The sequence below is a fragment of the Primulina tabacum genome, chromosome 1 (genome assembly GCF_025594145.1).
Source record: "Primulina tabacum isolate GXHZ01 chromosome 1, ASM2559414v2, whole genome shotgun sequence".
NCBI lineage: Eukaryota > Viridiplantae > Streptophyta > Magnoliopsida > Lamiales > Gesneriaceae > Primulina > Primulina tabacum.
Window position 1 is genome coordinate 51161919 of NC_134550.1, and position 69374 is coordinate 51231292.

At 36.3% G+C, this 69374-nt stretch overlaps 8 protein-coding genes across 27 annotated transcripts; 5 read left to right on the top strand and 3 right to left on the bottom strand.

Annotated features, from left to right (window-relative positions):
* The first annotated feature begins 1214 nt into the window (after window positions 1-1214).
* LOC142547220 (protein CHROMATIN REMODELING 5-like) lies at window positions 1215-19901 on the top strand. The gene is made up of 31 exons (XM_075655392.1): window positions 1215-1665; window positions 2082-2749; window positions 2875-2942; window positions 5029-5466; window positions 6436-6660; window positions 7743-7826; window positions 8260-8319; window positions 8435-8538; window positions 8728-8779; window positions 9396-9459; window positions 9720-9813; window positions 9922-10009; window positions 10088-10222; window positions 11316-11507; window positions 11602-11669; window positions 12384-12477; window positions 12602-12726; window positions 12818-12881; window positions 13170-13382; window positions 14350-14592; window positions 14682-14792; window positions 14932-15018; window positions 15158-15337; window positions 15565-15645; window positions 15732-15965; window positions 17130-17285; window positions 17373-17550; window positions 17723-17904; window positions 18253-18594; window positions 18680-18773; window positions 19025-19901. The coding sequence occupies exons 2-31, from the start codon at window positions 2104-2106 to the stop codon at window positions 19420-19422; spliced, it is 5100 nt and encodes a 1699-aa protein (XP_075511507.1). The 5' UTR covers window positions 1215-1665; window positions 2082-2103; the 3' UTR covers window positions 19423-19901.
* Window positions 19902-22512: 2611 nt separating this feature from the next.
* Window positions 22513-25647, top strand: LOC142547228 (serine--glyoxylate aminotransferase). 3 transcript variants are annotated; one of them, XM_075655404.1, is made up of 6 exons: window positions 22513-22659; window positions 23119-23399; window positions 23856-24140; window positions 24233-24599; window positions 25077-25287; window positions 25414-25647. In XM_075655404.1, exons 2-6 carry the CDS (start codon window positions 23195-23197, stop codon window positions 25549-25551), a joined length of 1206 nt encoding a protein of 401 aa, XP_075511519.1. In that variant the 5' UTR covers window positions 22513-22659; window positions 23119-23194; the 3' UTR covers window positions 25552-25647. The 3 variants fall into 3 exon arrangements, with proteins under 3 accessions (XP_075511519.1, XP_075511525.1, XP_075511529.1); XM_075655410.1 differs by having other exon boundaries at window positions 22533-22659; window positions 23062-23399; XM_075655414.1 differs by having other exon boundaries at window positions 22564-22659; window positions 23111-23399.
* Window positions 25648-26253: 606 nt separating this feature from the next.
* On the top strand, window positions 26254-27676 carry LOC142547248 (F-box protein At5g46170-like). The gene has a single exon (XM_075655427.1). The coding sequence runs from the start codon at window positions 26378-26380 to the stop codon at window positions 27455-27457; it is 1080 nt and encodes a 359-aa protein (XP_075511542.1). The 5' UTR covers window positions 26254-26377; the 3' UTR covers window positions 27458-27676.
* Window positions 27677-29719: 2043 nt separating this feature from the next.
* LOC142547252 (mitochondrial fission 1 protein A-like) lies at window positions 29720-31683 on the top strand. Of its 2 annotated transcripts, XM_075655447.1 has the most exons (6): window positions 29743-29750; window positions 29787-29895; window positions 30559-30697; window positions 30940-31061; window positions 31163-31226; window positions 31343-31683. In XM_075655447.1, the coding sequence occupies exons 2-6, from the start codon at window positions 29803-29805 to the stop codon at window positions 31429-31431; spliced, it is 507 nt and encodes a 168-aa protein (XP_075511562.1). In that variant the 5' UTR covers window positions 29743-29750; window positions 29787-29802; the 3' UTR covers window positions 31432-31683. The 2 variants fall into 2 exon arrangements, with proteins under 2 accessions (XP_075511554.1, XP_075511562.1); XM_075655439.1 differs by having other exon boundaries at window positions 29720-29895.
* Window positions 31684-36829: 5146 nt separating this feature from the next.
* Window positions 36830-40135, bottom strand: LOC142547263 (uncharacterized). Of its 4 annotated transcripts, none has more exons than XM_075655460.1 (6): window positions 39849-40135; window positions 38677-38773; window positions 38452-38545; window positions 38236-38352; window positions 38090-38147; window positions 36830-37671 (listed from the first exon to the last, which is right to left on the bottom strand). In XM_075655460.1, exons 1-6 carry the CDS (start codon window positions 39879-39881, stop codon window positions 37174-37176), a joined length of 897 nt encoding a protein of 298 aa, XP_075511575.1. In that variant the 5' UTR covers window positions 39882-40135; the 3' UTR covers window positions 36830-37173. The 4 variants fall into 4 exon arrangements, with proteins under 4 accessions (XP_075511575.1, XP_075511582.1, XP_075511590.1 ...); XM_075655467.1 differs by having other exon boundaries at window positions 38701-38773; window positions 39849-40133; XM_075655475.1 differs by lacking the exon at window positions 39849-40135 and adding an exon at window positions 39666-39817.
* Window positions 40136-41347: 1212 nt separating this feature from the next.
* Window positions 41348-44033, bottom strand: LOC142547286 (ABSCISIC ACID-INSENSITIVE 5-like protein 2). Of its 8 annotated transcripts, none has more exons than XR_012820649.1 (4): window positions 42652-43893; window positions 42503-42574; window positions 41708-41844; window positions 41348-41599 (listed from the first exon to the last, which is right to left on the bottom strand). XR_012820649.1 is itself a non-coding variant. In XM_075655522.1 (4 exons), exons 2-4 carry the CDS (start codon window positions 43306-43308, stop codon window positions 41528-41530), a joined length of 801 nt encoding a protein of 266 aa, XP_075511637.1. In that variant the 5' UTR covers window positions 43309-43503; window positions 43929-44033; the 3' UTR covers window positions 41348-41527. The 8 variants fall into 8 exon arrangements, 7 of the variants coding, with proteins under 7 accessions (XP_075511637.1, XP_075511641.1, XP_075511620.1 ...); XM_075655522.1 differs by lacking the exon at window positions 41708-41844 and adding an exon at window positions 43929-44033 and having other exon boundaries at window positions 42652-43503; XM_075655526.1 differs by lacking the exon at window positions 41708-41844 and adding an exon at window positions 43929-44007 and having other exon boundaries at window positions 42652-43360.
* A 2434-nt stretch (window positions 44034-46467) lies between these two features.
* LOC142547317 (UBP1-associated protein 2A-like) lies at window positions 46468-49326 on the top strand. 7 transcript variants are annotated; one of them, XR_012820661.1, is made up of 3 exons: window positions 46468-48203; window positions 48736-48798; window positions 49123-49326. XR_012820661.1 is itself a non-coding variant. In XM_075655574.1 (2 exons), the coding sequence occupies exon 1, from the start codon at window positions 46617-46619 to the stop codon at window positions 48192-48194; it is 1578 nt and encodes a 525-aa protein (XP_075511689.1). In that variant the 5' UTR covers window positions 46468-46616; the 3' UTR covers window positions 48195-48203; window positions 48736-49326. The 7 variants fall into 7 exon arrangements, 4 of the variants coding, with proteins under 4 accessions (XP_075511689.1, XP_075511702.1, XP_075511695.1 ...); XR_012820663.1 differs by having other exon boundaries at window positions 46468-48194; XM_075655574.1 differs by having other exon boundaries at window positions 48736-49326.
* A 13946-nt stretch (window positions 49327-63272) lies between these two features.
* On the bottom strand, window positions 63273-64408 carry LOC142512009 (uncharacterized). The gene is made up of 2 exons (XM_075619671.1): window positions 64122-64408; window positions 63273-64008 (listed from the first exon to the last, which is right to left on the bottom strand). The coding sequence occupies exons 1-2, from the start codon at window positions 64406-64408 to the stop codon at window positions 63273-63275; spliced, it is 1023 nt and encodes a 340-aa protein (XP_075475786.1).
* Window positions 64409-69374: the final 4966 nt, after the last annotated feature.

Here is a 69374-nt window from a genome sequence, read left to right on the forward strand (position 1 = left end):
CAATTGACGTGCATAAATATTTAGTATTAACTGATATTATATTAGAATTTAGAAAGGTCTAGTCAATTTATTTCACAAAATTTAATAATTTGAACATCTATAAAATCTTCGTGTTGTTTACTTTCTACAAAACTTGTTTTCCGTATTCTAATTTTTCTCACAATGTACTTTTTTCAAGAATATAAAATTATCAACAATAATTTGTATCTAATTTCGAGCAATTTATCTTGACGTTTGTTCCGTTTATATTGCTCCTACACATAATCTGAACACATATGCTCAGGGCATTTTTTTTAAAAAAACATTGATTTGATAATTACACGATAATAACCTATTAATTATTTCGGTTCACTGATGTGATGTAACCATATTAATTCGTAATTATTACATTGCATTTTCTTTTATTAAAAAATTTGCATACATTTTTTCGAGTATAATTTATGATGGGTGATTTTGATTTCATTTTGTTAGAAAAACTTTTTACAAATTATAAAACAATGATGTTTTGCAAAAATATTACATACATGATGATCACGAAGAACATTTTTGGATGCATTTGGGCATACGGATTTGAAGCAATGAATTTCACATCAATTTGATTGTCTAGATGAATTTATTTATGCTCGATGAATTTCAAAACCACTCATTTGTTAATCAATGTCGATTTAATTGTAATTGAGATAGTTTTGAAATAATATGATCTGTTCTTAGGTGTGAGCAAGATTTCGGTTAAATCGAACTAACCGACCGAACCCAGCCAATTCGAAAATTCGGTTCGATTACGGTTTTCAAAATTTTGAAATCGGTTAACCGAATTAATCGATATAATAAATAATATTATTTAATAAATTTTTATTTTTTAAATCAATATATATATATATATATATATTTTAATTTTAAAATCAATTTTAATTCTAATATATGGTCTCATTTTTATTTCGCTAATCGAATTTTTCGTTCACTAATTTGGTTCGATCTAGAACCAAACTCATCGAATGCTCACCCCTGTCTGTTCTTGCCAATCAAATCATTTGTCCCGTACAAACATCATTGTGACACAACGAATTAGTCCAAATTGGGTAACCGGGCATTTGCTTGAATCAGGGCATAGGCACGCTTTCATTTCGAAAGAAACTAAAAACGTGTTTTCATTATATTCTTAAACCGTGTCTCTCTATCTCTATGCAACAAAGGGCAGGGGAAAAAAAACTTGGCAGACCCCAATTTCCTCTCTCTAAAGAAACCAAACAAGTCCTAAAAAACATATTCGGAACACCCTCCTTTGTATATCTCTCTCTCTCTAAAAAGTTTTTCCCATTCCTCATCCGCACATCATCGAACACAACACCGCCGAATATAATCCAGTTACGTTTGTTCCTACTTAATCGATTTGGTATCCTTAATCCGCTACGCAATCGGCCTGCGGATTGGCGCCTTCAATCTGGTCCCGAGGTCTCGTATCATTCGTGAGCAAAAACCTGAGCATCTGTACCGTTTTGAAAACCTCTGTTTCCCGCCGCCGGATGTACAGTTATTACCCGTAAACAGTCTCCCGTGCTGCGCACGAGTGTAAGCCGTCGCGCGCCACTGGATTGACCGAAATACCCTTGACCGGATTGCTCCAATTTCCCTCCTCCCTTTTTGTTGCGTGTGCTAACTGTGAAGGTTAGTTTTCCGGGAAGGAATTGAACAGTCAGTTCGTCTGTTTCGACCGAGATGAGTTTCAGTTCGAATTAGGGTTTGCTCCCTCGTAGATTTAGGGTTTTTTTTGCATCGGTTTTGGTCGCGGCCTTTCCCTACGTAGTTTCGGCGGATTCCAAGTGTTAAGTGGCCGATCCATGTGTTTCACCTTGATTTTTTTTAAAAAAATTGGATGTCAATTACGTGGGCCATTCTTATAATCATTCAAATTCAAATTAGCGAACACAACTTTCCTTAAACATTCGAAATAAATCTTCTATTTCGATTCATCAGCATCACTACATGCTGTCACACTCGCTTTGTATCGTAATTTTGTGGACAAGTTAATATCATTTCCTTGCTTTCAATTAGCTGGTGATATTCTGCTATTCAATTTTTAGGTACTCGGCCAAAGAAAAGGGCATGTCATTTTTTAGGAATTTTCCAGGTGAAATGACAGAACATATTGAATTGAACGATAAAAACCATTCACAGCAGATGGCAGTTAATAGTAATAGAATACATGAGAATGTAGCCATGAACAACGAGGAAATACCAAAACCTACACCAAGTCACGATAATGGAGAACATGATGGCAAACATTTGAGAGGAGGAGATACACAGTCACCTATGAGAAGAATGGCTGTGGGTGGGAAGTGGGGTTCGAGTTTTTGGAAGGATTGCCAGCCCGCTGCATCACAGTCTGGGGAGGAGTCTAAAAGTGTTGCAGAAGATAAAGGGTCTGATTTGGAGGAATCATCTGATGGTGCAGAAGATAAGATGGAATCTGAAAACTATGATATGAGACAAAAGAAAGTGACTGGCAAGGGATATCAAATTGTTCCTGCAGATGAGATGTTGTCTGACGAGTACTATGAGCAGGATGGAGACGAGCATAGTGATACGCCAAATCGTCGCAGAATTATTAACCAATCAAGTGGGTTTAGTTTGAGGCTGCCGCCTCGACCTGTTTCTTCGAGTGGTATAATTGGGAAATCAAAATTGTCGAAGGCTAACAGGTATGGTCATGAAGATGCTTTCGAAGATGACGACGACGACGACAAAGACGGTAATTGTTTTTTCCGCTCTCGAATATTTTTTTATAATTCTATATTTCTGTAATGATTGTGGCCAAAGACTGCTATTTGGCTTGTAGACATCAGTATCATAGTTAATTAGATTTCTTGTTCTCAGGAGATGACCCTGATGATGCTGACTTTGATCCGGATTTTGGAGCCGGTGGCGAGCACTGGGGAACCAAGGTCCTCTATAATACATTGATGTAGCTGATGCCTACTTGCTATAATTGCAATTGTTGTGGCTTAATTGCAGGGCTGAGTGAGTTAATTTTATATATATATATATTTCTGGAACTATAGTATGATTTGGTGGCACTCTGTTGGCTGTCATTATAAAGAAAAGTTATATTGGCCTTACCTTGTGATTGTTATATTGTGGCCATTCTTTGTAGATTCTTTTGGCCTTTATGTTACTTTTATTAGTCACTTTTAAACAAGGCTATTTGCACATCCGAAACATAAAATTATTGTCTGCAAAAGTTGCTCTGGGTCTCTATATTAAAAGTAGCACTTGTCTCATATAGAGGACCTTAGGTATTAATAATTTTTGAAGCAGGTTACATGAAATATTGATTTTTTTTTTAATTTGAACGCACTGGGCTATTTACTTCTTTTTTCCTTTCCCCTACTGAAATGGTGACCTTGTTGGTGTGAGGAACATTTATCATTCATGGAGAATGTATCAAATAGCTAGGATGGAACTATGGTGCATACTTAGATGCGTGCAAATAGACAACACAACGTAAGAATAAACCTAGGGTTGGTTGGAATTGTTTTTTACTTGTTAAGAGACTCACATCCGAATTTGTAATTTCCTCACCACTTAAAAAGTTATTTGTAGGATGTATAATGGAAGATGATTATTAAATTTTGTTTCTAAGACTGCTGTAGTGTATATACTATTGGTATAATTATAGTATGCTATTGTGGTTTTCTTATTCTTCTTGTACCGATGCTTTTGTTCCCTACTAACGTGTAATATAGTTTGTTTTGCCTTACATAAGAGCTTAGATGCATGAAGGAAACCTAACGAGTATGGTATGTGGATTAATGGATATGAGGAAATTGATACTTTGTTCACTTAACTAGTATGATAGTGGTATATTGTATATGAGTTTAACTACTTGTGCTTACTACACATGTATATGTGGGGGTGTACGATTTTGATTTTATTGGCTCAAGCTCGAACTCGAACTCGAGTATCAAATTTCAAGCTCGAGCTCGACTCGTGAAAATATCGAGTTACTCGAGCTCAAAAAGCTTAGTTACATAATTTTAGGGTTTAAATTGTTTATTTTACATGGATAAAAATACCTTTAAATTTTATATCTTTTAAAACACAATGATATATAGTTACTTGAGTAGATTGCGAGCTATTCTATTAGAAATAATTAAATAATGAGAGCTATTCTATTAGAAATAATTAAATAATGAGAGCTATTCTCAAGTGAATAATCGAGCTACTCGACTTTTCTCGAGCTCGGGCAAATCAAGCTCGAACTTGATCGAATATTAAATTTCAAACTCGAGCTCAACTCGTGAAAATATCAACTTACTCGAACTCAACTTACTCGAACTCGAAAAGCTCGAAAATGTTAGTAACATAATTTTAGGGTTTAAATTGTGTATTATACGGACAAAAATACTGATAAATTATATATCATTTTAAAAACAATAATATATAGTTACTCGAGTAGTTTGCGAGTTATTTGACTTGAAACAATTAAAACTCGAACTTGTCTCGAGTGAAGAATCGAGTACTCGAACTCGACTCAAACTCGGTCAAATCAAGCTCGAGTCGAGTTTGGACCGAGTCGCTAGACTCGCTTGCACCCTTAAATAAATGAATCCACATCACAGCATGTCTTCGGGACATTTTGAAGAATGGATGTGAGTTGCCTTCCGTCTTGAGAAGACATTGTTTAAGTAGATTACACTTCTCATTTTAAGCGTTCACAATTGCCAAGTTTTGTGTCTGTGCGGCAGTATGTGCATCTTTGTTTTCTAAATCATGATTTTTGTTTCTCTCTCTTTAAATATAAAGTTAAAAGTAATTTTGCTTATTGAGTGGATCTGTTAGTTTTCTGTGTTTTATAGTGACATTGATGGAGCTATGACACAATTGTTCTGTTTGGTATTAGCTAATTAATACGTGTTCAATTCTGCAGCATGTTCCTTTGAAAAAAATAATTTCTGTCCAAGTGTGAGGATGTTCTGTGTTTTACTAGGTATGATGTGATCTTAGGGACTTTTCTTTTCTTATCTCCAGGATAGAGATGAAGATTGGGATGCTGAAGAATCTGATGAAGAAGATAATGTTAAGGATGATGATTTGGATATCTCTGACGACGATGACATCTACATAAAGAAAAATAGGGCCAAGAATTCAGTGAAGGGTGGCCGAACTTTGAAGTCCACCAGGGAAAGATCGCTTGCACCGTCCGCTCGGCGAAAGACAGGCAGAACTGTTATTGAGGAAGATGAAAAGGAATCTTCTGCCGAGTACTCAGAATATTACAGTGATGGTGGTTTTAGAAGTGCAAGGAGAGATCCTACTGCACGTAGAAAGATTGGAGGTTGGTCTGTTTCGATGAAAACTTCTGTTCGGAACAATGAACCACGAACTTCAGGTCGTTCAGTGCGGAAAGTATCATATGTTGAGAGTGATGAAAGTGAAGATCTTGATGAAGGGAAAAAAACACATAAGGTGTGTTAATGTTTTTGAAATCACAGTTAAACACTAGCACAGAAGTTCCTTAAGTGATGGTAAATTATTCTCACTGTTGCATCCATATTTTTTACTTGTTAAAAAATCATTATTTTGTGGTTTTAAGTATTTAGAATTTTAGCCCGGCCATCTAAATTTAAAGACCTTAAGTTGCATTATCAGTTATAGTTAGGCTGATCTAATCTTACCATTTTTTGTGGACCTTGATTATTAATTCATACGGTTGATAGATAGGTAATTTTGGTTTTTTCCTTTGACACTGTTCCATCAGTAGAAGTCATATAGGCTGTTGTAATTTGGTCACAGTGTGTGGAAATTCTGATGATGTTTTCCCCTTCTTCAGAATTTCCTTTCTTTTCACATTATACTGTAGAATCTAAAAAAGGGGGATATGTTTGAGTGAGTCTCATTATACAATATGTTTTTTTTTCTATTTGGGTATTTCTTTACAATGTTGTTGACATTTACTTAGTTGAACTGTCTTTTTTATCTTCTGAGTGACTTTTCTTGGCTTGTGGAACATGCTAAGCGAACGGCTTTTCTGTTTATCATCTTTCCTTCTTAGAGTTGTCCTCCCTTCCAAAGGATATCTTCATTTGGCTGTTATTAACGAAATGAACGATTTATAGATCGTAGCAGATAGATTTGCTACTTTCACAAACATATAATGGTGAAATCAGCCATCGTTGCATGATTTATTTGATGCACTTCTGTAATGCAATGATCAAATAAATGATGTGGTTAGCAAAAGTAATTCTGTTGTAGTGAGTGGGGACATCATCTGACTTGTATATTCATTATTGCTTTGCTTTTTTGTTTGTTTGTTTGTTTGTTTTTTTTCTTTCCTTTGTTTTAGATTTGTTAAGATTCATGGATATGTTACTATTTTAGACCTTATTTCATCAAGTTCTTCATGATGTTGTGTTGATCACTATTATATTTTTCAAGGAGGAGATTGAAGAAGATGATGGTGATGCAATTGAGAAGGTATTGTGGCATCAACCAAAGGGTATGGCTGAAGAAGCTTTGAGAAGTAATAAATCAATTGAGCCTGTGGTTTTGAGCTATTTGTTTGACTCAGAGCCAGATTGGAATGAGATCGAGTTTTTAATAAAATGGAAAGGCCACTCTCATTTACATTGCCAATGGAAACCACTCTCTGAACTACAGAATGTAAGATTCTAAAATCAGCTGCTGAAGTAAGACTTACTTGACAGTAAACTCTGGTAGTGAGAGTTAATAAGAACTACTGTTTACAAAGCATTTTCATAAATTGAAAAACATATTGGGTAATTGCAACCCTTAAACATACACCTTTGGCACCGTGTACCGACAACAAATTTGCGCATTGCATCCTGATAGTGTTTTTTAATCGTAAAATATTAATGCATTTCTTTAAATTTCTTAAAACTAAACAAACTTATTATAAATCTTATCATATAATTTATTTCTTGATAATATTTGGCTATTTAGTAATTATTGTTATAATGTGTCTGCAACTAATTAGTTTGACTGCTAGACTGTATGTTTATTTGAGTAAAGATGAGAGAAATTGTTCAATAGACTTTACAAACAAATAAAATTCAACATTTGATCAACTAGCACACGTTTATAGATGATGTCTTGTATATGCTTTTTTTTAATCTCATAATTTTTAGATCGAGGTTTTATAAATTTTTGTGTGTTTTTACAAATGTCACTGTAATAGAAAGAGAGGGTAGTGAATACAAGGTACATAACAATATTGAGGGTTACGTAAAGTGAATGGATATATGCAAATTTATGATTAAATTCAAATGTCTTAGCTGACATAAATAATTAAATTCAGCTGTGATTTTTATTATTGAATAAAATTATATATTGGATGAAGCATGTATGAGCGCGCACAATTTATTAACCTAATAATCAGACAAATAAAAAAATGAAATGGATTAAAATAATTAGTTGAAAACAATGTTATTATACAGTTTCACTCAATTGTTAGTATTAGTGCAAGAATATAGTTTTTATAAATTTCGAGTTATTTTTATTTAGGTTTTAAGACAATATTATTGAACTTATTTTTTTCATTTATTTCAAGTATAAGTGTTTTGACTATTTCTGAAGCGCAATTTTTGTTTTATGGGAGTGCAAAGTGCTTGAATCTAATTTTGGGCTGCATTATGCTAATGGTGTGTATTTAGGTGGTGTAATGTTTTCTTGGTCATCTTTCTGTGACGCCCCGAAGGATGCTTAATATTTTGGTGATTTTTCAGCTCAGTGGTTTTAAGAAGGTTTTGAATTACACCAAAAAAGTGATGGATGAAGTCAAGTATCGGAAGATGTTATCTCGCGAGGAGGTAATATGATGATTATCTTTGTGCCAAATTTGAAATTAATTTATAACTCGGTAACACTAAAGCTATGTGAATATTTTCTGGTAAAAAGCTGTCCCTTGTATTTTTGTGGGGGCATGACCTTTGGTGAATGAGCATTTTACATAGAGGATTAAAAATGTATTTAGATGGAAAGCTTGTCTGAAGTTGGGAGAATATACTTGATTGCTTTCAATGTGATTATGGATCTAACAATTCTTTGTTGTGATGTTACTAAATATTATGAATATGGGTTTTTCTTGTAAGATTACAACAAATTATTTTGACGTGGACTTGAAAATTTTCACTGTTGATGCATGTGCTATCATTTTCCTCTGCCATCATGAAGGCACAGGGCATCTACCCTGTGCCAGCTTTCTTAGTTTATTCATGGACTCTCACTGTAATATGTGGCTAGATTGAGGTAAATGATGTGAGCAAGGAAATGGACCTGGACATTATCAAACAAAACAATCAGGTTACTTTTCACCCTTTTATATTTTGGGGTTTTATTCCTTCATACACCATGAACTTGTTATTTTGCTTACATTCATGTTACAAGCCTCGTGTTTGGTTTTGAAATTCATACTTAGGTGGAGAGAGTGATTGCTGCCAGGGTCGCCAAAGATGGTTTGGGTAATGTGGTACCAGAATATTTGGTCAAGTGGCACGGACTCTCATATGCTGAAGCTACTTGGTAATTCCCACTTAATTTAAATGTGCCTCCATGTGCTTGACTTCTCGTAGTATGATGAGATCTTTATTAACCTGTGTGAAGTCTATTTTTAAGGTGTGAAATAATATATCATCAGCTATTTTTCATGTTAATTTATGTAGTTGTTCCAAATGAGATCTTGAAGTTCTGCTGCATTGTGTCTTATTGCAGGGAGAAAGATGTTGATATTTCATTTGCCCAGGATGCTATTGATGAATACAAGGTATGACTTCATATGACATTCTCTTAGGAATTGCCTTTTTAATGATCTTTTAAGCATCAAACAGTTTACTTTTGTTTTATTCTAATAATTTACAAAGTTTGCCAAGTTTCTTAAAACGAACCTACCATCTTACAGATTTATTTATTTTTTCTTGCATGAAATTTTGTTTTGCATGGAGGGATGTTATTTTGTTTTATAAGCTTTGTTACTGTGCTTTGAAGGACTTATCTAGCCATGCGTCCAATCAATTGTTTGATTGGATCAGTCTATGAAAGAAATAGAGTAGTTCCATTTTTTTTGGCTTTATAATTCTAATTTAGTGTCCCAGAACTGTGATCAGTCTAATCATGGCTATCTTCTTATCAAGTTACTTTTTCTTGTTTTTCTTACCCTATGTGTAGACATATAAATATTTTTTCCTCAAGTTTTATTATGTACTTTGTTTTAATTTGATCCAAGATCTTCTGTGTGGTTAGACTGGTCTGCCTTGCCAATTTATATGCCATACATTTAAGTATCAAATATTTCCTTTGAATTTGTTCAACTATTGAATTGATGTCCCGAGTGTGCCATTAGTTTATACTTTATCAAGATCATGATCTTTTCATGGAAGCAGGTTCGCGAGGTCGCCATTATGGTGCAAGGGAAGACTGTTGACTTCCAGCGGAAAAAAAGCAAAGGTTTGTTATTACACTTATAAATTCTCACATTTCTGCTCTGGTAGACACTTTGATGTTATCAATGATTTGTTGTATGAAACGAATATAGCAGATTTTCTATGAGCTTTGTGGCATCATATAGATGAAAGAGTGAAGTTTCTCAGAGGACTGAATGTTCCATCTCGTCCTGTTGTTTTCTTGTATTTTATCTTACTTGGTATTGTTGTCTACTGTACTTTTATTTTTATATCATAAAGATAAAGATTGTTCCACTCTCTCAGGAAGTCTTAGGAAGCTTGATGAGCAGCCTGAGTGGTTGAAAGGGGGAAATCTTCGAGATTACCAGCTTGAAGGTTTGAACTTTTTAGTTAACAGGTGCGAACTTGGTTCAAGTTGGATTATTTGCTGCAGCTATCTTATCATGTTTCAATCATTTGTATTTCTCGCAAAGCTGTGCTGATCAGTTTCTCTTTTGCAGCACAGCTGGAGAAATGATACAAATGTAATATTAGCTGATGAAATGGGGCTTGGAAAAACTGTCCAGTCAGTTTCGATGCTTGGATTTTTGCAGGTACTTAAAACTTATCATGCTAGTAAATTTGAACTTTTCAAATGTATGGCAGCTATTCTTTCCTGATTGTTTCTGCAGAACTCTCAGCAAATTCCAGGACCATTTCTTGTCGTCGTTCCATTATCTACATTATCGAATTGGGCAAAAGAATTTAAAAAGTGGTTGCCAGAAATGAATGTTATTATTTATGTTGGAACTCGTGCTAGCCGTGAGGTTGGGAAGTTCTTTCTCTTCTAGATATATTTTATACTCGCTATGAAGTGCATTTCAACGCTTATACAATAACATGTTGATGCTGTTGCATGGTTGATTCTGATTTATTTATACTGTTTTTTGTAATCATGCATGCTTGTGATTATTGGAGCTTTTGAGGTTCCTTTATATTTATGTTTCTAGATTTGTTATTGTTTTTAATTGATTCTACTCTTCATACGAAGGAATAATGTATCGGATTCTTGAGGAATGACATGCTTTGCTTACATCCTCATGATTTTCTTTGACTTTGATTAGAATGTGGATCCCGTTCTTGTTTTGATGGGGAATCTTCACCATTTTTTGAATTTAGTTCTATCTTTATGTTTCTTGTTCTGCAATTTTTAACTTTTTAGTTTTTCATTACTGGTTTACGAACACATTCTTTCCAAATGTGTTTTGATTTGGTAGCTTCAGCAGTTGTTCATTGAAGATGTTTCTAATGTCTCTCAGTGGACTCCAATTTCATGATCAAATCATATATTGGTTCGAATCTGTAAAGGGATATTCTTGATGAACTGCAGATTGCCATTTCCCGCTTCTGGAAGTCATTACTTGATAACACTATTATTGCCATCTTCATCACCAATTCATCTATATTTTGTTTTAACTAGTTGAAAATTAAAATTATTTAAGTGATTAAAATATGGGTCGACTATGAGGAGGTAAGTTTTGAACCAGCTGTTTTGTGGATGATAATCTGACCTGCTGCACTTCGCTTGAACATCAAGGTCAATTCTCATTGTCCCCTAAAACGTTAGATTGATCTGCATCAATTCTGTTTTTTGGTATTTTTTTCGGAAAAAATTGCACGTCGGCATTTTCTTTAACATGTCTTAGGATTATTCTCATAAAAACAAAGTCTGCAAGTATGTTATTAAACTTGTGTTTTGACCTGCATTACTAGGGCAGTGCTTGTTTGAAATTTAACCATTTGGGAAGGGAATCAGTGATCTGGTCTGAAGCTTCAAAGAAGTCTGATTAGATTATTCTGTGAAATTATCCTTAAAAAAAGTTATTTTTGTCTTTTCTAATGGTCTTCGTGCAATTGCAGGTGTGTCAGCAATATGAATTTTACAATGATAAAAAAACAGGCAGAGTCACACAATTTGATACCTTGTTAACTACATATGAGGTTTTATTGAAAGATAAAGCCGTCCTCTCAAAAATCAAGTGGAACTATCTTATGGTTGATGAAGCCCATAGGCTAAAGAACAGCGAAGCTTCATTGTATACTTCACTATCAGTATGGCAAATTTAATGATCAAAGTTACTGCTTTGGCTCTCATATTGTACCTTTAAATAGTTTGTTTAACAACGGTCTTTGATTTTTTTCACAGGAATTCAGCACGAAGAACAAGTTGCTAATCACTGGCACCCCGTTGCAAAACAGTGTTGAAGAGCTGTGGTAATTAGTTCATATTAATAAATAACTATGATAATCATGCCTCGGTATGCATTAAATTGATTCTCTCCTGAAGTGGTATTTCTCTCAATATATGGGTCTTCGTTGATACAGAAGCTCACCTCTTATACTATACCCTCCGATTTTCTGTCTTCCCTGACATTTAATTTGGCGCGTTCCCTATTCAAAGAACTGTCCTAGAAAAAACCTGTCCTTGAAAAAAAAACTTTTTAGAAGGTTGGGCAGATTTTTTTGAGAAAGCAGTTATAATTTTTTTCATTTATTTTTATCTATATTTTAGTGTATGCAAGGTTCTAAAATTCGCTAGCGCCAGACCAACAATTAGCAGCTAGGCCGCCTAGGCACCACTAGACGGATTTCACGGTATCAACATAATAAGATGAAGTTTGGTTTGTGTTAGGGCAATTCAACAAATCATATTTTTTGTTGGACTTTGGTATAGGGTCTATAAAAAAAATAACTTATCATTTTTTAATTTAAATTGAAAGCCCAAAAGGCTTTTCAAAAATAAAATAAAAATTAATTAATTTTTGGCCACCGAGCCGCCTAAATGGCGACTAGCGCCTAGGCCGATTTTTGGAACATTGGTGTATGGTGCTTGTTGGATGTTACATTGTGCTAGATATGTTTTAATGACACTATTTTTGTTATACGACACTAAAATCTACGACTACATGTTTAATGTAAAAATGTCAGGGCTTTGCTCCACTTTCTTGATCCTGATAAGTTTAAGGTGAAGGACGACTTTGTGCAGAAGTACAAGAATCTTAGTTCTTTTAATGACATGGAGGTAAGAGATTTTCTTGTTTCTCCCTTTGTTGCTTTTCTACCTTTTTTTTTTTTTTTTTTGTATTTTGGTTTGTCACTGTGTGTTTATTGCCATTATGTGGTTGTATTCTTTTCACTCTACATAGCTTGCTAATCTTCACATGGAATTGAGACCCCATATTCTTAGAAGAGTTATAAAAGACGTAGAGAAGTCTTTGCCTCCAAAGATTGAACGCATACTTAGAGTTGAGATGTCCCCACTGCAGAAACAGTACGCCCCTTTTGAACCACATTTTTTGTTTGCTTGAAAGATTACCATGACAACATCGTTACTTTCTATTGCCAATGGTTTTTTTTATAAGGTACTACAAATGGATTTTGGAACGCAACTTCCATGATTTGAATAAAGGGGTCCGAGGGAATCAGGTTAGTGTTCGTAAAGTTTCCTTGAATTGTTAGGAGAATTGTTGATTTGAAGCACTTTGTTGGATTTTTATTACTTTTTTATCTGGTTATATTTTTATACCAGTACATTGCTACCATAACCCAAGACTCCTCACTTCGAATGAATCTCGACAGGAATTGGGAAAATAATTTATTGTCTCTTCAATGAAAAGATATCATTAATTGGATCGTGTCAATATATGTTTGTTGGTTTTCTTCTATGTGAAGACTGCTATGACAAGAAGTATATTGATCCCCAAAGTCTTGCAGGTTTCGCTTTTAAATGTTGTGGTGGAGCTGAAGAAATGCTGCAATCATCCATTTTTGTTTGAAAGTGCCGACCATGGTTATGGTGGGGATGCAAATTTTCTTGGTAGCTCTAAACTGGAACGAATAATTCTAAGCAGTGGGAAGCTCGTCCTGCTTGATAAGCTGCTCAACAGGTTGCATGAGACAGGTCACCGTGTTTTGATATTTTCTCAGGTATGTGGAATTTTGTTATGTCGAACTAATACATTGACACAAATAGTTCATGTATCTCGCTGCTGCTATCAGTAAATATAATACTGTTTTTTCCTTTGCAATATTTTTCCTGTGTTACTTGTGTTTATGTTGGAACATAAAACGAACTGTGGAGTGGCTGAAATTGAAGACATGCTTAAAATAACTTTTTTATCTAAAAATCTTTTCGAGCTTCGTCGTGTCATGTCATTTATGATGGAAAACCTGTACCTGATTTGTCTTATCCTCATCGAGGTACCTGTTATTTTTAAGCAGTTGCAGCCTACAAAAACACAGATACATCCCCATATAAATCAACCAAAATTGGATGCAACTTGTTGCCATATGTTTTAAGTATTTCTGTTTTAATTTTTTAGTACTTTTATTTTTGATACCCTCGTTGAGAATAAGTATAAATTCACCGGTAGGCGCTGTAGGATTGTGAAAATGTATACTTCTGACCAAGTCAACAGCTGATATTCTGTGTGTGAAATGCTTAGAAATGCATTGTGAAAGTTTACTTGTGAGGATAAATGAATTTTGTTTCCTTCATCTCATGGGGCACTTTCTCTTGGCCCTCCTCTTTATCCAGTTATACCTTCCACACGATCATTTCAGGTGGCCTTAGTGCTCAAGTGGGTGAACTTTTGATTGAGTAGGACATTTTGGTTAGTCTGACAGAGGATCGAGTCGATGTTCTCCAGCACTTACAATCATGTTTACAATTTTTCCGATCCCCATAGCCTTCCTCTATGGGGCGTGAGTGTGTTGTTGTGTAAATTTAAAGATTGAGGTGCAGTTATTTGAATGTTGAGTTACATTCTTGTCGACAACTTGCTGGAGTTCGTTCCAGTGACTGTCATGGCTTTGATGGTTAACTACGTAGATTGGACTTTCAAAATTCATGCCTCAGTAGAATAAAATCGACTAATGTTTTTTTTTATCACAGATGGTAAGGATGTTGGATTTACTGGCTGAATATTTATCAATCAAAGGATTCCAATTTCAAAGGCTTGATGGTAGTACAAAGGCCGAGTTGCGTCAGCAGGCTATGGATCATTTTAATGCTCGTGGGAGTGAGGATTTCTGTTTTCTTCTTTCCACACGTGCTGGTGGATTGGGTATTAATCTTGCGACTGCTGACACCGTCATTATTTTTGATTCTGATTGGAATCCACAAAATGATTTGCAGGTTTGTGAAAGTTTATTGCACTCCTGCTCTATATATTCTATGAGTTGTTTGTTTGCAATAATATTTTAGTTTCGGTTTGGTTAATTAAGGCCATGAGCCGAGCTCATAGAATTGGGCAACAAGAAGTGGTGAACATTTACCGATTTGTTACAAGCAAGAGTGTTGAGGAAGATATCTTGGAGAGGGCGAAGAAAAAGATGGTAAGCTTTATGTGGAAGTTTTTACTCTGGATGTTATACTTATTTTTTTTGGGTGTGTACGCTTCTCAAAACTTGGTCACTTTTACTTGTGCATAATGTGGATTTTACATCTTTGCTTGACTTCTAATTTTTTTTTTAGGTTTTGGACCACCTAGTTATTCAAAAACTGAATGCTGAAGGTAGACTGGAGAAAAAGGAGTCGAAGAAAGGGAGTTCATTTGATAAAGTACGTTTGTGAACTGAACCACTCGTATTGATCTTTCTATTGTTGTAATCATGTGTGCGTTGTGATTTTTCCGTACTGCTTTCTATGGAGTATATTTGATCTGTGTCTGTGGGTTCCTATCTTACTATTTGTCGTGTAGAGTGAGCTTTCTGCAATTCTGAGGTTCGGGGCCGAGGAACTTTTTAAGGAAGACAAAAATGATGAAGAAAGCAAGAAAAGACTTTTGAGTATGGATATTGATGAGATTCTTGAAAGAGCGGAGAAGGTTGAAGACAAAGCAGCTGAAGGAGAAGGGAACGAACTGTTGAGTGCTTTTAAGGCAAGTTTATTTGAACTCTTTTTTTGAGCAGTTGATTATTGCACATTCCTTTTTTAGTATTTTATGACACCCATTACTTTTTGTCACTGAAATCAGGAGAGAGTCTCAATCTTCTTGATTGATCTGCCTTGCTGTACTTCAAAGTCTTTTCTTCTAAAATATGCAAAATTTGATTTTATCTTTGAATTTTTCTCTCATTTACTGTGTTTTCTGATCACCTTATGTAGGTGGCCAATTTCAGTAGTGCTGAAGATGATGGGACATTTTGGAGTCGCATGATAAAGCCTGAAGCTATCTCGCAAGCCGAAGTATGCAAGTCACTCTGATGCATGCATATTGATTATTTTAACTATTTTCGAATGATGAGTTTTTTGGTGTTCTATCTATCTTCTAGGATGCTTTAGCTCCACGAGCAGCTCGAAATATTAAAAGCTATGCAGAGGCTATACCACCTGAAAGGATTAACAAACGGAAGAAGAAGGGTGTGGAGCCCCAGGATAGACTTTCAAAACGTCGGAGAGCTGATTCTGGTTATTCTCTTCCTGTGCTTGAGGGTGCTACTGCTCAAGTAAGAGGATGGTCTCATGGAAACTTACCCAAGAGAGATGCAACCCGGTTTTTCCGAGCGGTAAAGCTAATATCATTTGGTAGTCTAGACATGGCTTTATACATAAAGATACTTGTGTGGGTAAAAAAAAATAAGAAAGATAATTTCGTTTCCTATACTTTTCCAGGGTCAATCCTGTTCCTTACTCTTGTTCTTTTATATATTACAATTACACTTGTTCTTTTATATATTACAATTTACAATGAGGAAACCCTTAACATCCCCCCCTCTTTTTTTGATAGGTAAATAATATTCACTTATAAAAAATATTTAGAAGTACACTGAGCATATAACCCAGTGATTACAGTCAAATCATTTACACCCTCTTCTCCTTTTAAGTAGCTGGTTTCTTTTGCTATTAATTGCATGAGTGAGAAATGACTCATTTCCTTGCGGATTCAATCATCATTTTCTTGTCCTCGTGACATTTGAATATTGACACTCATTATGAACGAGGCAAAGAGAGACCAATTTCTTTATTTTGGCACTATTAAACTTGTAATCTATGTTGAAAACATTAGATATTGTGCTTGTTAACTAGATCCCTAGTTCACCTACTTACCCATCACGTTTTTTTGGTTCTCTATCCATTTGTTTGAGATGTGTTTATCTTGTTAATCTCCTGTGTTATGCGAGTTTACTGCCCAAGTACTTGGATTATGATTTTGTTGTGTGTGCATGCTTGCTGGCATAGTAAGTGTGAGGTTTTTCAATTGATTCATTCTTTTCTCGAGGTAGATTTTATGTCGAGCCTGTCAATTTCATTGAATCCTGTATAATTCAGGAGTTATGTATGCCAAGCTTGATAGAATCAGTTCTCTGGTAGTTTTAACTATTATTGAGTATCAAGGGTTGGTAAGAAGAATTTTTTGTATTTCGAACTTGGAAGTTATTATATTCGTCGTTTTCTAAAATCAAGAGATAAGATAAATGAAATAGTAAGTAATTTTTGTTGGAGGATTGTTGAAAGTATGTCAGATGTCTTTTAAGAATTTAAAAAATTAATCAAATATTTAGGCTTTTGAATATTTCGGTCTGATAAAAACTAATGAGATGCTACTAGTGTTTTTCTTCTTTTTGAGTGGATAAGTATTTCAAATCTCTCCCTTCCAAATCATCTTTTCCTTAGTCTTTTGTTCCTTTTGTCAATTGCATAACCTTTCTCTTACCAATGGCTTCAATCAGGTTAAGAAATTTGGAGATGATAGCCAAATAGGATTGATCGCGTTAGAAGTTGGTGGAGTAGTTGAAGCTGCTCCAATGGAGGCACAAATTGAGCTTTATGATGCTTTGATTGATGGATGTAGAGAAGCAGTTAAAGGAGAGACACTTGATCCAAAGGTTTGTGCCTTGTCATTTATCTGCTGTTTCGCGGGTTTTATCAGTACTCCCCTAATGGAGCTGAAACTTGTATCACTATATCCTTAGGGGCCTCTATTGGATTTTTTTGGCGTGCCTGTAAAAGCTGATGAAGTTTTATGCCGTGTTGAAGAACTTCAACTTCTTGCCAAGAGAATTAGCCGCTATGTCGATCCTATTTCTCAATTCAGAGCACTTGCGTATCTCAAACCTGCCACATGGTCTAAAGGCTGTGGTTGGAATCAGAGTGAGTGAATATTTCTTTGCTGTTTTGCTAGTCTATTTATTCCTTTCCAACGTAGCTTAATTTTATTAAATACCGTTTGGGAAGGGTTTGTTTGTTTTATTTCGCTTATTATGGAGAAATGTTGTTCCAGATGTTAAATGGTTTTGTAACTTTTCCCTATTTGTACCTTTAGAGGATGATGCAAGGTTGCTGCTTGGTATTCACTATCATGGATTTGGCAATTGGGAAAAGGTTAGATTAGATGAAACACTTGGCCTTACTAAGAAGATTGCTCCTGTTGAACTTCAACATCATGAGACTTTCTTACCTCGAGCTCCCCAACTGAAAGAACGAGCAGCACAACTTCTGGAAATGGTAGGTTGAATATTTTCAATAACCTTAAGTCCCCATGTCTCAAGATAATTTTTGAATTTCTGTTGTTTTGTTCTTGCTGCGGTTTTATCGAATCAAAAGCTCATCACTGAGAAATAATTTCCCAGCCTAAATTTTCAATTAGAACCTGCAATTCTGTAAATATGTTGATTTACCTTCTTCGCTCGCATCTCAAGGAAAATATTCTCTACCTATAGAATACTGCAGCACAGGAGCTATTATGGGATTGGGGAGGATCATTTGGGGCGCTATTTTGCTTATTATTATCTATCATCACTCCAATCTGGTTGGCTATCGATTTATTTATTGCTTTGCATAATCCGCTTTCAGGAAGTTGCAGCTGTTGGTGGGAAGAATTCTAATGCAAAAGTGGGCCGTAAAAATGCAAAAAAACAGAAAGAAACACTTCCCTTGTCGCATGGAAAAGGCAGACCAGGGAAATCTGATTCTCCCGGGAATGTTCGAACCAACAAAAGTAGAGCTATGAAATCCCAGAAGATTGAAACATTAGTGAAAGAGGAAGGTGAAATGTCTGATAATGAAGAAGTTTATGAGCAATTTAAGGAAGTAAAGTGGATGGAATGGTGTGCGGATGTCCTGATAGAGGAAGGGAAGACTTTGAGAGGTCTCCAAAAACTTCAGTCTATTAGTGCAACCCTACCCAAAGAGAAGGTTTGCTAATCACAAGCTTTTACATATCTTTTATTGCTATAAATTTATTGGTAATTTTGAACTTTGTGTGATTATTGCAACGTAGGTGCTTTCCAAAATTAGGAATTACTTGCAGCTTCTTGGTCGGAGGATTGACCAGATTGTTTCAGACTATGAGCAGGGGCCTTATAAGCAAGAAAGTAGGTCTTCGTATCTATATATCCTTCCTTTTTTATGCTGTGCTCATCCATTGCTCGCTCTGAGTCATGGATGTGTACTTGCATTCAGAGGTTGGGGGAAGGGGAGAGGGGGCCTAAACGTGGGATCAGGAAGGAACTGTTTTAGGAAGGGAAAAAATAGGTGGTAATGAAATAACGGATGGATAGATGTCCTATGGCTTACTTCTGTACTTCCGGACAGAAACATTAAACAGATATATTTCCTTTTGCAGGGATGACCACACGGTTATGGAATTATGTATCTACGTTTTCAAATATGTCTGGTGAGAAGCTTCAACAAATTTATTCCAAACTTAAACAGGAGCAACATGTTACTGGAGTGGGACCATTTCACATCAACGGTCAAGCTGCAGCATTTATGCAGAGGGATCTTGACGTGGGTAAATTTGAGGCTTGGAAACGGAGAAAAAGAGCTGAGACAGATGCTTCTCATATTCAGAATCCATATCAAAGATCCACAGGTAATGGGACGCGATTACCTGATCCAAACTCTTCTGGGATTTTGGGACCCCCGCCATCTGATGGCAGACAATTTAGTATTGGACGGCCTTATAGAATGCAACCGGCTGGCTTTCCTTCAAGGCAAGGTTTCTCATCTGGTACCAAATAAATGTGACAGGACATTTGTGAATGCTAGAGGACTCCAATTGTAGAGCAAGGCCAACTCATTATTTCCAATTGCTTTATCTGCTCTGGAGGTCTTTGCTGTCTGATTTTGTTACCATTGAGAAGAACAATTTTTTAGAATCTTCTCCGAGCTTAGTTGGATCTCTTCATCTGAAGATACTTAGAAATACTAGACAGCACCGGTTTGGGCAAGTGAAAGCAAAACAGTCGTGTACATCACCTAATGTTGTGAGGATGGCATGAGAAAGCAACATTCCTCGAAGATGGAAATCCTCTATTAAAATAACTTTACTTCTGTTTTTTTTCATATATGAACGAGGATACTAATTTTTTTCACATATATAGCGCATAGTCTAAAGGACACGTAAACTATTCGTGATACATCGTACAAGGACATTTTGTACTTGTGACACTTTATTAAGTGTAAATCAAAGTTTTGTTTGTTTACTAAATTCTTATCAATACTAGTTTTAAAATTACATATTTAGTTTCAGTTTATTGTTATGTGGTTTCTTCTATGTGACCTAGAGTTGATGCTAGATACATATGGTCTTTACCGCGTCATTAAAGTTCATGCCTGCAATGGTTCTAGTTTGAATGATGTGTATACATAGGGATTTTGTTAGTCGACTTGCCTATTCGTTTTTTCCTTTATGGTGATTAGGATTTCCAGTTTGCAGAGGATGATCACATATTGCTGTGCAACTTCTTACAGGTAAACTTGAACGAGAATTTCGGTTTTGCACCTACATTATAACTGTATTTTGTCAAACGTTTACTTTACTGAGATCTAACAGTTGATTGGGATCACTATCGGGAGTTAGCGGAATTGATCTGATGAGACCTCGCTTCTGTTTTGATGAGGTGATTTTGTGCCAGAATATTTTGAGGTCGTCTTTCTAGGTGATAAGCTTTAGCATACTTTTGTATGCTAAACGTTTGTCCTTAAAAAGAACATTAAATTAGAAGTTTGAACTTATTGCACGCTACTTGTGTTGTATATTCTGAATCTTTCTATATTTTTTGTTTGATTTCGTTGTGGATAAGGCCTGTGACTGGAATCATTGTCAATGCCTAGCAAGAAGGATTGAGATTTGGAACTGTGATTCTTTCATATATATAACCTAATACATTTTCCAACGTTTTCGTAAAAATGATCATTTTGCTTATTTCTTAAAATATTCACTTGTTCAAATAAAGTTGTTCTTTTTGTTTTTTCCACTTTTTTTTTTTAACTTCTATGTGTTATCATATAATAATTCAGAACTATGATAGAACCAATTTCTTTTTTTCATTTGGCTCATTTCGAGTAATAAATTATTGCGTGATGTATGAATGTCAATTAAAACTCAACTTCTAACCCGAAAAAAGTAATAAGAGAACTTTCGTCCACAAATCACACGTGAAACTATCTTTAATTTTGCACGCTTCTTCTGGAATGAAATAAAATCTTGCTCGTCATCACCACTTGATCCATCTAAAATTATTCATTTCGTAGTTAATCATTAGGAGGACAAACAAGGCCCATCTCAATTTTACATAGTATAGTGGCAAATAAACTTACAATTGGTTGGTTTGACAGCCTCACATAAAAGATATTGTACCGAAAATTTTGAAAATACAACAAAACGAAACGGAATCCTTGGTGTGACTTGCTTTACCATAGGAACAAGTTGTGGTGCAAAACCCTCTATCTCTTTATCTTTCAGTATAGTTTCCCACCTCAGCACGAATCCTTCTACCACTTTACCTTTCAATTTGGCCCCTTAATTATTTATACTTTGTATTTTTGACACTCCCACCTTCTTGTTTTCATTTTAGGTGGTACTAATTTCCTTGTAGCATTGTGATAAGGTAACAAGAAATTTCAAGCTTGCAGCGTGGAATATATCCATTTCTTGACCATTTCCGTCCAATCGTCCGACAAAAGAGCAAGTGAAAGAGAACTAATAACAACTGGGCAAAAACTTGTGTGAGACGGTCTCACGGATCGTATTTTGTGATAAGGTCTCACGGGTCGTATTTTGTGATACAAGTTTCTTATTTGGGTCATTTATGAAAAAATATTACTTTTTGTGCTAAGAGTATTACTTTTTATTTTAAATATCAGTATGATTGACCCGTCTCACAGTCGTGAGACCGTCTCACAAGAGATCTACTCTAAAAATTGTTATTTGAGTAACATGTTACGAAATTCATAAGCCAATTAATTATATTGATTTTGTGAACCCGGCTATTGAAGAAATGAGAAGTTATTATTCACATATATTTATCAAGTTATTATTCATATATATTGATGAATATTTATCTTTTGACATATTTTTGGAATAGTATCTTAAATATAATATCAAGATTTCCCATACACCCTCAAATCATTTCAATAAATTCTTATTAGTAGGGATGGCAATGGGCCGGGGCGGGGGCGGGTTTGTCATCCCCATCCCTATCCCCGAATTCCATCCCCACCCCCATACCCGCCCAAATCCCCGCTTTTTCGGGTTCGGGGAATCCCCAAACCCGAAACTTCGGGGATCAACTTCCCATCTCCGCCCCGTCCCCATCCCGTTTCAAAAATATTAATATGGCAAGACGATGACGAATTCGGAGATTTTCTCAAACCAAACTTATTATTTTCTATTATTATTATAGATAATATTGATATTATTATCAATATCAATATTAATAATAATAATATTATTATATTATTAATATTAATAATACTATTATTTTATTATTAATATTATTTTCGGGGCGGGTTTGGAGATTTCGAGTATGAGGATAATAATCTCCAAACCCGCCCCGAAAATAATATTAATAATAAAATAATAGTATTATTAATATTAATAATATTCGAGTATGAGGATAATAATCTCATACCCGTCCCGAATTACATCGAGGATTTAAAAAAATCTCCGAACCCGAACCCAAATCCGAAAAAGTCGGGGATCCCCATCCCCGTTTCGGGAAGTTGCCATCCCTGCTTATTAGGCTTCTAATGGACACAGCACCAATAAACCAAACTACAATAGGCCGAAGAGGAAATCGATTATAATACAAGGGTGTCACTAGTAATATCTTTCATATTTCCACGTGGCATCATGGGACAGGCGTGATTCTCCCGCTCTGTTATAATAGTTTGCTCCATTTCTTTGGTCTTTTCATCTCCACACTTTCTTCCCCGCTCTTTGGGATAGTCGCTGTTTTCAGAGTGTCGGAAAAGGTAAAAGACCGATGATTCTTCGCTATGTTTCTTGAAACTTTATTGTGTCCGTTAAGAGGATGTTTAACTCGGCCCCGGCATGCCATTTATCTTGCAAAGTTTTGAAGCCACTACATGGGATTTAATCATGTTTTAGAAAATCATAGTAATCGATGCAAAAAAACATGATAGGAAGGAAAAAAGTTGTGTTTCCAGATAAATTGCATCGACGAAGTGTCGTAGTTTATGGTTAGTTTAACTTTAAGGTTGTGTAGGAAAGTAACAAAAAGAGGTATCTGTCGCTTTTAATTTAATTGGACTTAACCGGGGAAAAGAACACGGTTTTCATGCTAGGATACGAATGCTTTGCATGTTTATGTGAAATACGGATTGGTTAACTTCGCGGAATTTTCGGCTTTACAGGTATTGGATGTACAGATGTCTTTGTACCATATTCTTGATTTGTTTTTAGCATTGCAGGGGCTGTCACTGTGAAGATAGGGACTTGGCACTTTTTTGGGTTCCTTTTCATCCTGTGAGGTTTTTAGGGGAGGAAATGGACTATGTCAATGGACCAGGAAGAAACCATCTCTTTGTTCCGGGACCTGTCAATATCCCGGAACAAGTCCTTCGTGCCATGAACCGAAACAACGAAGATTACCGCTCTCCAGCTGTTCCGGCACTTACAAAAACTCTGCTGGAGGATGTGAAGAAGATTTTTAAGACCACTTCTGGGACCCCTTTTATCATCCCCACTACAGGTATTATGTTGATGATTTTGGCATATCTAAATGACTATAGAAAGAAGAAATTGAAAATTAGCTATTAATTAACCTCCAACCATCAAATTTTTTAAGTAGAAGTGGACAATTTCGGACAATCTTTAAGTAAACACCCATACAAGTGTAACCAAATTTCAATGATATATGGTGTATCTACTTGAGCAGAGAGTGCTAGATTTGGTGACCTTAACTCTAGCCATGTTATGATTCGTTAAGTAATAATCGCCATGCATATTAGGAGTGGAATCATAATATTTGTCTTGCACAATTCATATCATTCAAAAATTTGTTCATTGGGACACCACCCATGTGATGCAGTGGCATAAGCGTCTCCACGGAAAGGCCAGGTTGGAGACTCATATTAAACTATACCTCAGCATATCAAAGTTTTTGTGCTCCATTTGGTTTGCTAATGGAAGTTGCCGTCTTGGGCAGGCACTGGTGCATGGGAAAGTGCACTGACAAACACTTTATCTCCTGGTGATCGAATTGTGTCTTTTCTGATTGGTCAGTTCAGTTTGCTCTGGATTGATCAACAGCAACGCCTCAACTTCAATGTCGATGTTGTTGAAAGTGAATGGGGTCAAGGTGCTAACCTTGATGTTTTAGCCTCTAAAATAGCAGAAGATAAGGCTCATACAATCAAGGCCGTTTGCATAGTGCACAATGAGACAGCAACTGGAGTAACTAATGACTTGGCTATAGTAAGAAAAATACTCGGTATGTATTTTAGGATAACAAGAAGAATTTGAATTTCCTGAAAACTTGGCTTGGTTATTGTAATCTTAACGTGTTTCTGAAATAAATTCCAGATAACTACCGACATCCAGCACTCTATCTAGTGGATGGAGTGTCCTCCATTTGTGCACTTGATTTCCGCATGGACGAGTGGGGTATAGACGTGGCTCTTACCGGTTCACAGAAAGCTCTCTCACTTCCAACGGGTTTAGGAATCCTTTGCGCAAGCCCCAAGGCCATAGAGGCCTCTAAAACTGCAAAATCGCTCAGAGTTTTCTTTGATTGGAAAGACTACTTGAAGTTCTATAAGTTGGGAACATATTGGCCTTACACCCCTTCTGTCCAACTTCTCTATGGGCTAAGAGCAGCGTTGGATCTCATTTTCGAGGAGGGGCTTGACAATGTTATCGCAAGGCATGGTCGTCTTGGCAAAGCAACTAGGTAAGATAATTCACTCTTGATGATGTAAAAACACTGGTTACCAATTTTCATAATCACATATGTGTCAACTGATGACTGTTCATTTAGTTTAGTTGCAGTTCCAGATTATTATGAGAATTTGGATTAAAATATTGTTCACATCTTTTAATTGGATCTTAGCAAAGGCCTATCATGCGTGGAACCAAAATCACATTTGACATATCATACGGTTTAACAATTGTAACATTCAAGAGCAACCGCCCCAAATTTTCTATATAGCTGTTTTTATATGTTTCTTCGAATCAAAATCACAATTTGTCATTTGAGTTCTTCACTTTAAAATTTTGAGTTGTATCGTTACCACGAGCTTAATCTTAAGTACAGCGGTAATTCTTTTAACAGTCAGTTAGGCTGTCTTGCATACATGTTCATGGTGTGACAGGTGCAAACATTCAATTCTAAATCAATGAGGTTTATGCTTTTATCCTGAAAACTCAGACTTGCAGTGGAAGCATGGGGCTTGAAGAACTGCACCCAAAAGGAAGAATGGTACAGTGACACAGTCACTGCTGTGGTTGTTCCATCATACATAGACAGCTCAGAGGTTGTTAGAAGGGGATGGAAGCGGTACAACCTTAGTTTAGGCCTTGGACTCAACAAGGTTGCAGGGAAGGTTTTCAGAATCGGTCATCTTGGAAACGTCAACGATGTATGTTATCTTTTATAATTACACTATATTGCCAAAAGTTCACTTAGTACATGCTCCATTTTTCCTTAATCCACATTTCTTGTATTCGTCAAGTGAAGTAAAGTAAGATTCTTGCATACGTCGCAGTTGCAACTTCTAGGTTGTCTTGCTGGGGTGGAGATGATACTCAAGGACGTCGGTTATCCAGTGAAGCTCGGTAGCGGGGTGGCAGCTGCTTGTGCATACTTACAAAACTCAATTCCCATGATTCCTTCAAGGATTTGATTCCGTGCTTTGGATCATGCAAATGGTTTTCTTTTATACTGTAAAAAATTGCAATATGTCATGTGCACTGCTGGACTCAATGCTTTGTATCTTAAAGTGCTTGTTTATGGACCTTAAATTTGTTATCTTTCTAATGCTTAAAATCCAACCAAAGTTCAAATTTGGTGTTGGTTTATGTTTTTTGTCCCATATATTATAACAATAATAGATACATACATATATATATATATATATATAATATATATATATATATGGGCAGTCAACAAAAAAGGCCCAATCAATGACAAATTAAAAAAGCAAGTGGGAATCATATTCTATAATTTGTCATTCTTATCATTATTATTAATATATTGCTTTGTTGTATACCGTCACGAATAATTTATGGCCGACGAAGCTAATGTTTAAATAAAAAGTTTTAAATCACTTAATTTATATTAATATTGTTAGTAAAACTTAGCATCTGCTCAGTAACTGAAACTGAAATTATATATTTACCATATTAATTAATTGACCTGAAATCTAAAACCAAGATGAACATATAAAAGAAACTTTAATTATTTTTTAATTGACCTATATATTTTTTCATCATTATTATTAAAAATTTATTTATTATTATTACTTAAAGAATATCAATATTTATGTCTGAATATTCTTGTTAAGCAAAGTCAACGTCGCCGCTACGTGTGCAATAATACTTTGGACCAGACTCCATAGCACACGGCTTTTCTCTCATCTATCCCAATATTTTATCCATAATTTCGAGTATTTATGCGAAGACATCCCAATAATTTCTGAGTCTTAAAAACAACCATCTGAATAAAAGAAGATGAATCCCGGAGAAGAGATTGAAATTCTTGGGTTTGATGATGATTTGTTCGATCGTCTGCCAGATGAGATTGTTCTTTCAATCTTCAATAAGCTGCAGGATGCAAAGTCTCTGTGTTTGTCCATGTCTGTGTGCAAACGGTTTAATTCCATTGTACCTAAAGTTGATGAAGTTTTCCTCTCCATCCCATGGAAAAGGGGAAGAGAGGGTGGCAAAGAATGTGAAGAGATTTCTTCCAAGAATTTGTTCAGGAATTTTGTTGGAAGAGCCCTGATGAGATTTAAACCCATCCGTTTTATTTCTCGGATGATGAGGTTCAGATCAAGAAACGGGGATAACAGCTGTGATTACTGTTCCCATTATGTGCCGAATGGTGTCTTGAAGCCGTTTGATGAATTGCGAGCGCTTCATCTCAGGCTACCGTGCCATGGATTTCAGAAATTGGGCTCAAGAAATGGTGAGAGCGGCGGTAATTCGACGACTTTTCTGAAGTGGAAGGCGGAGTTCGGGAGCCAACTGCATAGCTGTGTGATTGTTGGAGCTAAATCTTGGTCCGAAAAGTGTGAAAACCATGTGGTTAATTCGGTAGAAGCAGAGCAGGAATCGCGTGTGATGACGGAAGCCGAGCTGAAACTAAGGATTGTGTGGACGCTTTCTTGCTTGATCGCGGCATCCGCCAGGCATTACTTGATTCAAGAAACGGTGAAAGATCGGAAAATGGTCGAGAACGTGGTGGTTTCGGATGAGAGTGAGCAGGGAATGATTTGCATGAGCAAAGAACAGATTGAAGAGATGAAGGGAAAGGGGAAAGGTGGGATCTTGACGGATTGCAGGAGTTTGAGGATGAAGATATGGTATGCGGAGAAGATGAAGCTGCCGGGTTGTGGGAAGGTTATGGAGGGGGCTACGCTGGTGGTGATAAGGCCAGATTCCTGCGGAGAGGGGAAGTGGAGGAGGAGTAACGCCGACTTGGTGGCGGCGGCGTTTGGTGGCGAGGGGGAGGAGAAGTTGGTGGGGGAATTTGCCAGGAAATTGGTGGTGATAAAGAAATGTTTGACGCTGGAGATGAATGCATTTTGAGCAGACCGATTCTTTTTTTTTTTTGTTTTTGTTTCTCTCTTCTTTTTTAAAGGTTAAAAATAAATAAAAATGAAACAAAAAATAAAGGAAAATTTATTGTTATTACTTTTGTAACTTTTATTTTTTCCATATGTATTGATATTGGAACATTTATTGAGAAATCAGTGAATTTTGTCACTGCGTAAAATATGTTTTATGATTTGGATTTTTATTTTTGTTCGTGTTTACTTTTTTAAAAATAAATAATGATATCAAGTCGACAATATTTTCGAAAAACTTATTTTAGAGATTAAAAATAGTTTGAACAAATTCTTATATTTGATAATATATTAGGAATCGTCGCAAACACATGGCTTATGTTTTATGTATTATATTATTGTATGCTTTTTTTAAATAATTTTGAAATTTTTATATAGTATTTTGCTTTCTTGTAAAAAAAATTTGTAGTTTCTATACATTATTTTAAAAAAATAAAATAAAATAATATTTGGAAAAATAAGTATCTATATATTTATTTAGAAAAGAACAAAATGTATTATTTAGAAAAGGGGGGGACATTATAGGCCATTTATATTCGGTAATCAAAGATGGTTTTATTTTAAAATCACATATTCTTAATTAAAACCAGCTATATAATCAGGTTCTAAAAGAGCGTGAAGTGCCTCGAAACGCCGATTTCGAGCCCCAAGTTTTTTAAGTTTAAGCGAGATTAGCACATGCTTAAGCGTGAAAAAACGTTTTTAATTTTTAGTGTAATTGTAATTATCTCAAACCAATAAATCGATAAAATAATACATAAATATGATAAATTTAAGTCTGATACATTAATTCTCATATTTATAAAAACATAAAAAAACTCAAAATTATAATCTTTATTTGTTTCTGCAACTAGATCACATTAAAAAATGCTAAATATTTGTTAAATCATTATCAGACATACTTAATCATAATTAAAATTAAAAAATAAACATCTAAATTATAAGCATAATTTATTATTTTAAATAAAAGGCATACCTCCAAAATAAAAAAATAAAAAATAAATAGATGTGATTAATTGTGCTTAAGCACATTTAATTTAACACCTTAATTACGTTTAATTCGATCAAACTACATTTTAACTGTTTTTTTCGTTTTTTTCCGAAGTCGAGCGTTTTTGTCGATCTTCAAGCTTAAGCATCCACTTAAGCAAATTTTTTAGAACACTGGTATAATGATTAACATGAGAATTGACTGCTTTAGTAAGTATATGAATTATGAAACACCACATTCACTTTGTTGTCTAATAAACCCAACTTAATTAATAAAGTTCTTCTGAAAGAAAAGAATAATATTCAAAAATAATTTATCAGACTCATTGTGATCCATCAAATTTGTTACCAAAAGCTAGAAGAGATGATATAATAATTAAAATTTTAAAAACATAAATAAAGATTAAAAAATACTATTGAGATGTGATAGTTATAAAGGAGTTATAAAATATTAAAATATTTCAAGACAATATGATATTAAAATTTGTTATGTTAAGCTTTCAACTTTAAAATTATAATATATATATATATATATATAGATAGATAGTATATAATTATAGATTATGCTTATATGGCTTATGATTCATCAAATTTCTTAAGTTTAAACTATAGATTATAGATAATATATAATAATGCATACTTTTATTAAAATAATTAAATATTTAATAAATGAACAAAATATAAAGTTGAAATTTGTTATTCCATTGAGTAGTTGCCACTTGCCTCCTCTTACTTAGGGCATCTCCAACCGTCCTCCATAATGGAGGAAATCTTCTCCAACCGTACTCTATTTGTTTCCTCCATTTTAGAGTTACAACAGTGATCCTCTATTTATGGAGTATCACTGTTCCTATAGAGGATTGAAAAGGGGTGAAAAATAATTACAAAATAGATATTTTAAAAATTGCCATATAGTCCTTTTGAAAATTAATAAGCGAATTACATGTAGTTGTGCCATGTTTAGCGAATTAATTAAGTTTAGTTAAATAATATATTATGAAATTAATTAATTATATGTGTGTATGTGTTCGAAAATGAAATAAATTAAAAAAAATTATTTGATAATATTTAGAGGATATGAGTTGAAAATGAAATAAATTAAAGAAATAGAATATTTGGTAATATTTAGCGGATATGGGTTGGAGAAGGTGTTTGAAAATAGAGATCCATGATCTCTATTTTGGAAAATAGAGGATGTGGATTCAAGATGGCCTCAACAGTGGATAATAAATTCCTTATTTTGAAAAATTTTCGGAGGAAAAGGGTTGAACTTCATATGTAGAGGTAACCTGGTTTTTTCAGCGAAATAATTCAGAAATGGAAGCAAAATTTGGAAAATTCATCGACTCGGTGGGGAATTTTTTCACCGGAGGCGATCATCTTCCTTGGTGTGCTCCCGACGTCATTGCTGTGAGTATTGTTCGATAATTTCTCTGGTACAGTTTTTGTTTTCAGCTACAATTTCTGTGTTAGGGTTTAAGAATAAGAATAGAATTTAGGGTTCTGGTCTTTGGGTGGAGTTGTTTGTGTGTTAGCTATTTTTACAAGAGTAATCCTGGAAATAAAAAAGCAATGAGATGGTAGGAATTGATTGGATTTCTGGGTAGGGGTAAATCTCTAGTAGAATGTTTCAGAGATTGCTCTTGGCTTGAAGTTAGTTTTGTTGACGAAAGTTGTGGAATCTTATATGAAATTTTATGCTTAGCTTAACTCTTAGCTAAATGTGACTACTTGTCTGTCCTGTCTAGAAAGATCTGGATGATTACATACAGTTTTCGTGTATGTGCAAGGGTGGACCTGGCACGAATTCAAGCGAGACACCGCTAAAAAATGTTGGAATTTTTGTGTTGTATTTCGAAAATTTTCAAGTTTTGCCGGCCAAATTCCAATGAGTCGCTCTCTTTCTCCTGTCTTGGCGCGTGAACTTTGGAATACTTGGATCCACCCTTGCGTGTATATGCGCTTTTCATGTAAATTATTGAACAGCTAACCCTGTGGTGCAAGCTGTATATACATTAGTTTTGCCTTTATTCACGTTTTTCTGGCCTCTACCTGAGCATTATACATATACAGGGTTGTGAACGAGAGGTTGCTGAAGCTGAGACAGGTAACTCTGATGAGCTTAGAAGTGAAAGCATTATGCGCTTGTCGTGGGCCCTTGTTCATTCAAAACGTGCGGAGGATGTGCAACGTGGAATAGCTATGCTCGAAGGTGACAACTGAATGATCTTCCTCTCTCATGTGTGTTTTGCGAGTTTTAATGAACAATTTTCTTTTGGGAGGGACCCAAGGCTCCTCTGAAATTTGTTCTGAATCCTTGATAGATGCACATAATTCACCTTTGCTGTTCAACATTTCACGAGCTTCTCTACTCTTACCTCTCTCTTGCCTTGTATGAATGGCTAATGAGGTTTCAGTGTGTCACTCTCGACTGATGTAACTTGTCATCTGCAGCTTCTTTGCCTCGCTCGAACAGTCCGTTGAATGTAAGGGAAGAGATTTATCTTTTAGCCGTCGGATTCTACAGAAGCGGGAATTATTCGAGGAGCAGGCAGCTTGTTGAGCGTGCTTTGGAGGTTTGCTTTTCCCAATTCAATATATTTTGACTCTTCTACTTACCAAGATGAAAAGGGTGGACATTTGACCGCATAATTCACTTTTGGGCGTAAAATTGCAGATTGCACCTGATTGGAGGCAGGCATCGACTCTCAAGAAGGCTATTGAAGATAAAATCACCAAAGGTGACTTGGACCTTTCTTGTCAACTGAACTCGTTATCTTCATATTTGTACATCTCTTTTGACATTCTGATGAGAAATTTTTGTTCATTTCTACCCATGTTTTCTTCCTCGATAAAGATGGAGTGATTGGTATTGGTATTGCTGCAACTGCTGTTGGACTCTTGGCTGGTGGGATCGCAGCCGCACTGTCGACCCGTAAGAAGTGAGGAGCCATAATACAACATTATACGCAGGAATATTCAACTGTGTCTTATTTACACATGCAAGTGGGGGCAATATACCAAGTATTTGTTTTGTTACTATATTAAAATTTGTGTGAATGATATACCTTAGAAAACGTCTTAAACGGTCTTGCCATTTCATAGTTATTAGCTTAATGGTATCTAGCATTTTGTGTATTTACCGCTCATGCAATACATACATCAACAATAAGATTGTACCTGGGAAGCGTTCTTACATATTTGTTATGTTGCTAATACAAAACAATACGTGTATCAAATGATAGTATTGTGTGCAAAATCCAAGGACAGATTTTTGCACCTTAAATAACTCGCTAGAGAAGATACAAATGTTGTGTATATATATTATACACATTCTTCAAGAGAAAGGGAGAAATCACATTTTGATCCAACACAAAAAAAAAATACAATTTTCTCTTGAGAGTTTTGTTATGCAATCTAGCAATTGTGTATTATTCTAGCCATTTATGTGCTCTAAATTGAGCTCAATCTTCTTTTTACTTATTCTTACCATTGTGACATAACACTAGAGTTAAACGGATTCTTTTTACTTATTCTTACCATTGTGACATAACACGAGAGTTGTTAAACAGATGCCTTGCTTCGAACCGTGCAACTTATAAAGATCGTTGTATTTTGGAGAGTATTTAGTCATAATAATATTACATGAGATGTTTCTCACGAGGAGGATAAAAATACTCGTACTCCAAAACTTCGACATGCCTTTTCTTCTAAAATTATTTTTCGTTCCAACCCATCGGCTGAAATTTCCAACAGCCGCGTCACCTCCAAACCACCATCACGGCCGCTTCCAGACAGCTTATCCAAGCAAAAAACACTTCTTAGCTTCATCAAAATCGCATATCCGCCACCTCATCTTCTCCAACGCCTTCACAGACCGAACGTCGGTTTACAGTACACAAAATCGTGATACTCATCCCATGAGGCCTAACACCAAGATCTCAACGTCTCGATCACACTGTCCGGGTGAGTCATGTACTAGTTTCTTGATTGTTATATTGAATCCCAGTTCCTCCACTGCCAGCGGAGGAGAATTCGTCTTCTGGATGTATTCCACCAATTCAGATACCAATCCTTGGGAGTCTTCCAGGAACTTTTACCTGTCGAAAACCCTTCAGCCGGCTGAGTCACGCTCCTCCGCGCCGTCCATTGGAGTTTTCTCTTGTTGAGAGAAATCAGAGGGACGGCCCTGAGGTTTAGCAACAATTTCTTCACACTTCGCCGGCACTGATCATCCGAAAATATTTCATGGGAAGGCATGCAACGAGATCTTTTCATGTGTCCGTTGGTAATGGATGCCGTTTTCGGAGTCCAAGGATGAAACCGACGAAATCTGAACGTCGATTTTGACTGTAATTTCGCGGCCAGTAACCTCGTATACGCCATTGATTTGTTCTCAAAATGCAGACATTGTGGTCTGCAAAAGATTCTAATGGAATAATCATCTTTGGAAATATCAATGGAGGTTGGGTGTTGCAGCAGTGCCATCTTCGATTCCAAGATAAAATTACGTTTTGTCTTCGATTCAAGAAAGGACGGTCAACGTAGAATCAATCTCCAAAATCTTCCAAACTTTTGTTTTTGAGTTTTGACTAAACGGGGCGGTTATAGGGCGGATTTAACTAAATCCAAGACCCTTCCCAAGAAAAAAACTTTGACCCATTACCCGCCCCACCCCGATTAAATATTCTTCGGATCCACCCCACCTCGAATACGAAACGGGGTCGGGTAGACCCATGAGACCCGTGAGACCCGAATTTTTTTAAAATAAAAAATTAATCTTTCTTCTCACATGACTGAATTATGAAACAGACAAGCCTCTAAATACAACATTGTGAAAAATTAATTCATGTTTTCGATCACACTTAATAATAACAAACAAAGTATTTTCACGACATAAAGACTTACATAAAAAAAGAGTTACTAGCTCTCCAAAAAAATCTTGACATACCCAAAAATAAGTCATAACATAATTTAAACAGATAAATATAAAATCAGCGAGTAGGCAATATTTCAGACACATTCTTCGGGATCATTTTCCTCTTCATCAAGAATGGTGGGACAAGTTGGTAAACTACTTGAAGAATTAACTACAAAATTAAATAGAAAAAGTACATTGAAAAAATAAAACTGTAATTTCAAATTGTAAAAAAATTAATTTAAAGAGAGAAAGTACAGTAAAAAAATTAAAATGAATGTACAATAACAAAATAAAACTGTGATTTATTTACCTTTCACCTCACCCCACAACCATCTTCGCGAGCACATCAATGCCTCCAAAGTTGTTGGATTAAGTCTACTAAGATGAGGATCAACTATTCTTCGACTATTGCTAAAAGAAGATTCAAATGCAACAGTTGACATAGGAATAGCTAAGATCGTTATGGTTGAGGTGAGCTACTAAAAAAATGAAAATTAATAAAATTAAAAACCTAGAATATTTATATCCACTTATATGGGGCGGGTATGGGACGGGTATTATAAGACCCATGAACCGCCCCATATCCGGACGGATCTGAAAAATTGGACCCGGGACCCGTCTCATGACCCATTTAGTATGCTCAAATCCACCCCATACACACGGGTCCATTACGGGTCCGGGGTCTGGGTAAAACCCGGACCCAGTGATGTCCCTAGTTTTGACCATAGAACTTAACATATATACATAGAGAGAAGCTCGGAACTCCGGAAATTGAATTCTATCATGATTGTGGAAAGTTGATTCCTTAGTTCGAACACCATGATTCATGTTATCCACAAGAAAGATTGAAAACATGCAAAGTTAAATAAAAGAAATTCAAGAAAGTCACTTTTTAAAATCCAAACGGACTCTACTAAAATATATATATATATGCATATTCTATCGAAAACGTGAAATCTCTATACAATATAGTAAGCAAATTTAGAAGTTAATTTTTAATATGAGATTGCATTGTTGTTCCATAAAAATCGACTTATTAGTTTCCAACGAACAAAATATATCTTCGAGCAAAATTTATTAACACAAGACTTCGTTAAATTATATATCATCACGTCTCGGAATCATGTCTATGCGGTGTGAGGGAATATAACGAATCTCGGCGGTTTCGGCTCGACAGTAAGGACAAGAATTTTCATCAACGAACCAGCCCAAAATGCAAGATTCATGGTACACATGGGAGCAGTGCAGTCGAGTCACCATCGCCCCGTCGCTTTCGTTTTCGGATAACCCTTCCATGCAAATACAACAGATCTCATCGGGGTCGAACTTGCCTTCCTGCTGCCTCAGTTTCTCCAATGTCTTCACCACCGATCTCCTCCTCAAATATTCCAACGGCTTTTCGATCGCGAACTCGTAATATTCGTCCCACGTATTTAGTGCCCAATTCGTCCATAACTCAACCACACTGGCTGGTTGAGCCACTAATTTCTTGATGTTCAACTGAACAACCATGTTTTCCAAAGGCAGACAATGATCGTCAGGGGTTTTTCCAAGGTACCCAACGATTTCAGACACCAATTCTTGGAGGTTTCCCAGCAACTTGAAATTAGAATTAGTTTCACGGCTGCCTTTAGTTCCCGACGCTACATGTATACCAAACCATTCGATGTTCTTCCCGCTTAGAGTGAAAGGGATATGCGCAACATCTAACGATTTCTTGACCATATCACCACATCGAGGCGAAAAGATTCCGACGGATGGCACCGAAACCTCTTCAGTCGTCGACTGGTAAGTGGCCCTATAGGCGTGGTCGGAGGATGAAACCAACAGAGTTTCGATGAGAAATTTGAGCGTGACTTCGTGAGGGAATCTCGTGTATGGATCGTCAACATATTGATATTCTTGCATACAAAAAATTTCAACTGCTTAGTCCTCGTTGGAGATGTCATTGGAGGTTGGGTGTTGCAGATGTGCCATTCTCCTCCCTCTTCTATTCGTCAAACTACATATTGAATGACAATATCGTGTGTGTATATATATACGTGTATGTGTGTGTAATCCTTTCTTAGGTTATATATATGATATAATATATATACATATATATATATATATGACAATATCGTGTATATATATATAGGGGTGTGTAATCCTTTCTTTGGTTATATATATACAACTTTTATAAATTTTAATTTCAAAATATAATATTTATTTTTGAAATAAATATCTTCGACAAAAACTTGTGTGTGATGGTCTCACGGATCGTATTTTGTGATACAGATATCTTATTTGGGTCATCCATGAAAAAATATTATTTTTTATGTTAAAACTATTACTTTTTATTGTGAATATCGGTAGGATTACCCGTCTCACAGATAAAAATTCGTGAGACTATCTCACAACTACCCTGTATCGAATCATGCATAGATGGACAGAGATTGAGCATCGTGAAGGAAATTTTTTATCTTTATTTTCGAAACTAAAATAGCAATAATTATTTGGCCGATCAAAATATTAAGGAATTGTCCATTAAAAGGATATTATTAACGTAGGAATTAGGAAAGAAATCTAATTTTGTTAGATAACGATATCTTGACGCTTCGATCTTCTTGTTTCAAATAAGGTAAAAAAATGTCGCGTTACACTTAATATTATTTATCTAAACATGTAAAACATAAAATTCAAAATAGAGTTCCTTCCAATTATGAATTAATTTAAAAAATTGAAAAAGGAAAACACATTGAATGAGCTTTTATAAACCATCACATATTTCCTATGTTTCTACGCACTCTCCCACATAGTAACAGTAGATTATCCATTGGTAGAAAACCTTCGTTGAAAGAGATTGAATGGAGTAAAAAAGAAGTGTTTATATAAAAATTAATTTGGCATCATTATTTTATGAAAAAAAAAATCTAGATAAACGATTTGGCCATCTAGAATTTAGATATTAAATTCCATAATCAACTTTGATTAGATAGTACATACAGATATATAACAAAATAAAGACAAAAACTTGTGTGATACGGTTTCAAGGATCGTATTTTGTGAGACAGATCTCTTATTTGGATCATCAATGAAAAAATATTACTTTTTATTGCGACAAGATTGACCCGTCTCACAGATAAAGATTCGTGAGAACGTCTCACAAAATGCTATTCTAAAATAAATTGAGAAGATATGCCCTTCTTAGCTAAACCCCGGTACCTTTCAACTATGTCACCTAGTGATGAAAGATTGTGCGTCGATATAGCACAGTGATAGAACAGTCAATAAGTAATTGACCCGTAGTAGATTCAACTTTTGGTGTTCTCTGTACTGCACCGAAGCTTGTGTAGACTTTGGTTGAGCGTAACGAAGCGAAACTATGATTTAGAAGCAAGCTGATGTACCATATGTTTCAGCAGAGTCTGATAAAAGGGAATAAACCCAAAGAGATGGGGCAGTGACAGATTTTTCCAGGTTCTTTAAAGAGATTGATGCGAGTTACATTACATTTGTACAAAATCTAGCTGGATAAACGAAGCGACCACCAAGAAGCCCAAACTATCGCATTTCTAATCTAATTCAGTCATCTTCTAACATCCTAATGGACTACCAGCTGGTGAAACCTACCAAGAGTTTGGCTTCTCGCTAGATGATCTGTAGATCTCATGCCACATCTTTAAAGGAAGTGTATATACAACTGACCATTCTAATTGTGCAAAAAAAAAAAACGCTATAAGCTGTGAGATATACAGGAAGAAGGCAAGAACATGGCTGTGATGCCTTCATCCTTCTTCATCATAATCTTCGTCTTCCTCGTCAATTGTACCATTTAAATTAGTAAGTTGAATAGGATCAATAGCCATCTGTTTCATGTCATCCAGGGACCAACCGGGAATTTCTTTAATTTTTAAGCAAGGAGTGATTTTTAAGCAAGGAGTTGGCTTGGTTGATGAGTCAGGAGGAGGAGCTCCAGCTAGTTTTGGGGTGGAGTCACCGGTCACATTTAAGTCAATATTTAGGTCAAAATTCCTAACCGATTTATCAGAACTCTTCCTGACTATGGGTCTTGATTCTGCAAGACCTGCCACATTATCGGACTTCCTGAGATTTTCTTCTTGATCCTCACCATTCAGGCGAAACATGTTAGGGTCATCCTCAATTTTTTCATGCTGACCGATTGATTCCCTTTCAAGCACACGACTACCTCTACCGCGACCTCGACCCCTACCCCTGCCCCTGCCCCTACCTCTTCCACTACTGCTGGTGTTACCAGTCTCAGGCTGCAACAAAATAGCCACCCATGTAAAATAAGCACCAAAAATTTGCAAGTAAAAACTCATCAAAGCATCATTAGTTTAGAACTCATCGTTAAACATTTTTTACAGCTATATCCATCAACTCAAATGAATGAACTAGGATGATCATCTATTTCGCAAAGTTAACCATACATGTATCTTCTAAACTACTGCTCAGCCACAGTTGCGGCCAACTGGTTTAATGATTGCATATAATGGCAACTGAAGTTATCATGGAAAATGAAAAAAAATAAAGATTTTTCAATTAAAAAGTCTAACAATCATTTATTTTCCAAAAACAAATAGTGCTTGGATTATTCTTTCTGCAACAAATTTTTATTCAAAGTAAATTTAAAGTACTGTTGGTGAAATCGACACAAAACATCATATTAAACCATCATACCGTGTGTATCCTTTTGGACTCATCATCATTGCCACATTCTTCATCTTCTAAAACCTTTCTGCACGAAGAAATCACAAGAATTATAAGTTTCAGTACTCGTATTTTTCCTTATTGTAAGAGAAGGAATTTCCTTTAGTTTTCCAAACCTTCTCTTAGCAGCCGACCTATCCTCGGTAGCAGCATCTGAGCCACCTAAATCAGGAACCTTACTGACAGTGTCCTTCAGGAAATCAAACACGTTAAAGCTCTGCACGCATTGCTTTCTGCAAGTGAAAAAAATCAATTGTAGGAAAATGATAATAACAAATCAATGCACAAATATGCAGGAACTGCTTCCAAACCAAATTCCAGAAGAAACTCACAGATGCAAAGAATTCACAGTTTTTGCTCCTCTTTTCAGGGTAATCTCATAAGTACGATCACACAAATCTTGCAGAAATAGTTCCAGAGCTTTTGCTGTATATAAATAATCATAAGATGTAAGCAAGCTGCAAAATACATGAAAAATTGCAGCATGAAAAGAGAGCAACCAATCTGATAAATTCCAAAATAGCTAAAAGTCCTCAACATTCGGAATGAACAATCACCTACAAGCAAATGAAAGTACATACAAACTAAAAGCGGTACAGCCATAGCAATCTTTCCCACGTCCTCATCGGCTTGCATAATCTTTTTAATACGAACCTGAAACAAAAAAAATTCAATTAACTGACTGGACAAAGGGTTAATGCAGGGGTAATTGCCTTAATTATAAAAACGGGACAAATTTCTCAATACTGATTTTCTTTGTAACAAACCAGATCCAGTTCACAAGTCTTTAATCAATGAATGGTTATTGCGCCATGAATTTTGCCAAATAAACGCACAACAAAATCAGTCACATTCAAGCAGAAAACACTTCGACCTCTTAGGCTTTTTGTGAGCAACCCACAATTAGTGTAACATACTCCGTGTGTAAAAGACAATATATTTCTAAATTGCATAACCAGCACAAAAGATGTGATTGTAAAACACGTGAAAAGCTATACCTGTTGACGTGTAAAAAATTAGAATCAGGAAAGAACTAAAACCCAATCAAATCAGAATGTTCGGAAAATAAATGAGAGTTAAGAACAGATAAAATCTGAAAATTGAGTCAAACTAATCTTGATTGCAATATTAGAAACTGTTACAAAACGTGTCAATTTAAAAGCACCTCGTGAATCCAAAATCAACGTTCTTCACATGTATTTATGTGTCAATTAAGTACCACAAATGAGTACCCCAAAATAGTCGCATTGGTAATTTTTCTGGTAAACAAAGCCATTCAAATGCAAACAAATAAGAAACGCTAAACTAATCAACCAAGCACCCAAATTTTTCTTTCATCCTTGCCCTGTTTACTAAATATCCACACCAACCCCAAATCTGGCAGGCTTTGAATATTCAGCAATCAGTCATACAAGTAATACAACTACAATAATTGCCCAAAAAATAAGTAACAACAGCATAAACTTCTAAAAGGAGACCTAACTCAGGCTAAATTTCAGTCACAATTAAAATTAAATTAAAAAAAAAAAGAAACAAGATAACCTGCCACTCTTGGCCAACAAGTAACATGAGTTAACCAGACAACAAAAACACATCTGTTTCCTCATGTATCACCACATCAATAAGAATCACGAAACTGCTCCAAAATTTTCAACAATAAAATCAAACCTACGTGCATGAATGAATTTACAAACACCAAAAAATGAAAACAGGCGCAAAAAATACTCACCGCCGGAAAACGCGTGTCGAGCTTCTTCCTCATAGCGTACAAATGACTCCAATTCCGAACCCTAGCTTCAATTAAACTCGCAGAAGCATACCCCACTACGTTATTATATATACATAAACATATGAACCTTCCCAGCGCACGAATTTCACCGGTTGGCCGTAGAAAATCCGTCGTCGTTACGTCGTCTCCGAATTTCAAAAAAGTAAATAAATAAACAAAAAGGGAATAATCATTAATTATCCGATAGATTCGCTTTTCTCGGACTTTCCACCCCACGATTAAGTTTTATTTTTACGGAGTCCTCTCTTCCAATTTTACTGTTGGATCCGCGACTTTGCGGTTCACCTGACGTGACCGAGTCTGACCACTAGGTTCTAGCCACGTGGAAATTATTCCCAATAAAATTTCGCCACGTAATAAAGAGCACTATAAAGTTTTTCTCACTGGATAGCTTTTTTGCAAGGAGCAATTTCTTCTGGTAATAGTAATTTTTGATCCTTTGATTTTCCGTTGTTTTTTTATGAGAAGATGTGATAAATTTTTATTCATCGAATCAGGTCAATTTTATTTATATTTATATTAAAAATAATATTTTTGACATAACAAATAATACTCTTTCATGATGACTCAAAAAAATATATGTCTAACAAAATTAACGTATGATATTGGTTTACAAGAATTTTTGTAATTAATTTTTGTCCATGTCACCAAACACCTAAAATATTGGCTTCGAGCATGTATTTTTGTATTATTCTACTTTATAAAGGTTTTAGTTGAATCTGTTGCAAAAGATAAAAGCTTTAGACTTTCTCCATTTCTATATTAATAGTTGGCTAGTTGCCCGCTAGGTCATTCTATGGTTTAGTTTAATCCTATCTTGGTTATAAGGGGTTCCCCTCTCTATTTTTTAGTACATGGAGATTATATATAAAAAATGACAAAAATTTGTGTGAGACGAATCTCTTATTTGTATTATCCATTAAAAAATATTATTTTTTATGTTAAGAATATTACTTTTTATTGTGAATATCAGTAGGATGACCCGTCTCACAGATAAATATTCGTGAGACCGTCTCACAAGAGACCTACTCATAAAAAATTATGACCGTTTCACGGATCAATTTTATGATAGCAATCTCTAACTCAACCCGATTTATGAAAAAACTATTGTCATATCAAATATATTACTTTTTTTTGTAAATATAGATCTAATCAGCTCATATCACAGGAAACTTGCTTAATAAAAAAATACATTTTATGTATTCCATAATCATAAATACTAATTATGAAAATTATGTTAAAATTTCACCATAAAATAGATTTAAAAATAATCATCCCCACGATGTGATGCGCTAATATTCCAAAGAGTAGATGGTTGAAAAACAAATTTAAAAATATGCATTTCTAGTTTAGAATTGAAGGCTGCCAAGTGCCAGCATAATGGAAAAAAGACCTCTTTCACACATCAGAATTTTTCCCATCTCCTTTAACATACACGGTGATGGTTCAGAGATCCTACATAGATTATATGTTTTCTTTCAATTTACATAGAAAAATAAGTGCAAAGAAGAGGGCATCTGCATCAGAAGCCAAAACCAACTCTACACTCTGATTTCCAAAAGTCAAAGTTCTACGCTATGCTCTAGGAGATAAAAATGATCTTTCCTTCTCCAGTTATGTCAAACCGAGCTTGTTCTTCGGAGCTGGTATCTCGGTTTGGGAAAATCAAGAACCATCAGCTCATCAAATTCCTGACAAATACAGAAACAAACATCAAACGTCACTGCACTTTTGCTTTCTTCGCATTGACGCAAATGAAAATCAAGTCCAATTAACTATTCACGATTCAAAAGTTATACATCCTTAAGAGATTGTATCTTCTGAAAGTCTACAAGATGGCTGATGAAACACAGCAAAGCACACATCAGCGCTTACAGGAGCCGACCTATCCCAGAAGAGCCGATCCGACTCTCTTCAACTTTGGAAAAACGTATGCCTGTACAGAACAATGGCCTTTACCATTTTGCTGATTGATTAACTATTCCTATTTCCTAATATGCCCACCGAAATAGCAATAAAGCCCACAAAAATTCAGCAACAAATGTTGGCCAGTTAAGATACAATAGCACTAGGTTCACAAAAGATGCTTTATCAAGCAGTACTTTTAAAAGTGTTTCTGTTTTTTCTTAATAAATAGAAGCATTCTAAGTTTTCATAGAAAAGTGAATCAGATTTTTTTAAGCTTTTAATCGATAAGCTGAAGGAGAATCCTAAATGCCACATGTGCTACTGGCTTCCTTAAGCGTTTTAAAAATAAAAGCACTCTTGAAAAAAAGAAAACGTTTTCCTTACAAAAACTACTCCATCCAAATGCACTCATTATCTCCACAAAACTATTCGCAGCTATAAAAAATGAGAGTTCTGTTTCCACCACTGCCTTTTATTGCGGAAACTAGGCATTCACAAGTTTTAAGCATATTTTAACTATTGTAACACTTTTAAAGCCGACCAATTTATCGAAGTAGACAACATTTGCTACAATAAATAGGCGATTGAATTGCAAAATACTTAATTGCTTCACCGATATGCTCTGACAATGCATCACAGCACACATTAAGTAGTAGGATAATGAGGAATATACAGAGGCTACTTACCTTTTCTTTCATAAGCTTCAGATTCTCTTCTTCAAGACGTGAAACCTTGCTCACCAACTCATTGTGATAAGCCTGTTCCACATCATTAGTATTTCAAAATATGAAGATATCCGTGCAAAGAAAGTAAAATACTACGATTAAAATCCTGCCTGCTTTCTTGCTCGCGAACGGGCAGCTGACTCCCTATTCTTAATTTTTCGTCTAAGCCTCCTCTCAATGGTCTTCTCGAGGTCTGTCGAGTCTCTTCCCCGCCCTGGCATTGAAGTATCCGACAATGTATCAATTGAGGCAGAAGACGACAACCTTATTTGGGTCGGGAAATTGTGAGAAACCAATGCAGTATCCAAAGACATGGCAGTTTCTAGGGAAGCATCAGCCACACACATCTCAGCTTTTACCAAGAAATCTTCCAAAGTGGTCTCCCCAAGAGTCGGCCCTTGTTCTTGACCACTCATATTCTCCAAATTCCTCATCTTGTAGACTCCTTGTATGTCCCTCCACACCTCATTCACAGTCTTACCTGTAAATGTCCTCAAAAGGGACAGGCTGACTTGGCACTGCATCGAGGCTGCAGGGGAAGTACTTCTCAGGTCCATTCCAGATGAATGTCTCGCCTTAGCAGTCGACACATTTTTAAGCAATTCATCGAGATTCATGCTGCCTAATGGTTTACCTAGATCGCCTAACTGATTTTCCACTTCATCAAGTGTGAGGCCAAACCATGAGCTTTTTTGTGCCAATGGATGACGTACGTGAGATTGCTGCCCACTACCACTCACATAAGAATTCATTGTCTGAATTCCCATTCACTCTTAGGCGGAAAACAAATGAGAGGGCCAGCGTAACCAAGAAAAGGAGCTAAAAAGGACCAAACAAAACAAAAAAATAAGTCACCTTTAGGAACCACAAGAAATGTTTGATTTAATACCAACTTTCACTTTTAAGCCCTCGACACCTATCCATACTAGAGGATACACGCATGTAAGCGGCCAATAGCTTTCCTTCAAGAAATATTAAAAAAAAAAGAAGCTCAGATGCATTAATCAACCAATCAGTACAAGCCGAAAAGATGCAATTACTTTGCCGATATACAGGGCTCGAATTGTGTCAGTCAGTGTAAGCAGCATGGGGAAAACTAGCATTCCCAGGCAATCAAACTCGAAAAATCATTCTAAAAATTTGAGAGAATCAGGGTTACACTAGTCCACATGAACAAAATAATTCAAAACTCACCAAAACACAAGGAAAGCTAATGGAAGGCCAAAGGAAAAATCTTGAATAACCCTGGAGCCCTAATGGGAGACAAAAACTAGACAATAAAAGGGGGAAAATCCATTTCAACATGAAGAACAATCAACCGGCGATCACAACACAAGTAAAAACAGAGAAGAAACAACCTTGATTACTGAAGAAACAGCGCAAATACCTGGCAGCAGAAGAGGATCCGATGAGCAGACCGTTGATTATTGATAATAAATCATTATAATAACGATTGTTATTTCCTTTTTGTTTGTGTTAACGATAAATATCATGGTCTTGCGAATTTTTATACGTGAAATCAGTCAATTTTATCGATATTTATAATAAAAATAATATTCTTAATATAAAAGTTAATGTTTTTCATGGATGACCCAAATAAGACATTCGTCTCACAAAATGCGACTCGTGAGATCGTCTCACACAAATTGTGCACCAATTTTCCGTGATCTCAATCATCTAAGATCCTTCAACTGATGCGTCTCTATCTTGTGCACCAATTTTTTGAATGTTGAAATTGACAATGCCTTTGTGAATAAGTTAGCTATATTATCACTTGAGCGAAGTTGATGGACGACAATATCATCATTTTCTTAAGCTCGTGTGTATAGGAGAACTTTAGTGAAATATTCTTTGTTATCTCACATTTGATATAGCTCCTTTTAATTATACAATGCAAGCAACATTATCTTTGAATATTATTATTGGGCTATCTTTGGTTGTTGGCAACCCACGCAATTCTTGAATATGTTGTGTCATGGATCTCAACCACACACACTTCTGACTTGCTTTATGCATTGCAATGATCTCAGAGTGATTTGAAAACGTCGTTGTTAAAGACTGTTTCACCGACTGGCATGATATGACAATGCGTGTATACACAACCTATTTGGGATTTAGCTTTACGTAGATCAGAAAAATATCATGCATTTGCATATCCAACTAAAGAAGACTTTGGTTTTGTCGAATAAAATAATCACATATAAGTTATATCATGAAGGTGACGAGATATGTGTTTACATCATTCCAATATCTTCGGGTTGGACATAAGTTGTATCTTGATAAAAGATTAACAGAAAATGCTATATCTGGGCAAATACAATTTACGAGATATAATAATGCTCCAATCGCACTTAGATATGGTATTTCTAGACCAACGATTTTTTTCTCATTTTCATGTGGTCGAAAAGGATCTTTGTTAGCATCAAGTTATCGGAAAAAAAATATTGGTCATTGTAGTGTATGTGCTTTGTCTATATAAAAGCTCTTTAATATTTTTTTCTTGTATATGATGACTGATGAACAAATATTCTCTCCTGTAAATGTTCAATTTGTAATCTGAGACAAAATTTTGGCTTTCTTGAATCTTTCATCTCAAACCCATTTTTCAACTAATTGATAGTTTTAGTAAGCTCTTCTAGAGTGTCAATAAGATTTAGATTATCAAAATATGTTGTCACAACTGTAAAAACCTCATATGTCCTATTGATAAAAACGCACAGACAAATAAGAATATTTATGTACCCTTCTTTCAACAAATATTTACTAGGACAATACTTTAATCTATATATGAATTTATGCAGTTTTACTGATAACATAACCTTGAGTACTTTACCATAAAGATAAGCAGTTGTCACATCCATAAGTAGCATATCAAGACTTTTTGATACTGCTAAACTGATTAGGAATTTAAAAGTAGTGACATCCATCACAAGTGAATATGTTTTCTCATAGTCAATTCCAAGTCTCTGCGAGAAACTTTGGACAAGGAGTCGGGCCTTGTATTTTACAATTTCACTATTGTCATTCTTCTTTCGTACAAAAAGACATCGTATCATACCAATATTATATTTTCAAGTGTTCGAACTACATGTCCAAAGGCTTTATGCTTTTCTAGTGAGTCTAATTTAGTTTATATAACCTCCTTCCATTTTAGCCAATCATCTTTTTGTTAACAATCCTTAACATATCGTGTTTTGGGTCTTCATTATGTATGATGTCAATGGCGACATTAGAACAAAGACATTGTCAACAGTTGTGTTATTTTGATCCCACAATTTTCACGTTTTAATAAACTAAAATAATTGTGTTTAAGCTAAATTTAGCTAATCAATCTTTGTGAAAATGATATTGGCACTTTGTACATTATATTATAACTTGACTTATCTAATTTCAATTCACTTTAGCATAAATTTTATTTTATTTTTATTGGAGATTTACATTGCAAGAAAAGCTCGATCAATGACATAAATATATGAGTTTTCAGTATCAATTATTTTAAATTTGATATAAAAACATGTGTTCGGTGTATAAAATATTTTCACCCATATTTGTTTTACATTTCATCTATCTAATTTCAAGTGTGTATCATGATTTTGTATTCGATTTGAGTTAATTGGTACCGTGCACATATAAATCAATATGTTAATTTAATATGTTTGTATCTAAAGTTTCTCAAATTAATGCTCCAACATTGTTAATTATTTTATACCCAAACTTGTATAATAAATGTTGGAAATTAATAAAATTATTATAATTTTATGTTCAAAATATTATTTTTTTATTATCAAATTTAAAATAATTATAGTGAAATATTATATTGTGAAATTTTTTGTATCAATTTTTTAAAGTTTAAAAAATATTTTTACATCGATTAATTTAAAAAGTCATAATTTTTTTATTAGGACAGAATCTGAGCTCAGTCCCAATCGTATGATTGAGATTTAAAAACAGTCTTAACCCGTAGGCCGAATCATTGATTGATTGTCAAGTTTCTGACATTTCGGAGAAAGCCCTAACCACACCGCCGCCGGCGTACTACAAACCCTAACCCCCAATTTCTTGTTCTCGAGCGGCTATGGCCAAGAAGAGAAAAAGCCGAGCTATCGAAACTCCTCAAGAGCCTGAGCCTGAGCCCGAGCCGGAGCCCGAACCCATCCAGTATAGTGAGCCAGATCCGGAACAGTACAGTGAGCCAGATCCGGAACAATCAGTCACTGAGGAAATACAACAAACCTCAGTGGAAGACCCAAGTGTTGGGGAAGAAGAAGAAGAAGAAGCAGACATTGAAGAAGAAGCAGAAGAGGAGGCAGAGGGAAAGGGAGAGGGAGAGGGAGAAGAGGGGAAAGAGGTGCAGGAAGACGACGCCCTTCTTGAGAAGATCGAACATGAGTTTGAAATTACAGAAAAGCCTTCCGAGAAAGACATTTCAGAAAATGGTGGTGCAAATGAAGGGCAGAACGAGGAAGACGAAGGTGAATTGGAGGAGGAGCCATTGGAGAAGCTTCTCGAACCCTTTTCTAAAGACCAAATAGTTCTTTTGGTCAAGGAGGCAGTGGCCAAACACCCTGATATCATCGACAACGTGCGCGAGTTGGCCGATGCCGACCCTTCACACCGCAAGATTTTCGTGCACGGTCTTGGGTGGGATGCGACTTCTGAAACGATTACCTCTGTTTTCGGGAAGTACGGGGATATTGAGGATAGTAGGGTTGTTATAGACAAGAATTCCGGGAAAGCTAAGGGTTATGGATTCATTTTATTCAGGCACCGTCATGGAGCGCGTCGTGCCTTGAAGCAACCACAGAAGTTGATCGGGAGTCGGATGACTTCATGCCAACTGGCATCAGCTGGTCCCGTTCCTGCTCCTCCACCCATTGCTGGGTCAACTGTTTCTGGAGCCCCAGTAAATGAGTACACGCAGAAGAAAATTTACGTGAGCAATGTATCCGCCGAGATTGATGTTAATAAACTTGTGGAGTTCTTCTCGAAATTTGGGGAGATCGAGGAAGGACCGTTGGGGTTGGATAAGCAGACTGGGAAACCAAGAGGTTTCTGCTTGTTTGTTTACAAAAGTGCCGAGAGTGCCAAGAAGGCGCTGGAGGAGCCACACAAGAAGTTTGAGGGTCAGATTCTACATTGCCAGAAGGCCATAGATGGACCTAAACATTCTAAAGGTTATTTCAATCCTCAGCATGGTCAACCACAGCAGCAACAGTCTCAGCCTCTGGTCCATCACCAGGGGCAGCAAGGGTATTATCAACGTACTGTGAAGAGGGTTAAGTACGCAGAGAGCAGTGGAGGGATGTTGCATACGGCTGGGCACTTGATGGCACCTAGTGCAGGGCCAGCTGTGCCTCCCATGACGTTCAATCATCCGGTACCCCCGACAGCTATTGGACAGGCTGTAGCAGCACTGTTGGCCACTCAGGGGGCTGGCTTAGGAATAGGGAATTTGCTTGGAGGGATTGGTGCTGGTGTAAATCCACAAGGAGGTCAAACGATGATGAACAATGTAGGTTATGGAGTTCCAGGCGCATCTGGGTATGGAGGACAGTCTGTGGTGCAGGGAGGTTACGGTGTCCAGCCACCAATGGGTCAGGGTGGCGTTAGACCACATCAAGGTGCTGCCCCCTACATGGGTCATGGTCACTAGGTAAGTGAGGTATGTTTGTTTATTAAGGAATCTTTATGAAAAATAAATTATTGACTGATGTTACCTGGTGCTTGTTGAATGTCTATGAATGGGTGGTAATTGGCAATTCTAGAGCATGACAAGAATCACCATACAAGATTGATCTAACAGTTGGAAATCAGTGGGTTTTGTAGTTGTGGGCTTGTTTATCTCATGTTGGGTTTGATCGTTAATCAACACTATAGCTACCCAGCCCATGGAGGGACCATAAAAAGCTCTATAACTTGATGCTTGCATTATCTTGCAATGAGGTTTACCGTTTACCCATTGCGTCTAATAATCTTCTGAATGAAAGTTGTGTTTGGACCGGACCTATTTTGTTGGAATCTTGCAAATTTCAAATAAGGAAATAGAAGTTTTTAAGAAATAAAAAGACATGAATAAAGTTGTACGTGATGTCGGAAAGCAATAACACACCTGTAAATTTCTATGATACTGATGTCTGAAAGCAAGTTGTACATGATAGATGGACTTTTAAGCTATTAATTAGTTTTTCCAGCAGGCACAAAACACACATGCATATCGGCAGGGATGTTGTCAGGACATGTATTTTGTGCTCGTATAGGTAAATCATGTGATGTCTGTTCGATTTCCATCTTCTAATGAGTTTTTTGCTTCTGACATAGTTTTTGATAGTTTTATAGTCTAGCAATTTGTATGCATGTAATCTCTTGTCCCAGATTCCATATTTTTATGTAGATGGGATATTTTTGGTTTTAACCTGTTTTACTTATTAAAAGCTCTTTGTTTAATTGAAAATGCAAGTTTTATGTTTTTTGATTAAAATTTTCATTACTTGAATCACAGGTTCAACTTAATTATCTTTTGTGAATGAAAGTCACTTTCTTTGGCAAACAGCCTCTTTATGTTTTATTTATTCATTGTGCAGATTCTTCATAATTGCATCAAACTTTTACTTTTGGACTCTGATGATTCTTCCGAAGTTCAGGATCTCATGCAAATGACGTCTTTCCTTGTTGCAAAAAGTTTATTTACCAGAATCTAAAATATGTATTTCTTTTAATTATCTTCTCGTCTGTCGAACATTTTCTAAAATAATATCTTATTTTGGGCTCTCTTACAACTTTTAGAAGGATTGTGATATCGCCGGTTCTTCCTAGATTTCTCTCTTTATTTTTTAAATGTTTCAATCAAGTATCCTTCTCCGAGTCTGCATTTTCTTGATGTTTTCCCTCTTTGCATTATCGAAAAAGATTTAAATTTTTTTATACTGAATTTTGACAGTTTTCTAACCTGTATAGGCCATAGTTGTAGTTTCTCCATATCTGTTCTGAGTTCTGCAGATGTTACGTATGCTTCTAAGATGAACTGAAGCCAAGCATCCATTTAGTTGTTCTTACAGAAGAGACTGCGTTGATAGTTCCTTTAGCCGCATGAGTCTCAATTTACATGATGTTACAAGGATTCTGTCACAGGAATCTCATACTGCAGGAAAGCTCATAAATATTCCATTTCCCATTCTGTAAATGCATTACTTTTTCTGGTATCCAACATGCAATAAGCCACTACCTTCCTCCAGACATGAAAATCTCAATTTTGTTTTGGAACTAAACTTAACATAAAAGCTGAGAATTGAGAGTTTTGGGGTATATTCATGCATAGCGAAAAATTTGTATTTTGGTAGCCGTTTTTTTCACTTGATTTTTCTTAAGGAAATTTAACCATCTCATAATCAGAATATGATCCAGAGATTGTTCATCAAGTCATTTGATTCATATAAAATTTATTTGCTATACTATTAGCTCGAAAGCTACAAAGAATTCTGATCCACATAAAAGCTGAGTATGATGTTTTCATGTTGGAGCACTTTCAGTGTGATCACACCTCGGTGTTTTTGTTCATCCTGAGTTCCTTAAACTTGAAATTTTTGAATATGATTTCACGCAAAATCGATACATTTGACTTCCATATCTACTTTTTGAATCCATCCATTTTTTGGCGAAGTTCTTGCTCTGCTACTTTACTCTTCTGGGATACCTCCACTCATTTTATAGCCCCTCCCAACCGAGTCCTTTAGATTCAGGGGGTCTCATTCACAGGCAGGAAACATGATCCAGAAGATGACGCCAAGATGAGAAGAGCATTCAACATTGTTCAGCTTCAATACAGGTATTGCCTGTTTTATATAGCAGCAATATATCCATGATGTTCTTAAAGTCCATGGATTGTGACTTCGTGAAGTCGACAATTGCTCTCTCCTCTGGGATTTTCCAGATTTGAATTACACTAAAGAGGTCATCATCTTGTGCCCATTGTGCTTGCATCTCTAGTCAAGTGATTTTTACCTTGAGCTGGGTTATGAATTAGTCGCCAAGCGCGCGCGCATAGTGTTGGTCGTCCTGATTTCTAGAGGGTATATGGCTATATGCTGTGAATATCGAATTCTTGTATTACGAGAAGATGGGATTTTTTGCTCTTTTATCTATAATAAAAATAATATAGAGATGTCAAACATCCGAAACACACTGTCATTCGTCTTCCACAGACTTCGTACAATCATAATTTTAATATCAACTTTTGAAAATTCCCTAATGTTCCCTTTCAACTTCCTTGAAAGGTTTATAAATGGAAAATTAATTAAAAATAATTATCGTTTAAAAATTTCATACCTGAGAAACTAATGCAGAAAGAATTCTTTGAAAGAAATTTTAAAAATTCTCCATGCCAAATTTTCAAATAAAAAAAAAGTTTGTCATAATCACTTTATGAAACCTTCATACATGATTTTGAAAACTGTCGTATAATTGTATTTGATCTTGTATGAGATTTAAGTTGTTATATTTGTTTTTTTTTTTTATTCTATGATATGACACTAATGTGATGTTAGCATAGCATGGAAATAAAAAATAATCAAAATTAAAGTGGAAAACATGGGAATTTGGTAAAAATCTATATAAGCAAAACTTGAACTTCTTGTGATAACTCAATCTGTTCACAACCAATGCTTTGTGTTGTAGTGTACTAATTATCCATGTGTGGAGAATAATCGAAGTTTGACGATCGGACTGATGTATGGTTCAAAAGTTGAGTATGGTAAAACGGCAAATACTCTGTAATAAATTTGAACTTAATCAAAAAGTTGTATCAATTGTGTGAACAAATTTAACTAGTTTTTATACTTTTGATTTAATTTGTATGAATTTTTAACTTTGTTCATATTCAATGTTTGTATAAATCATCTGAAAGTATCTGTAATTCGTTCTACCAATATTGTTAGGTCGAAGGATACACTATTTTACATTAAGTTTTGCACTATCGAATTTTGCTAACAAATTCATATGATATTACAATTTTTGCGAATGGTCTTTATTTTTCGATTTAAAATTTTTTTTATTGAAAATTATATTAAAATTTATATGTAAAAAATATTAATTTGTGAAGGAGGAAAAAATTTAAAATATGCGAGACGTAGTATGAAATATATAACCGAAGAACACATGAAACAATTTTCACTATTTTTTCCTTTATGATTCTTCTTTCTCCACTCTTCAACATCATATATAGTTCTGTATGTATACGTACATCGTCGATAAGTCGTATATTTTCTTGGGTTTCTACCAAGTTCAATGGTTAGTTTTTTATAAAAACAATTAGATAATATCTCGTTTTAATTGTTTCTTACTCCATTGTTTCATAACATATATTTTTTTGAATAAATCGAACTTTTCGTGATAACTCAATTTGTGCAACACCAATGCTTTGTATTGTGGAGAGCAATCGAAGCGTGACGCTTGGACTACCGTATAATTTAAAAGTTTTGAGTTGTAATTTTACCACCAGCACACTATAATTTTTGATAAAGCGATACACACTTCGCCTTAAATTTAAACTTCTTTAAATTGTGTGAACAAAATTTAACTTGTTTTCATACTTTTGATTTGATTTATATGATTTTTAAATTTGTTCATATTCAATGTTCGTATTAATCATCTTAAAATATTTGTATATTTCAAACGAAAAAAAATCTTAAAATATTTGCAATTCGTTCTATCAATTGCATGTCATTATGTCGAATGATACAATCTTTTACATTGAGTTTTATAGTACCGAAAATTGCTATCGAAATAATTTGATATGACTATTTTAGCCTATGGTTTTTTTTTATGTTTATTTTTTATTGAAAAATATATTTACATACATATGTAAAAATAAAAAATGTATGTGAGTGAGTGAAATGTAAATCCGAAGAACAGACGAAACAATTTTCTCAATTTCTTGCTATAAGATTTTTCTTTCTCCACTCTTCACCATTATATATAATATTTTTTTTGGAACTTTATTCTTTTTTTTTACACAAGTGCGATGCTAACATGACGATATTTGCACTATCATATTGATATTCTAATGAAAAAATTATTAAAATCTAAAAACAAAAATATATGATTAAAACTGAAATTTGAGCGTTTATAAAATAACGTTTTAAAGAAAAAATTATTAAAATCTAAAAATAAAAAATATATGATTAAAACTAAAATTTGATCGTTTATAAAATAACATTCTACACCGTCTTCACTCAAATTAAAATCGATAACATGGGACTTATCTTGAAAATTGAACAGTCGGGAACTTATTACACATTACCTCCACCCTCGTTCGTTTCTAGACATAGATGTCGAATTATTATATTGAAACTAATTTTATTGTGAAAATTTGAAACACAATAATTTACCCGTTGTCTAAAAGTTTCATATACAAGTTAACACAATAAACTATTTTTCGCGGTAAATATTACTTGAAAAGACAGCTGTAAAAATTATTTTAAATATTTGAAAATAACTTACTAAATACTGATTGGATATAATTTAAAATAATTTATTAGCATAAATACATTATTCTTTAAAAATTTATTCAAATATAAAAATATTTGTGTATCTAATTTAAAAGATATATTATAGTCAAACTAAGATTTTTTAAGATAAAGATGATAAAATTTCGAAGCATCCAACATCCGAATATCCACCAAATAAGCCTTTTTTTAAAATTAATATTAAGCTTATACTTCTAATTAGCTTATGGTTTTTATTTTTGTTTTTTATTTTTAATGTAGAAAAGATAAAGATTAATAATCAAAGAAGGAAATTAATTTTAAAAAAAAATGCTAGTGTGTGAAATATATATCCGAATAACACACAAACAATTTTCACAATTTCCTCCTATAAAGATAAAGATAAAGATAAAGATTAAAAAAATACACAATTGTTGATATTACCAATTTCCCTAAATAACGAGGAGACTTAACTAATACATATATAGTTAATGTAATATATTTTCCAAAAATAAATTAGGGTTTGTTACAAAAGGAAGATTTCGCGCAGGAGGAGGATTCATTATCTACTTATCTTATTTGATTTGATGAAAAGTTCTTTTGTTTCCTTTTAGAACTTTTAATTGCTTCTTCGACTTTGAATTTGGATTTTTTGCAACTCAATCTCCGCATAAAAAAAAATCCAGAAACAGATCGATGGAAAGAACGATTGAAGGGAAACTCTCGAGAATAACCATGGCAGACGAAGAAAATATTGATTCGGGTCACTCTGATTCGAGGCCTTCAATCGTGGATTTAACCAGGCGTCTGAAAACCTATCCTGCGAAAGCTAGAACCATCCTCCTACCGATATTGCCACCTCCGGTGATCGATTCTTCGGGAGTTTTGAGTTCTTATGGGAATGACGACGATCATTCTCCGCAGGTTTTGATAAGTTCCGAGGCAAGTGTACAGCCTGATCATCTTGATTCTGAGGAGGGGAAGGAAAAGGTGACAGGGCTGAAGCGTGAGTTAGAGGAAACTGAGGATGGGCCTGGAAGGGGTGATAAGAGTCGAAAAACTGATTCTGGGGTGGATTCTCCGAAAATTTCGGACACAGAAGGTGCTGGTCATGATGGGGAAGTCAGAGAATCGGAGATCAATATACAGAGTTCTGATGAAATATCACCGAGTGAGAAAACTTCATCCAGGGAGGGATTTACAGATGATCAAGCCGCGGATATCAATAATCAGGTAGTCTCTTCTGTGAAGGAAAAAGACGCTCCTAATGCACCGAAGACCCCCAAAAGATACGATTGCAGTTTCTGCAACAAAACTTTCTCGTGTCACTTGGCGTATGGAGGCCACAAATCGAGTCACAAAAAGTTCAAGATGGTATGTTACAACGGCAATGATATTAGACGTAAGAATCAATCTTTGATCACCAATATATGTGATGAACAAACTGGTAAAATTGCTTCGAGCGTTGAAAATGCAGCAAGCCTTCCGGAACCAGTTGGTAATGATGGGAAACATACGTGTAAGATTTGTTCGAAGAAATTCCCATCTGGCCAAGCTCTTGGAGGCCACATGAGACGCCATTCGACGGGTGATCAGAAGACGCAATCTACTCCTAAAATCCTGGATTTTGATCTTAATGAGTTGCCCAAGGAAGAAGATGGATATCCTTAAGCAAACAGTTGAATTCTTTAGGTCGTCTATGAAGTTAATTCAGTCCTGGGTATTACTTTTATTTTTTATTCATCTTTATTTCATTTCAGGGTTTTTGCATGAGTTTCAAGTCTATGCATTGAACTGGTTTAGGTACCCTTTTGCATTTGCCTTTGTTTTCCATTTGGTGATTATGAATGCATATACACTTTTAGAAATCTTTATACCATTATACATGATTATTGATTTTGGATTGATGCTATGGTACACCAGTGAACCGTGGATGGCCCGCCGGCCGAAATTCGTCGTGCGCGGCATATCGTTTTTCTTCTTGTGGGTGTGATGGTGGGAATTTGAATTAAACATAGAAAAACATATTATTGTTTCTATCAAATTTAAAGATTTTATAAGAACATATATTATTGTTCCAAAATACATAAACTATATTCTATGTTGTTTGTTGTGTGTGTACCCCGCATTTTCCAACAAAGAGAAAGATGATACCCAACGACATCTAATTCGTGTATCTATCTATCTATCTATATATACACAACATATTGCCTATAAAATGGCGAGTTCAAGGATTTGAACGGACTTAAAGAAGTCATGTCAACTATGCAAACCAATTTCGATTCTTGAAATACTTTTGATTTGGCATGATTTAAGATTTATTTATACACAAATTGTATCTTTGTTTCAAAGTGTGTGTGTGCGTGAGTGGTGTAGTTAAATTAGGGAAATTATTGCTTAATTAAATAATTACAACTAATTAAAATACTAACACTCTTCAAACTTTAATAAAATCCCTCAATTTAAAATAATTCGCACAAGTGTTAAATATTTAAAAGTTACCATCATAAAAAAAATCACCTCATCAATATATTAGGCTTTTAAAATACTAAAACTTTATAATTAATTTAAAATGCCTCATCCTCAACTTAAAATAAATTACCACATTTTACATTGCCAAAATCGTCACCGGTATTTTCCTCGATCCCGCCTCGAATAATCGCCTGAAACATGAAACTTGAAAAACATTCTAACGTGCATCACATAAACATTAAAATAATGCAATTTAATTAAATCATGCATCACTAACGTCATTTTAAACTTAAATAAAATATTTAAAAATTAAATAAATATGTGGGTTATACGTGTACTGAATTTGGGCACTACATTATGATTTTGAAATAGACTAGAATAATCAATTTCTCTTTTTTTAATATAGAGGAATAAAATCACAAAGAGAAACATGCAGGATCAAAAATACAATTATCCCTAAAAATTAATTTTATTGTCACGTGCAATTTAAAAATATAAAATTAATTAGAAATTTATCGTTTAAAAATTTTATATCTAAGAAATTAATTCAGCAAGATTCTATGAAAGAAATTTTAAAAAATATTCCTCATAATAAATTTTCATATAAAAACAGTGTGTTGACTGTTGACATAATAACCACTACAACAAAAATGGCTTTCCGCAGCGCACATAGGGGCTTTCCGCAGCGCGCATTGCACGCTGCAAAGTTGCAAGCTGTTGAAAGTTCAAGATTATCCGCGGCGTACATGTGCACGTTGTTAATACTATTATCAACGACGTGTATATGTACGCCGTTCATACAATTATCCGCAGCGTGCAATGTACGCCGTTAATATTAATAAAATATCTAAATATTAGCGACGATTTTTGACAAAACCGTCGCAAATTGGCGACGGTTAAAAACCGAAGAAACCGTCGCTACTTTAGCGACGGTCTTTAAATTTAGCGACGGTTACAAAACCATCGCTAAATTTTGCGTAAAAATAAAAAAAATTGCTTTTATAATTTAATCAATTTTTAAAAAAACTACAATACAACTATAATAATAATACTCATGATCTGAATTAACAATTAAAAAATTAACAAAAAATTGAAACAAAAAAACGTACCTAAATCGAAACTAAAATCATATAAGAGAGAAAAATTTTAAGTGTTGTGAAGTGGTGTGGAGGAAAATGGAACGAAAATCGGATATTTATAGATAATTTGCGATTATTAGCGACGATTTTCGATTAAACCGTCGCTACTAGCGACGGTTGACATAGAACTGTCGCTCATAGCGATTATTACCGACGATTTTCGATTAAACCGTCGCTCATAGCGACGGGTTTTTATTAAACCGTCGCCGATTTACGTCTATTAGCGACGGTTTAAAAAAACCATCGCTTTTCTTTTACTAAACCGTTACCGATTTTAAATCGGCGACGGTTTCTTGTAAACCGTCGCTAACTGTGGCGACAGTGTTTTAAATCGTCGCAACTAAAACCGTCGCTAATTTAAAAATTCGAACACATTTTCCGCAGCGTGCTAATAATATGCATGCCGTGAATAATACTATTAACGGCGTGCGATTAATGTACGCCGTTAATGTCTAAACACGATTTTTTTTAAAAAATGATTTACTTTTAACAGCGCACATAAACATGCACGCTGTTAATAATACTATTAACGGCGTGCCTTTATTGTGCGCTGCGAAAATTGAATAGGTTATTAACAGCTCACATATAACTGCACGCTGTCGTTTATATAATTTATTAACATCACACATAAATGCATGCTGCGGATATTACTATCCGCAGCGTGTTTTTAATGCACGACGTGTTTTTAATGCACGCCGTTAATAGTATCAAGTGCAACACTATTAACAATGCACATATGGTGCACGCCATGAAAAATAGTATTCGCAGCGTGCTTTTAATGCACACTATTGATGACGTGCTGCGGAAAATCATTTTTCTTGTAGTGAATAATACGAAACCGTATACATAATTTTGAGAAGTGGTCATATATATGTAAGGAATATTGTAATTTGTTTTATAAATATGAAACTCGCAGTTGCTAAGCCTTTTTTATGCGCATTGAGTAAAACAACGGCCTTACGCAATAACATGCAAACTACATTTTGTCGGGTAAAATGTATTGGACAAACAATGTGTGATGTTGCTGAAATCCGGGATGGTAGCTGAGAGGTCGGATCTTCACTTGGGGAGCTCGGATTGGACCTTAGAGATCTCGAAACATAAACAAGAACGTTATAAAAGGGCCGGAAGGTTGTTCCGACATAGCCCCTTCGACGCTCAAGTCAGAGAACAGAAAACTGAGAAAGTAATGTGTGTACTGAGAGAATGTAAATATATGAATGAATAAACAATTAACGAAACACGGTATTTATAGGAGAAGAATAGAGTCCTGATTTGGTAGATTTAGATCCTCAGAATCATTCGCAAGATTTGGTTAGATTCTGCGCGGTTAGATCTTGACGGACCTTACTCTTTAGGGCTTTATTTCCATGGGCTACTCGTTAATGTCTGAATAGAAGCTCTCCCAGGCAAGAGCCCGTCCATATTCTGGACCCTGTTGGAGCTCGGCTAGGGAGCTCGGCAATGACACTTCTAATTGGCACGATTCCATGATATGGGAGGTCAGCTCGGAAGCTCGGCAATGACACTTCTAATCGGCACGATTCCATAATATGGGAGGTCGGCTCGAAAACTCTTGGTAGGTCGGTTTGGGAGGTCTTGAGAGGTCGTCTTGGGAGGTCGGCCGTATATCTGATCGACGAGATTGTGGATATAGGAGGTCAGCTGGGATGACCTCTCGGATGTCCTCCTAGAAGCTTCAGACCAAGATGAGGTGATCTTACATTGTGCTGGTTCAAGAATCTGACCTCCTGGTTTTTCCAAACGTTGGGCCACTACCTCTCGGATAACCTCCACTACCTCTCGGATAACCTCCAACAGACCTCGCGGTAGATGACCACCCAGATTGTGAGCGCTGGGCCACTAACTATCTAGGCTACCGAGAGTGGGCCAGATCCATCCTCGTTCTTGGGGTATCACCGAGTCCCCCCCTCCCCTCAAATCGAGCTGACGTTGTAGACCAGAAGCTCGTGGTTGTCTTAGCTCTCGATGGCCCATAAGTGTTCTAAGCCGGCTGTCCCTAGCTTGGAGGCAGAGTCCTCCGCTATGCTGAGCTTAGAACCAAAGTAGAGCTGTCCTGATCTCAATAGACAAAGCTTTTGGCCGTTCCGGTCTGTGTTTTGAGTTGCCCCGACCTGAGATACAGAGCTCTTTATGATGATTCTGATAGGCAGCATTTTGGGTTGTCCTGCCTTAAAGGGTCGAGCTATTTGGCTTAGCTATTCTGAACTGAGGTGAAACTCTTGGCTAAGCCAAGCTACAAGGCAAAGCTCTTAGCTGTCCTGAATTACGTGACATTCCTAATGGAGCTGAGCTGACACGAGAAGCTCATAGTCATGCTAGTTTCCGTCCTGAATATGAAACGTTGCTATCACTTGTCATTCCAACGACAAGTTTCACGGATTTCGAGACGATCTTGGCCGTTCAACCCTTTTGAAATCAACGGTCCGATCTCCTCCTGGTCCCTCTATAAATACCGTCTACCCCCTTCATTCAAATCTTACATTTCCATCCTATCACCTCGGCTCCGACCTTCGAAAAGAACCCTTTTTTTCCCCAACGTGCATGTCATGTGTCTATGTATGCATCAAACGATGTGTATTAACAAAACATTTATTTTATACATCGATATTTAAATCACAATATCATGTATGCCACATAAACTCAACAAATAAGGCATATAGACATGTATTCTCATTCCAATCAATCAAACCAATCCAACATATATCATATAATACAGATACCTGTCGTATGTTACCCGTTCGCAACATACCTCAATTCTTCGTTTCAGTTGATGTAGCTTGAAGATATCAGTATAATAATCTATCTACATCAATAACATAATCATTTCAATCAATAACACAATTCAAAATCATTAATATAAGTTTCAAATAATATCTTTTGAAACTTTGAAAATTCATAACATAATTCAATTCCGACTTCAAAACATAGTTTCTTGTCGGTTATTCTACCCCATATAGGAATCTCGACTTCAAATACATGCTATTTCAGCACTTTCATATTTAGAGCTGCTGAAACTAGAAGAAATTTACCTCAAAAGAAAGCTCTCGACGCGAGGATTCCAAATACATAATTTGTTTCGCGTTTAGATAACGTTTCGAAGTCGATTCGAACGGAAGAAACTGATTTCCCAACTTTATCTCTCGAAGCAGCTAACGGAAGGTGAAGGAAGAAATGAACAAAAAACTTAATATTATCTCCATCGATCTCGTGCTCAGGCGGTAGAATTCTCGCGCCCGAGCGCGAGATGTTCTGCCCTCGAGTGCACTTGCACCGCGCTCGGGCAGTCAAAAACTACCGCTCAGGCGCGAAACGTTCTGTCCGAGTGATAACATGTTCCACACTGGCACTCGGGCGGTCATTTTCTACCGCTCGAGCGCCACACGTTCTGTCCAAATTATTGGGTTTTGTATTATATTGGCGTCCGGCTTCTCCACTAGAGTTCTTACAACTACAATTCTGTTAATTAATCAATATCTAGTACGATATTTCATTATTAACACTTATTTTCTCATTTTCCATTGTCATGAAATACCTCATATACATAATCACATGACAATTTCATAAATTATCGATAACCAACATAGGATTTACGATACACGGTCCTTACAACTTTCCTAACACTTTTCCTTACAGGCCGCTCTGCTGAACACCGAGGTGGCATTTTGGGTAACCAATTTTTTGAAACAGTCCTCGAAGAATGCTAGGACATTTCAGGCAAACTCGGCTGAGCTGGAGAGCAAACTTGCTGAGCTGACAGAGGCCCTTGAGAAGGAACAAGCCAACTCGAAATTGCATTCCATTATTTCCTTTCCTTTGAGGTCAGCTAAATACATAGTGATTAACAGTTTAATGAGGTCACGATGAGAGGTCAGCCCCACAATTAATCACAATAATTTGGTAAGGTCACGCAGGGTGAGGTTGGCTTGGCTCCCGGAGCCCGATCCAACACTTGACAAAATAACTACTGATTAACGTCTCACTGAGAGAGGTCGGCTGGGCTCTTGGAGCTCGGACAATCACTTAATAAAACAATAACCGACTAAGGCCACCCTGAGAGAGGTCGGCTGGGCTCTTGGAGCTCAGACAAACACTTACTAAAATAATAACCATTTGAGGTCACCCTGAGAGAGGTCAGATGGGATCTTGAAGCTCGGCCAAGCACTTGCAAAAATCATAACCGATTGAGGTCACCCCGAGAGAGTTCGGGTAAGCAGTGGGAGCTCGGCCGAACACTTAGTAAAATAATAACCGAGTGAGTGACCTCCTTCTTGCCGAGCTCAGGTCAGTATACACAAATGTCCCGCGAGATTGTGGTGAGATGTGCTATGACGTCATTAAACCTCCTGTACTGAGGTGAGGTGAAAACCATTATAAATTTGGCGTAACCAAGATGAGGTGAGCTCTGATGCTCCTGAACTGAGGTTGGATGAAAATCATTATAAACTTGGTGTGACCAAGATGAGGTGGGCTCTGAGGCTCCTGAACTGAGATATGGTGAAATCCTTATCTTCAATGATCTCTTGTAAACTTGGCGTGACCAAGATGAGGTGAGCTCTGATGCTCTTGAACTGAGACAGGGTGAAAACCCTTATAAACGTGAGCTCTGAGGCTCTTGAATCGAGACATGGTGAAAACCTTTGTAAACTTGGTGTGACCAAGATGAGGTGAGCTCTGAGGCTTCTGAACCGAGACATGGTTAAAACCCTTGTAAACTTGACGTGACTAAGATGAGGTGAGCTCTGAGGCTCCTGAACTGAGACAGGGTGAAAACCCTTGTAAACTTGGCGTGACCAAGATGAGTTGAGCTCTGAGGCTCTTGAACTGAGACAGGGTGAAAACCCTTGTAAACTTGGCGTGACCAAGATGAGGTGGGCTCTAAGGCTCCTGAACTGAGACACGGTTAAAACCCTTCTAAACTTGGCGTGACCAAGATGGGCTGAGCTCTAAGGTTCCTGAACTGAGACATGGTGAAAACCCTTACAAACTTGGCGTGACCAAGATGAGGTGAGCTCTGAGGCTCTTGAACTGAGACAGGGTGAAAACCCTTCTAAACTTAGCTTGACCAAGATGAGGTGAGTTATGAGGCTCCTGAACCGAGACAGGGTGAAAACCCTTGTAAACTTGGCATGACAAAGATAATGTGAGCTCTGAGGCTCCTGAATAGAAACAGAGCGTGACCAAGATGAGGTGAGCTCTGAGGCTCCTGAACCGTGACAGGGTGAAAACCCTTATAAACTTGGCGTGACCAAGATGAGGTGAACTCTGAGGCTCCTGAACCGAGACAGGGTGAAATCCTTATCTTCCATGATCTCCGAGACAAACATATAGTTTTTTTAATACAACTAATATAGTATCAAAACATGGCGTTCTTGAATAAAGGTAACTGACAGAATAAAAAGAAACTAAAGCTATAACAAAATCTAAGCATAATATCTGCAGAGGTGATAGGCATTTCATGGCCTCTTCAATTTATTCCCTGCCAAATCTTCTAAGTAATAGGCACCTGACCTGATATTCTCTATCATCTTAAACGGTCCTTCCCATCTTGGATCTAGCTTCCCAACATCCACATCTTGAATCTTCTTCCAAACTAGGTCTCCAACCTGAAAGCTCCTCTGAATGACCTTCTTATTGTAGGATCGGGCTATACATCTTTTGTAAGCTTCCATTTTTATGGCTGCGATTTCCCTCTTTTCTTCCAAGAAGTCTAAGTCTGTGGCCTATCTCTCGTCATTCTGATCATCATAGAACATTACTCGGGAGATCTCTTCACCGATCTTTGCCGGAAGGACCGCCTCATTTCCATAAACCAGGTTGAAAGGCGTTTCCCCGGTGCCGTTCTTCGGGGTAGTCCTGTATGACCAGAGCACACTGGGGAGTTCCTCCACCCAATTACCTCTTGCGTTACCAAGTCCGGTTTTAATGATCTGTACTAAGGACCTGTTGGTGACCTCCACTTGGCCATTGCTCTGAGGTTAAGCCACGGAGGTGAAGTGTTGCTGAATCTTCATTTCCTTGCACCAGGCTTGGATCCGATTTCCCTAAAATTGTCTCCCGTTGTCAGATATCAACTTCCTCAAGATCCCAAACCTGCAGACAATGTTCTTCCACAGAAATTTGAGGACCAGATTCTCAGTGATCTTAGACAAAGCCTCAGCCTCCACCCATTTTGAAAAATAATCGATGGCAACAAGCAAGAACTTCTTCTAGGTTGTGGCTATGGGAAAAGGTCCCACGATATCAATCCCTCATTGGTCAAATGGACAGGCTGGGTGGCTGGTTGATGCTGGAGCTTAGCATGGCGTTGGCAACTGTGACATGAGATGACGACAGCTAGGGCATCTTTCTGCATAGTTGGCTAGAAATATCCGGCCAAAAGTGCCTTCCGTGCCAAAAAATAAGATCCCAAGTGATTTCAACAACAGTCTCCGTGAATCTCCCTTAGCACGTAGTTGGATTGATTGGAACCCAAGCACTTGAGAAGAGGTCGAGAGAGTGACCTCTTGTAGAGAACCCATCAACAAGTATAAATTGAAGGCTTCTTTGCTTCAGCTTGTATGCCTTTCTTTGATCTCTGAGGAGCTCTCCCTTTTGCATGTATCCCAATAACTCTACGCACTAGTCATTGTCTTCAAGTTCGGGAGGTGAGGAGTTCGAATAAGAGCTTAATTCCACTTGTACTACCACATCTCTTGATTTCCAAATGTGAAGTGAGATTGCCATTTTAGCGAGGGTGTCGGCTCCCTCGTTCTCCTCCCTTGGGATCTGCTTAAACACAAGTTCTGTGAAAAGTTCTTTGGCCACCTCAATGGCCTTAACATACTCCATTAATCGTTCATTCTTGACATCATAAGACCCATTCATTTGATTGGCCACTAACTGAGAATCAGAGAAGATGTGAACTCGAGCTGCTCCGACCTGCCGTGCTGCCCTTAGACCAGCCAAAATCGCTTCATATTCTGTCTCATTGTTAGATGCCCTGAAGTCTAGCCTTACAGCCAATTTTACTTCATCCCCCTTTGGAGAGATTAATAATACTCCGACTCCACTGCCCTCACCGGTGGATGAGCCATCTACATAAACCTTCCAAAGGTCTTCTACCTTTACATGCAGAGTCTCAATCAGGAAATCGGCCAAGGCCTGTGCTTTGATTGCGGTCCTGGGTCCATATTTAATGTCGTATTCTCCCAGTTTAGTGGCCCATTTCACCAATCTTCTTGAGATATCAGCATGGGTCATTATCTTTCCGAGAGGCCTGTTAGTGAGGAACGTAATTGGGTGAGATAGAAAGTATGGCCTTAGCCTTCGAGCTATTGAGACCAAGGCTAGGGCAAGTTTCTCCACCGCTGTATATCTGAGTTCAGTTCCTTTGAGTGCGTGAGAGATGTAATATACGGGACTCTATTTGGTGTCTTTTTTCCTGATTAGGACCGAGCTCACAGCTGCTTCGGTGGCTAAAATATAAACGTATAATTGCTATCTTGTTGATGGTTTGTTAATATAGGGAGCTCAGCCAAATAATTCTTTAAATCATCGAATGTCTTTACACATTCTTCATCCCATTCAAACTTCTTAGCTTTTCTGAGAACGCGGAAGAAAGGCAAACTTCGATGTGCTGCTTTTGAAATGAATCGTGATAAAGCTGCGATTCTTTCGGCAAGCTTCTGGACCTCCTGGAGATTCCCAGGAGGTGACATAGATTGGATAGCCTTTACTTTCTCGGGTTTGACCTCAATTCCCCTTTCCGTTATCATATATCCTAGAAACTTTCCGCTCCTGACCCCGAAGGTGCACTTCTGAGGTTCAGTTTCAACCCATAAGACCTTAGAGTGGCAAAGGTCTCACGGAGGTCCACTATGAGGTCAGCCAAACCCTTGGACTTCACCAAAATATCATCCACATAGAGCTCAACATTCCTTCTAACCTGAGCTGAAAAAACCTTGTCCATGAGCCTTTGATAAGTACCTCATGCATTTTTTAACACGAAAGGCATTACCACATAACAGAATGTCCTCTCAGAGGTGATGAAGCTTATTTTATCCTGGTCTTCCTCTGCCAGTGGTATCTGATGGTATCCTTGTTAAGCATCCGTTATGCATAAATATTGATGACCTGTGGTGGAGTCAACCAGTTGATCGATCCTTGGTAAGGGGTAATAATTTTTTGGGCAAGCCTTGTTGAGATCTCTTAAATCGACACACATCATCCACTTTCCAGAGCTCTTAGGGACCAAGACTACATTTGATAACCATATTGGGAAAAAGACCTTCCGTATGTGTCCAGCCCTAAGAAGCTCGTCCACATGCTCCATTATTATTTTGTCTTTTTCAGGGTCAAAGTGCCTCTTCTTCTGTTTGATTGGTCGGGCTTCAGGAAGTACATTGAGGCGATGTTCCATGACCTTTGGTCTAACCCCTCGAAGAACTTGTGAGGACCAGGCGAACACATCAGGATTGGCATTCAAACAGGCTAGCAGATCATGCTTAGTTGTGGGATCCAAGTCAGCCGCCACTCCGACGCTTCGCTGGATTCCTATCTCTATTTTTTCCGGCTCTTCCTCCGATGTGAGTTGAACCTCCTTTTTGGAGATCATTCTTGGTTGAGTCACAATCATTCCCACCTCGGTTCGGGATCTCTTTACTTCTACCTTTACCTCATCTACATAGCAATGTCGTGAGGACTTCTGGTCTCCCCATACAACTCCCACTTCATTCCCCGCAAGATATTTCAGCTTTTGATGATAAGTGGAGCTAACAGCTCAGAAGTCAGCCAGGGCCGGTCGGCCCAATATCCCGTTGTACGAAAAAGTGACATCCACCACAGTAAAACACGTCATTTTGGTGATGCGGTGCGGTCCCGTCCCCAAAGACAAGGGGAGCATGATTTTGTCCAACGGTTTGGACCGCATGTAACAAGACTGATTTCTCTGAAGCTTTCTGCATGATCTTTTTTAGGTATTAAAGCTGATTTTACTCAGGAGTCTCAGAAGCTGTTTTTGATTATAGACGTTGGACTCAAAGTTTTATATATATATAGAGGTCAATCCTTTATAGAAAACAATGTTATTATCATTATCCACTCAACGATTATTCCGACGTGAGTGAGCTATCATCAACTACTTATCTTTAAGCTCAACATACAGAAAAACAGCACACACTTTATTATCTATATCCGATCTTTTGAGATCATTTTGTGTTAATGCTGTTCTGAAATCTCTTCAAGCTAAACACTTTACTATATCTTATTGAGAAGAGTTTGTAATATGGGAAATAGTTTTTTCCAGAACTTTGTTGTATTCGTTTTACTGAGTTGTGTAACTCAGAGTTTCAGTAGGGTAAGGGTAAGCCCTACTGAAATGGGTGTGTACAAGTGTTGTACTGTAATATCCAAATCTTTTAGTAATATCTTCTGGAAATAGAAGGGGAGACGTAGAAGATTTTGTCTTCGAACTTCCAGAAACAATCACTGTTCAACTGCCTACTGTTTTATTGTTTCTCATCGTACTCCATCGGACCATTTCCGTACTTATTATTGTGATCTGCTGGATTTACATTCGAACAATATTAGATATAATCTCTAACAGGATTCTAGCACCCTTTTCAAAATCGTCCAACGAAGGAAAGAGTTTATTCACCCCCCCTCTAAACTCGTTATCGATCCCCAACAGAGGTCTTGGGAGGTCGATTTGGGAGGTCGACCATATATATGATCGACGAGATTGTGGATATGGGAGGTCGGCTGGGATGACCTCCCGATGACCTCTTAGAAGCTTCAGACCAAGATGAGGTGATCTTACACTGTGCTGGGTCATGAATCTGACATGGTTTTTCCAAACATTGGGCCACTACCTCTCGCATAACCTCCAACCGACCTCGCGGTAGATGACATCCCAGATGCTAAGCACTGGGCCACTAACTAACTGGGCTACTGAGAGTGGACCTGATCCATCCTCGGTCTGGGGGTATCACTGCGCAACAAACTCGCATGAGAAAGTGTCAAGGAATTAGAACTTTTGACAACTAGTCAAACACTCACTTACTCCACCAACTACGACATCTTTTAGGGCGGAGACAATGTAATTTTGATCTTATATATCTCTTTACATAATTTGTTCCTCTATTTTAGATTTAAGTCTTAATTTTCTACATTTGTTTCTTTTTTTTTTGGAACTTTATTCTTTTTTCTTACACAAGTACGATGCTAACATGACGATATTTGCACTATCATATAGATATTCTAATGAAAAAATTATTAAAATCTAAAAATAAAAATATATGATTAAAACTGAAATTTGATCGTTTATAAAATAACGTTCTAATGAAAAAATTATTAAAATCTAAAAATAAAAAATATATGATTAAAACTAAAATTTGATCGTTTATAAAATAACATTCTACACCGTCTTCACTCAAATTAAAATCGATAACATGGGACTTATCTTGAAAATTGAACAGTCGGGAACTTATTACACATTACCTCCACCCTCGTTCGTTTCTAGACATAGATGTCGAATTATTATATTGAAACTAATTTTATTGTGAAAATTTGAAACACAATAATTTACCCGTTGTCTAAAAGTTTCATATACAAGTTAACACAATAAACTATTTTTCGCGGTAAATATTACTTGAAAAGACAGCTGTAAAAATTATTTTAAATATTTGAAAATAACTTACTAAATACTGATTGGATATAATTTAAAATAATTTATTAGCATAAATACATTATTCTTTAAAAATTTATTCAAATATAAAAATATTTGTGTATCTAATTTAAAAGATATATTATAGTCAAACTAAGATTTTTTAAGATAAAGATGATAAAATTTCGAAGCATCCAACATCCGAATATCCACCAAATAAGCCTTTTTTTTAAATTAATATTAAGCTTATACTTCTAATTAGCTTATGGTTTTTATTTTTGTTTTTTATTTTTAATGTAGAAAAGATAAAGATTAATAATCAAAGAAGGAAATTAATTTTAAAAAAAAATGCTAGTGTGTGAAATATATATCCGAATAACACACAAACAATTTTCACAATTTCTTCCTATAAAGATAAAGATAAAGATAAAGATTAAAAAAATACACAATTGTTGATATTACCAATTTCCCTAAATAACGAGGAGACTTAACTAATACATATATAGTTAATGTAATATATTTTCCAAAAATAAATTAGGGTTTGTTACAAAAGGAAGATTTCGCGCAGGAGGAGGATTCATTATCTACTTATCTTATTTGATTTGATGAAAAGTTCTTTTGTTTCCTTTTAGAACTTTTAATTGCTTCTTCGACTTTGAATTTGGATTTTTTGCAACTCAATCTCCGCATAAAAAAAAATCCAGAAACAGATCGATGGAAAGAACGATTGAAGGGAAACTCTCGAGAATAACCATGGCAGACGAAGAAAATATTGATTCGGGTCACTCTGATTCGAGGCCTTCAATCGTGGATTTAACCAGGCGTCTGAAAACCTATCCTGCGAAAGCTAGAACCATCCTCCTACCGATATTGCCACCTCCGGTGATCGATTCTTCGGGAGTTTTGAGTTCTTATGGGAATGACGACGATCATTCTCCGCAGGTTTTGATAAGTTCCGAGGCAAGTGTACAGCCTGATCATCTTGATTCTGAGGAGGGGAAGGAAAAGGTGACAGGGCTGAAGCGTGAGTTAGAGGAAACTGAGGATGGGCCTGGAAGGGGTGATAAGAGTCGAAAAACTGATTCTGGGGTGGATTCTCCGAAAATTTCGGACACAGAAGGTGCTGGTCATGATGGGGAAGTCAGAGAATCGGAGATCAATATACAGAGTTCTGATGAAATATCACCGAGTGAGAAAACTTCATCCAGGGAGGGATTTACAGATGATCAAGCCGCGGATATCAATAATCAGGTAGTCTCTTCTGTGAAGGAAAAAGACGCTCCTAATGCACCGAAGACCCCCAAAAGATACGATTGCAGTTTCTGCAACAAAACTTTCTCGTGTCACTTGGCGTATGGAGGCCACAAATCGAGTCACAAAAAGTTCAAGATGGTATGTTACAACGGCAATGATATTAGACGTAAGAATCAATCTTTGATCACCAATACATGTGATGAACAAACTGGTAAAATTGCTTCGAGCGTTGAAAATGCAGCAAGCCTTCCGGAACCAGTTGGTAATGATGGGAAACATACGTGTAAGATTTGTTCGAAGAAATTCCCATCTGGCCAAGCTCTTGGAGGCCACATGAGACGCCATTCGACGGGTGATCAGAAGACGCAATCTACTCCTAAAATCCTGGATTTTGATCTTAATGAGTTGCCCAAGGAAGAAGATGGATATCCTTAAGCAAACAGTTGAATTCTTTAGGTCGTCTATGAAGTTAATTCAGTCCTGGGTATTACTTTTATTTTTTATTCATCTTTATTTCATTTCAGGGTTTTTGCATGAGTTTCAAGTCTATGCATTGAACTGGTTTAGGTACCCTTTTGCATTTGCCTTTGTTTTCCATTTGGTGATTATGAATGCATATACACTTTTAGAAATCTTTATACCATTATACATGATTATTGATTTTGGATTGATGCTATGGTACACCAGTGAACCGTGGATGGCCCGCCGGCCGAAATTCGTCGTGCGCGGCATATCGTTTTTCTTCTTGTGGGTGTGATGGTGGGAATTTGAATTAAACATAGAAAAACATATTATTGTTTCTATCAAATTTAAAGATTTTATAA

Coding starts and splice junctions, on each gene's coding strand:
- LOC142547220 (XM_075655392.1), top strand. CDS start 2,104: ATGTCATTTTTTAGGAATTTTCCAGGTGAAATGACAGAACATATTGAA. Junction 8,780..9,395: donor ATGCTATTGATGAATACAAG/GTATGACTTCAT, acceptor TCATGGAAGCAG/GTTCGCGAGGTCGCCATTAT. Junction 15,019..15,157: donor AAGGGAGTTCATTTGATAAA/GTACGTTTGTGA, acceptor TTTGTCGTGTAG/AGTGAGCTTTCTGCAATTCT.
- LOC142547228 (XM_075655404.1), top strand. CDS start 23,195: ATGGACTATGTCAATGGACCAGGAAGAAACCATCTCTTTGTTCCGGGA. Junction 24,141..24,232: donor TATAGTAAGAAAAATACTCG/GTATGTATTTTA, acceptor AATAAATTCCAG/ATAACTACCGACATCCAGCA. Junction 25,288..25,413: donor ATCTTGGAAACGTCAACGAT/GTATGTTATCTT, acceptor CATACGTCGCAG/TTGCAACTTCTAGGTTGTCT.
- LOC142547248 (XM_075655427.1), top strand. CDS start 26,378: ATGAATCCCGGAGAAGAGATTGAAATTCTTGGGTTTGATGATGATTTG.
- LOC142547252 (XM_075655439.1), top strand. CDS start 29,803: ATGGAAGCAAAATTTGGAAAATTCATCGACTCGGTGGGGAATTTTTTC. Junction 30,698..30,939: donor TGGAATAGCTATGCTCGAAG/GTGACAACTGAA, acceptor TGTCATCTGCAG/CTTCTTTGCCTCGCTCGAAC. Junction 31,227..31,342: donor TGAAGATAAAATCACCAAAG/GTGACTTGGACC, acceptor TCCTCGATAAAG/ATGGAGTGATTGGTATTGGT.
- LOC142547263 (XM_075655460.1), bottom strand. CDS start 39,881: ATGAGGAAGAAGCTCGACACGCGTTTTCCGGCG. Junction 38,774..39,848: donor TCGACACGCGTTTTCCGGCG/GTGAGTATTTTT, acceptor TTTTTGTTTCAG/GTTCGTATTAAAAAGATTAT. Junction 38,148..38,235: donor AGGTCGGCTGCTAAGAGAAG/GTTTGGAAAACT, acceptor TTCTTCGTGCAG/AAAGGTTTTAGAAGATGAAG.
- LOC142547286 (XM_075655522.1), bottom strand. CDS start 43,308: ATGGGAATTCAGACAATGAATTCTTATGTGAGTGGTAGTGGGCAGCAA. Junction 42,575..42,651: donor GTTCGCGAGCAAGAAAGCAG/GCAGGATTTTAA, acceptor GATGTGGAACAG/GCTTATCACAATGAGTTGGT. Junction 41,600..42,502: donor TGAAGCTTATGAAAGAAAAG/GTAAGTAGCCTC, acceptor TGTATTTGTCAG/GAATTTGATGAGCTGATGGT.
- LOC142547317 (XM_075655574.1), top strand. CDS start 46,617: ATGGCCAAGAAGAGAAAAAGCCGAGCTATCGAAACTCCTCAAGAGCCT.
- LOC142512009 (XM_075619671.1), bottom strand. CDS start 64,408: ATGATAACGGAAAGGGGAATTGAGGTCAAACCCGAGAAAGTAAAGGCT. Junction 64,009..64,121: donor CAACAAGATAGCAATTATAC/GTTTATATTTTA, acceptor AACTGAACTCAG/ATATACAGCGGTGGAGAAAC.